The sequence below is a fragment of the Nerophis lumbriciformis genome, linkage group LG31, assembly GCF_033978685.3.
Source record: "Nerophis lumbriciformis linkage group LG31, RoL_Nlum_v2.1, whole genome shotgun sequence".
In the NCBI taxonomy this organism is placed as follows: Eukaryota; Metazoa; Chordata; class Actinopteri; order Syngnathiformes; family Syngnathidae; genus Nerophis; species Nerophis lumbriciformis.
The window spans coordinates 7,510,115-7,582,203 of record NC_084578.2 but is presented as its reverse complement, the minus strand read 5'-3'; the positions used below and the strand labels follow the sequence as shown (position 1 = coordinate 7,582,203).

General features: G+C 40.2%; 24 non-coding genes across 24 annotated transcripts; all 24 read right to left on the bottom strand.

The window, feature by feature from the left end:
* Positions 1-37,714: 37,714 nt before the first annotated feature.
* Positions 37,715-37,797, bottom strand: trnal-cag (transfer RNA leucine (anticodon CAG)). Its single transcript has one exon. It is a non-coding gene; the product is annotated as a tRNA-Leu (tRNA).
* A 310-nt stretch (positions 37,798-38,107) lies between these two features.
* Positions 38,108-38,190, bottom strand: trnal-cag (transfer RNA leucine (anticodon CAG)). The gene has a single exon. It is a non-coding gene; the product is annotated as a tRNA-Leu (tRNA).
* A 244-nt stretch (positions 38,191-38,434) lies between these two features.
* Positions 38,435-38,518, bottom strand: trnal-cag (transfer RNA leucine (anticodon CAG)). Its single transcript has one exon. It is a non-coding gene; the product is annotated as a tRNA-Leu (tRNA).
* A 681-nt stretch (positions 38,519-39,199) lies between these two features.
* trnal-cag (transfer RNA leucine (anticodon CAG)) lies at positions 39,200-39,282 on the bottom strand. The gene has a single exon. It is a non-coding gene; the product is annotated as a tRNA-Leu (tRNA).
* Positions 39,283-39,604: 322 nt separating this feature from the next.
* Positions 39,605-39,687, bottom strand: trnal-cag (transfer RNA leucine (anticodon CAG)). Its single transcript has one exon. It is a non-coding gene; the product is annotated as a tRNA-Leu (tRNA).
* Positions 39,688-39,986: 299 nt separating this feature from the next.
* trnal-cag (transfer RNA leucine (anticodon CAG)) lies at positions 39,987-40,069 on the bottom strand. Its single transcript has one exon. It is a non-coding gene; the product is annotated as a tRNA-Leu (tRNA).
* Positions 40,070-40,378: 309 nt separating this feature from the next.
* On the bottom strand, positions 40,379-40,461 carry trnal-cag (transfer RNA leucine (anticodon CAG)). Its single transcript has one exon. It is a non-coding gene; the product is annotated as a tRNA-Leu (tRNA).
* Positions 40,462-40,776: 315 nt separating this feature from the next.
* On the bottom strand, positions 40,777-40,859 carry trnal-cag (transfer RNA leucine (anticodon CAG)). The gene has a single exon. It is a non-coding gene; the product is annotated as a tRNA-Leu (tRNA).
* Positions 40,860-41,170: 311 nt separating this feature from the next.
* Positions 41,171-41,253, bottom strand: trnal-cag (transfer RNA leucine (anticodon CAG)). Its single transcript has one exon. It is a non-coding gene; the product is annotated as a tRNA-Leu (tRNA).
* Positions 41,254-41,591: 338 nt separating this feature from the next.
* trnal-cag (transfer RNA leucine (anticodon CAG)) lies at positions 41,592-41,674 on the bottom strand. Its single transcript has one exon. It is a non-coding gene; the product is annotated as a tRNA-Leu (tRNA).
* Positions 41,675-41,972: 298 nt separating this feature from the next.
* trnal-cag (transfer RNA leucine (anticodon CAG)) lies at positions 41,973-42,055 on the bottom strand. Its single transcript has one exon. It is a non-coding gene; the product is annotated as a tRNA-Leu (tRNA).
* Positions 42,056-42,501: 446 nt separating this feature from the next.
* trnal-cag (transfer RNA leucine (anticodon CAG)) lies at positions 42,502-42,584 on the bottom strand. Its single transcript has one exon. It is a non-coding gene; the product is annotated as a tRNA-Leu (tRNA).
* Positions 42,585-43,279: 695 nt separating this feature from the next.
* trnal-cag (transfer RNA leucine (anticodon CAG)) lies at positions 43,280-43,362 on the bottom strand. Its single transcript has one exon. It is a non-coding gene; the product is annotated as a tRNA-Leu (tRNA).
* A 680-nt stretch (positions 43,363-44,042) lies between these two features.
* trnal-cag (transfer RNA leucine (anticodon CAG)) lies at positions 44,043-44,125 on the bottom strand. Its single transcript has one exon. It is a non-coding gene; the product is annotated as a tRNA-Leu (tRNA).
* Positions 44,126-44,440: 315 nt separating this feature from the next.
* trnal-cag (transfer RNA leucine (anticodon CAG)) lies at positions 44,441-44,523 on the bottom strand. The gene has a single exon. It is a non-coding gene; the product is annotated as a tRNA-Leu (tRNA).
* Positions 44,524-44,838: 315 nt separating this feature from the next.
* Positions 44,839-44,921, bottom strand: trnal-cag (transfer RNA leucine (anticodon CAG)). The gene has a single exon. It is a non-coding gene; the product is annotated as a tRNA-Leu (tRNA).
* Positions 44,922-45,621: 700 nt separating this feature from the next.
* On the bottom strand, positions 45,622-45,704 carry trnal-cag (transfer RNA leucine (anticodon CAG)). Its single transcript has one exon. It is a non-coding gene; the product is annotated as a tRNA-Leu (tRNA).
* Positions 45,705-46,018: 314 nt separating this feature from the next.
* On the bottom strand, positions 46,019-46,101 carry trnal-cag (transfer RNA leucine (anticodon CAG)). The gene has a single exon. It is a non-coding gene; the product is annotated as a tRNA-Leu (tRNA).
* A 315-nt stretch (positions 46,102-46,416) lies between these two features.
* trnal-cag (transfer RNA leucine (anticodon CAG)) lies at positions 46,417-46,499 on the bottom strand. Its single transcript has one exon. It is a non-coding gene; the product is annotated as a tRNA-Leu (tRNA).
* Positions 46,500-46,815: 316 nt separating this feature from the next.
* Positions 46,816-46,898, bottom strand: trnal-cag (transfer RNA leucine (anticodon CAG)). Its single transcript has one exon. It is a non-coding gene; the product is annotated as a tRNA-Leu (tRNA).
* A 935-nt stretch (positions 46,899-47,833) lies between these two features.
* Positions 47,834-47,916, bottom strand: trnal-cag (transfer RNA leucine (anticodon CAG)). Its single transcript has one exon. It is a non-coding gene; the product is annotated as a tRNA-Leu (tRNA).
* Positions 47,917-48,210: 294 nt separating this feature from the next.
* Positions 48,211-48,293, bottom strand: trnal-cag (transfer RNA leucine (anticodon CAG)). Its single transcript has one exon. It is a non-coding gene; the product is annotated as a tRNA-Leu (tRNA).
* A 309-nt stretch (positions 48,294-48,602) lies between these two features.
* On the bottom strand, positions 48,603-48,685 carry trnal-cag (transfer RNA leucine (anticodon CAG)). The gene has a single exon. It is a non-coding gene; the product is annotated as a tRNA-Leu (tRNA).
* Positions 48,686-49,000: 315 nt separating this feature from the next.
* Positions 49,001-49,083, bottom strand: trnal-cag (transfer RNA leucine (anticodon CAG)). The gene has a single exon. It is a non-coding gene; the product is annotated as a tRNA-Leu (tRNA).
* Between the last annotated feature and the right edge of the window lie 23,006 nt (positions 49,084-72,089).

The window sequence follows — 72,089 nt, the reverse complement described above, 5'->3', positions numbered from 1 at the left end:
AGATTAAATGATGTAGCGGACCAAATAATATTGTGGCAGACAACGTATAATTTAGTGGCGGACAAAATAAATTATTGTGGCGGGCCAATTTAAATGATGTGGCAGGCCATTTTAAATGATGTGGCGGACCAAATAATATTGTGGCGAACAACGTATAATTTTGTGGCGGACAAAATAAATTAAAATGGCAGCCCACATTAAATGATGTGGCAGGCCACCTTTAATGATGTGGCGGACCAAATAATATTGTGGTGGACAACGTATAATTTTGTTGCGGAAAAAATAAATTAAAATGGCAGCCCACATTAAATGACGTGGCAGGCCACCGTAAATAACGTGGAAAATCAAATAATATTGTGGCGGACAACGTAAAATTTTGTTGCGGACAAAATAAATTAATGTGGCGGGTCACTTTAAATGATGTGGTGGACCAAATAATATTGTGGCGGCCCACGTTAAATGATGTGGCAGGCCACCTTAAATGAAGTGGCGGACCAAATAATATTGTGGCGGACAACGTATAATTTTGTGGCGGACAAACTAAATTAAAATGGCAGCCCACATTAAATGATGTGGCAGGCCACTTCAAATGATGTGGCGGACCAAATAATATTGTGGCGGACAACGTAAAATTTTGTGGCGGACAAAATATATTAAAATGGCAGCCCAAATTAAGTGATGTGACAGGCCACCTTAAATGATGTGTCGGACCAAATAATATTGTGGCGGACAACATAAAATTTTGTGGCAGACAAAATAAATTAATGTGGTGGGCTAAATTAAATGATGTGGCAGGCCACCTTAAATGATGTGGCGGACCAAACAATATTGTGGCGGACAACGTATCATTTTGTGGCGGACAAAATAAATTAAAATGGCAGCCCACATTAAATGATGTGGCAGGCCATTTTAAATGATGTGGCGGACCAAATAATATTGTGGCGGACAACATATAATTTTGTGGCGGACAAAATAAATTAAAATGGCAGCCCACATTAAATGACGTGGCAGGCCACTGTAAATAACGTGGAAAATCAAATAATATTGTGGCGGACAACGTAAAATTTTGTTGCGGACAAAATAAATTAAAGTGGCGGGTCACTTTAAATGATGTGGTGGACCAAATAATATTGTGGCGGCCCACGTTAAATGATGTGGCAGGCCACCTTAAATGAAGTGGCGGACCAAATAATATTGTGGCGGACAACGTATAATTTTGTGGCGGACAAACTAAATTAAAATGGCAGCCCACATTAAATGATGTGGCAGGCCACTTCAAATGATGTGGCGGACCAAATAATATTGTGGCGGACAACGTAAAATTTTGTGGCGGACAAAATATATTAAAATGGCAGCCCAAATTAAATGATGTGACAGGCCACCTTAAATGATGTGTCGGACCAAATAATATTGTGGCGGACAACATAAAATTTTGTGGCAGACAAAATAAATTAATGTGGCGGGCTAAATTAAATGATGTGGCAGGCCACCTTAAATGATGTGGCGGACCAAACAATATTGTGGCGGACAACGTATAATTTTGTGGCGGACAAAATAAATTAAAATGGCAGCCCACATTAAATGATGTGGCAGGCCACTTTAAATGATGTGGCGGACCAAATAATATTGTGGCGGACAACGTAAAATTTTGTGGGGGACAAAATAAATTAATATGGCAGCCCACATTAATTGATGTGGCGGACAACGTAAAATTGTGTGGCGGACAAAATAAATTAAAGTCGCGGCCCACATTAAATGATGTGGCAGGCCACCTTAAATGATGTGGCGGACCAAATAATATTGTGGCGGACAACGTAAAATTTTGTGGCGGACAAAATAAATTAATGTGGCGGACCACAAAAATGATATGGCGGACCACGTTAAATGATGTGGAGGGCCACATTAAATGATGTGGCGGACCACGTTAAATGATGTGGCGGACCACATAAAATGATGTGGCGGACCATGTTAAATGATGTGGCGGACCACATAAAATGATGTGGCGGACCACATTAAATGATGTGGCGGACCACATAAAATGACGTGGCGGACCACATAATATGATGTGGCGGACCACATTAAATGATGTGGCGGACCACATAAAATGACGTGGCGGGCCACTTGAAATAATAAAGAAATAATGAAATCTGGAGTGGCCCTAAGGCCACAATAAAGAGTGAAAGGTGTGCACACCTGAGCTGAGCAAAGACTACTCCCAATTCTCACGTCTTCCTGGTGGGATTTGAAGCCAGCGCCCTCACAGGCCAGTCTTTACAGGCTGAGCTCCATCACAGATCATTCATCATGGAGACATTCACAGATTGGACTTCCAATTGTTTCCGCCTGCTTGTCCAACAATGACAGCTGTACTTAAAGTCCCGATGAGAGCTTCTTGAAGCTTGATGAGGAGTAAAAGACTTGGCAGCGCTCAGCTGGGCGGCCATCTTGTTGCCACTAGTTGCCTGGCAGTAGTGTAGAGCCAAGTGTTTGTTTGCATCAGTGACTGCAAAGATGTGCTTTGGCCCAATTGCTTTATTGCACACATTTGGCATGCAGCACTCGTGCGCACTCCATCTGAACTGCAATGTTTAACATACTGAGTCACAATATGGTCATGCAAAGAAACATCAAAAATGTCTTCTTTACAAACCTTACTAAACTATTGTTTAGTAAGTTAAGTAAAGCTCTCTATCTTGATTCTTTGGACTAAATGTATTCATTTATTCATCTTCAATTGCTTTTGTTGTTGTTGTGCTTGTTTCAGACCCACATTTGTGCTAAAAAAAAACTGTCATACCATTTCTTATGATATATATATATATATATATATATATATATATATATATATATATATATATATATATATATATATATATATATATATATATATATATATACAGTCAAGCAAATAAGTATTTGAACACCCTGCTATTTTGCAAGTTCTCCCACTTCGAAATCATGGAGGGGTCTGGAATTTTCACGGTAGGTGCATGTCCACTGTATGAGAGATAACCTAAAAAGAAAAATTCAGAAATCACAATCTATGATTTTTTAACAATTTATTCGTGTGATACAGCTGAAAATAAGTATTTCAACACCTGTCTATCTGCTAGAATTCTGACCCTCAAAGACCTGTTAGTCTGCCTTTAAAAGTCCTCCTCCACTCCACTGTATAATCCTGAATCAGGTGCACCTGTGTGAGGTCGTTACCTGCATAAAGACACCTGTCCACCCCATACAATCAGTAAGACCCAAACATTCAGCATGGCTAAGAGCAGTCCAAAGACACCAGAGACAAAATTGTACAACTCCACAAGGATGGAAAGGGCTACGGAGAAATTGCCAAGCAGCTTGGTGAAAAAAGGTCCACTGTTGGAGCAATCATTAGAAAATGGAAGAAGCTAAACATGACGGTCAATCTCAATGGGAGTGGAGCCCCATGCAAGATATCACCTGGTGGGGTCTCAATGATGCTAAGAAAGGTGAGGAATCAGCCCAGGACTACACGGCAGGACTTGGTCAATGACCTGAAAAGAGCTGGGACCACTGTTTCCATGGTCACTGTTGGTAATACACTAAGACGTCATGCTTTGAAATCATGCATGGCACGGAAGGTTCCCCTGCTTGAACCAGCACATGTTAAGTTAAGTTAAGTTTGCCAATGACCATTTGGATGATCCAGAGGAGTCATGGGAGAAAGTTTTGTGGACAGATGAGACCAAAATTGACCTTTTTGGTCATAATTCCACTGTGCGTGTTTGGAGGAAGAAGAATGATGCGTAGCATCCCAAGAACACCATTCCTACTGTGAAGCATGGGGGTGGTAGCATCATGCTTTGGGGGTGTTTTTCTGCTCATGGGACAGGACGACTGTACTGTATTAAGGAGAGGATGATTGCAGCCATGAATTGTCAGATCATTGAAGATGAGTCGTGGCTGGATCTTCCAACATGACAATGACACAAAGCACACAGCCAGGGAAACCAAGAAGTGGCTTCGTAAGAACCATATCAAGGTTCTGGAGTGGCCTAGCCAGTCTCCACCCCTAAATCCAATTGAAAATCTTTGGAGGGAGCTGAAAGTCTGTGTTACTCAGCGACAGCCCAGAAACCTGACTGATCTAGAGAAGATCTGTGTGGAGGAGTGGGCCAAAATCCCTCCTGTAGTCTGTGCAAACCTGGTGAAGAATTACAGGAAATGTTTGAACTCTGTAATTACAAACAAAGGCTACTCTACCAAATATTAATGTTGGTGTTCAAATACTTATTTTCAGCTTTATCACACAAATAAATTGTTAAAAAATCATAGATTGAGATTTCTGGATCTTTCTTTTTAGGTTATCTCTCATACAGTGAACATGCACCTACCATGGAAATTTCAGACCCCTCCATGATTTCGAAGTGGGAGAACTTGCAAAATAGCAGGGTGTTCAAATACTTATTTTCTTGACTGTATATATATATATATATATATATATATATATATATATATATATATATATATATATATATATATATTTATATATATATATATAAATATATATATATATTTATATATATATATACACACATATAAATGTATATATACAGATACAGTGTGTGTGTGTGTTTATATATGTATATACATATACACATATACTTAGACAAACAAATATACAAATATTTACATATACACATACAGACATATATATATATATATATATATATATATATATATATATATATATATATATTTATATATATATATACACATATATGCATCATATCTATACATATATAGACACATACATATATATATATATATATATATATTTATAAATATATATATATACATATATGCATCTTATCTAAACATATATACACACATACATATATATATATATATATATATATACATACACATATAAATGTATATATACACATACAAATACAGTGTGTATATATGTGTGTGTGGTTGTGTATATATGTATATTTACACAACCACACACACACACACACACACACACACACACACACACACACACACACACACACACACACACACACACACACACATATATATATATATATAAATATATATATATGTGTCTGTGTTTATATATGTATATACATATACACATATACTTAAACATACATACATACAAATATTTACATTTACATATACAGACATATATATATATACATGTATATGCATATATACATATATGCATCATATCTATACATTTTTACACACATACATATATACACATTTATATACATATTATATACACACATTATCTCTCCCTTTCTCATATATATATATATATATATATATATATATATATATATATATATATATATATATATATATATATATATATATATATATATATATGTATATATATGTCTTAATAAGGTTATCCAAAAAATAGTGCTCGATACCGTAGTAGAGCGCAATATATGTATGTGTGGGGGAAAAAAAGTCTTGTGATTTTTTTCCCCCCACACATACATATATGTATATATATATATATATATATATATATATATATATATATATTTATATATATATAAATGATTTGTTATGCTCAGTGTTGGGACTAACGCGTTACTGTAACGCCGTTACTATCGGCGGTAACTAGTAATCTAACGCGTTATTTTTTATATTCAGTAACTCTGTTACCGTTACTACATGATGCGTTACTGCGTTATTTTGCGTTATTTTTTATGTAGTATCGGCTAGAAACTGAGAAGATCTGAGTGTTGCAGCGCTGCTGAAGAGGCGACAAAAAAGAGGCGCGCCGCGCGCTGTCTGAGTGTACGTGTGTGTGTGTGTGTGTGAGTGTGTGTGTGTGTGTGTGTGTGTGGGAGGGGGCGTGTCTGTGTCTACTATCAAGACGTCATGGCGAACCCCGAAGCCGAGTTTCTTAAAATGGAGATATTTTCAGTACGTTTCTTTTATCGACCACAAAGAAAAGAACATTTTAGTTGAATGTAAGTTTCAAATCTGCTGAAACAGCGACAAAAACAACATGCTTCGACGAAGCTAGTAAAGAGACACACTTCACCTCCACCTCCAACAGCGGCTGGATTTTAATGAGGCACTGCACACTGAAGGTACACACACTCTGTCAATTCTCTTATATACTCTTTCATTTTAGACTTTTAGAGTGTTTGATTATCACATCACTCTAAATGTTTAGACTATAAAGTTCACAAACCTAAAGAGGGATACTAGTGGGCCAGGCTAATATTTCCTTTTCTCTAAACTAAGTGGGGAAATGTGTCGAGTGTTCTGGGCTTCAGACATGATTTTATATCAGAATTCCTTGAGAAAACGCCTGGTTAGGGTTTATGTATGTAGTGTGTGCCTTTCTTGTTTTACAGCTATGTTGTTATTATGCTGTTTGTTACTTATGTATGTTAAGTTGCAGCTATTTAAAATAGTTTTGTCAATTTGTTCTGGTCTGAAACAAATTGGCCCTTTAAAACATATCTTTGTCTTTGTGTGTTGTATGTAGAGCACATTGCTTAGCAGAGTTCAGTGATGCAAATGCATGTCAAGTTGATCAACACATTGTATTATTCTCCAGTGCAATAACAGTACTAAAATGAAGGCTAAAAGGGCATTAAATGGGGCCTTAAAAAAATAAAAAATAAATATGTAAGTAACTAAATAGTTACTTTTCACAGTAACGCATTACTTTTTGGTTTAAGTAACTGAGTTAGTAACTGAGTTACTTTTGAAATAAAGTAACTAGTAACTGTAACTAGTTACTGGTTTTCAGTAACTAACCCAACACTGGTTATGCTATATAATTAATATAAGAGCATGTGAAACTTCGACTCCTACCTTGTTTACTTCCGTGACGACCTCCTTGAAGTTTTGTAATCAATCAGAAATATCAAGCCGCTATGCATTCAACATAGATAAGTGTGGAGAGAGTTCAGCATTTTTCCCATCATGCATTGCAAGGGATTTAAATGGGTACAATTTGAATTTATGTGTGGTGTTTGGACATTTTTTTTAAATAAAATCCACAAAGTTCAGTGAGCAGGTTGTGTTATTTGTGACCGTGTGTTGTTTTATTTGCGCCACGAGTGCGGAAGGTTGCTTGGATTGGCTCGTAAACTAACAGTGCTGTGGCGAGCACAATTCAAAGTGCAATTCATGGTCATTAACTTGAATTCTCCACCTTTTTCCACAAGACGGTATAGCAAAGTTGCAGCAACTATACTGTCAGATATTTCAAAGCAAGCTGGAGGCCCCCCCCCCCGCGGTTCCTTTGATCCTTTTTCAACTCCCGAGGTCACACGGGCCCTAGTTTGGACAACCCTGTTTCAGAGGGCTTTACAGGCGTAATAGTTACCTGCATTGTCAACTATTCTCACTCCGAAAAGAGAAACTTGTGCACTTTTTCCATCCTTTTTTTTGTGTGTGGAACAATTGGGACCATCATGCTGTCCTGATTGCAGAGGACAAAAAGGGCCCTTCTGTGTTGGACCGTGGCAACATTGTTGAAGCGCTCAGGCCAGGACTCGTCTTGCCAGGCACAAATTGCTGCCAAGGTTGCACGCGGTAAGTCAAGGAAGTGAAGTGGTAGAAACCCTCCCACACCCGCCTCCGACAAATGTCTGCAGAAAAGCTGGCGTATTCATTGGGCTGTCTGTAAAGAGAGAGGTTTTTGCATTGGATACTCTCGTACTCGTAGTACTTGTCCAAAACCCAAAAGCAGTGAAGTTGTCACGTTGTGTAAATGGTAAATAAAAACAGAATACAATGATTTGCTAATCCTTTTCAACTTATATTCAATTGAATAGACTGCAAAGACAAGATATTTAATGTTTGAACTGAGAAACTTAATTTAATGGCACCACGGAGGCATGTTCACCACTGTGTTACATGGCCTTTCCTTTTAACAACCCTCAGTAAACGTTTGGGAACTGAGGAGACACATTTTTGAGGCTTCTCAGGTGGAATTCTTTCCCATTCTTGCTTGATGTACAGCTTAAGTTGTTCAACAGTCTCCGTTGTGCTATTTTAGGCTTCATAATACGCCACAAATTTTCAATGGGAGACAGGTCTGGACTACAGGCAGGCCAGTCTAGTACAATGAAGCCACGCTGTTGTGACACGTGGCTTGGCATTGTCTTGCTGAAATAAGCAGGGGCGTCCATGATAACGTTGCTTGGATGGCGACATATGTTGCTCCAAAACCTGTATGTACCTTTCAGCATTAATGGTGCCTTCACAGATGTGCAAGTTACCCATGTCTTGGGCACTAATACACCCCCATACCATCACACATGCTGGCTTTTCAACTTTGCACCTATAACAATCCGGATGGTTCTTTTTCTCTTTGTTCCGGAGGACACGACGTGCACAATTTGAAATGTGGACTCCTCAGACAACAGAACACTTTTCCACTTTGCATTAGTCCATCTTAGATGAGCTCGGGGCCCAGCGAAGCCGGGCGGCGTTTCTGGGTCCATCCATCCATCCATCTTCTTCCGCTTATCCGAGGTCGGGTCGCGGGGGCAGCAGCCTAAGCAGGGAAGCCCAGACTTCCCTCTCCCCAGCCACTTCGTCCAGCTCTTCCTGTGGGACCCCGAGGCGTTCCCAGGCCAGCCTAGAGACATAGTCTTCCCAACGTGTCCTGGGTCTTCCCCGCGGCCTCCTACCGGTCGGACGTGCCCTAAACACCTCCCTAGGGAGGCGTTCGGGTGGCATCCTGACCAGATGCCCGAACCACCTCATCTGGCTCCTCTCGAAGACCTCTATGAAGAAAACAAGCAAGGAACCCAGATTTCCCTTGCCCGGATGATCCTAGGAGCTATGTTGTCCGGGGGCTTTATGCCCCCTGGTAGGGTCTCCCAAGACAAACTGGTCCTAGGTGAGGGATCAGACAAAGAGCAGCTCGAAGACCTCTATGAAGAAAACGAACAAGGAACCCAGATTTCCCTTGCCCGGACGCGGGTCACCGGGGCCCCCCTCTGGAGCCAGGCCCGGAGGTGGGGCACGATGGCGAGCGCCTGGTGGCCGGGCCTGTCCCCATGGGGCCCGGCCGGGCACAGCCCGAAGAGGCAACGTGGGTCCCCCCTCCAATGGGCTCACCACCCATAGCAGGGGTCATAGAGGTCGGGGTGCAGTGTGAGCTGGGCGGCAGCCGAGGGCAGGGCACTTGGCGGTCCGATCCTCGGCTACAGAAGCTAGCTCTTGGGACGTGGCGTTTCTGGGTGTTGTTGATAAATGGCTTTCGCTTTGCATAGTAGAGTTTTAACTTGCACTTACAGATGTAGCGACCAACTGTAGTTACCGACAGCGGTTTTTCTGAAGTGTTCCTGAGCCCATGTGGTGATATCCTTTACACAACGATGTCGCTTTTTGATGAAATACCGCCTGAGGGATCCAAGGTCCATACTTGCCAACCTTGAGACCTCTGATTTCGGGAGGTGGGTGGGTGGGGGCGTGGTCGGGGGTGGGGCGGGGCGTGGTTAAGAGGGGAGGAGTATATTGACAGCTATATACTGTGTGTATATATATATATATATATATATATATGTATGTGTGGGAAAAAAATCACAAGACTACTTCATCTCTACAGGCCTGTTTCATGAGGGGTTCCCTCAATCATCAGGAGATTTTAATGAGAGCATTCACATACCATGGTTTATATAGGGCACAGAGTGGGTGGGTACAGGCTGGCGTAGGGGCGTGGTGATTGGCTCATGTGTTACCTAGGAGGTGTTTCCGTCTGTGGCGGCATGCTGATACAATTTCGCTGCGCTTGTTGAGGGATGACAGGTCTGGACGGTAGATAATAAACAGTTTCTCTTTCAAGCATAGGTTGCATCTTTTATTACCACTATTGTAAGGTGTGCTGGATTATATATATATATATATATATATATATATATATATATATATATATATATATATATATATACATATATATCTACGTCCTGAAAATATGCAAACAAAACTGTGTTTAGATAATTGATACTTCAAACTTGCATAAATAAATCTTAAGGAATATAACATAACTTGGCTTCTGAGAGCTTCAAAATGTAATGAATAAAATGTTAAAGTTGTTGATAAACAAGCAATAATTTTAATAATTAAATATGGTCATTTTAAATGAATTATTATGATAATTTAAAATTAATTATTTCAAATATGTTTATTTTAATGTATAATTCTATGGCTGGATGTAATAAGGAGTCAGAAAAAATACAAATAAAAATACAATTCATTTTGATGTTTTTAGCAAAATATAGTAAAAATGTATTTAGTTTTTTTACAAAAAATTAATAAATATGTATTTTTAGGTAAGATAAACATAATAATACAATTGATCTCTAGTCTGGATGATTTAGTTCTTGTCACCCTGTCCTCACTCAGGTCCGCATGGAACTGGAGGGGGCGTGGCTTCCAGCTCCGGCTGAAAATCGGGAGATTTTCGGGAGAATATTTGTCCCGGGAGGTTTTCGGGAGAGGCGCTGAATTTCGGGAGTCTCCCGGAAAATTCGGGAGGGTTGGCAAGTATGCCAAGGTCTGTAACATCATGGCTTACGTGCAGTGATTTCTCCAGATTATCTGAACCTTTTGATGTTATTACGGACCGTAGATGGTGAAATCCCTAAATTCCTTGCAATAGCTGGTTGAGAAATGTTGTTCTTAAACAATTTGCTCACACATTTGTTGACAAAGTAGTGACCCTCGCCCCATCCTTGTTTGTGAATGACTGAGCATTTCATGGAAGCTGCTTTTTTATACCCAATCATGGCACCCACCTGTTCCCAATTAGCCTGTTCACCTGTGGGACGTTCCAAATAAGTGTTTTGATGAGCATTCCTCAACTTTCTCAGTCTTTTTTGCCACGTGTGCCAGCTTTTTTGAAACATGTTGCAGGCATCAAATTCCAAATGAGCTAATATTTGCAAAAAAATAACAACATTTTCCAGTTCTAACATGAAATATCTTGTCTTTGCAGTCTATTCAATTGAATATAAGTTGAAAAGGATTTGCAAATCATTGTATCCTGTTTTTATTTACCATTTGCACAACGTGTCAACTTCACTGGTTTTGGGTTTTGTGCTTACAGTCTTCAGTCCGTAGTACTTGTACTAATGTTCACTTGTCCCACTGTTACAGCTTCAATGGAAGCCTTCCAAAGTGTTGGATTGCAAAGCTGTGATCATGATCCAAACTGCGTTCTTATATTTTTCTCCACATGAGTGTTGCAGCTAATTTTTTATGAAATCGAGGTTCGGTTCCTGTGGTGGGTTGCCGTGGAAACTAACAAGGGGACCGAGGGTTAATGTATGTGTGTGTGTGTGTGTGTGTGTGTGTTGAAAGACATGGATAGTGGAGTCTGATTGCAAATGTTAAATAATTCTGCACACTAGCTGTATACATACTTGCCAACCTTGAGACCTCCGATTTCGGGAGGTGGGGGGGTGGAGGGTGGTGGGCGTGGTCGGGGGTGGGGGCGTGGTTAAGAGGGGAGGAGTATATTGACAGCTAGAATTCACCAAGTCAAGTATTTAATACACACATTATATATATATATATATATATATATATATATATATATATATATATATATATATACATCCTGAAAATATGCAAACAAAGCTGTGTTTAGATAATTGATACTTCAAACTTGCATAAATAAATATTAAGGAATATAACATAACTTGGCTTCTGAGAGCTTCAAAATGTAATGAATCAAATGCTAAAGTTGTTGATAAACAAGCAATTATTTTAATAATTAAATATGGTCTTTTTAAATGAATCATTATGATAATTTAAAATTAATTATTTCAAATATGTTTATTTCAATAAACATATAATATAATATAATACAATATAATTCTATGGTTGGATGTAATAAGGAGTCAGAAAAACGACAAATAAAAATACAATTAATTTTGATGTTTTTAGCAAAATATAGTAAAAATTTATTTAGTTTAAAAAAAATATATATATATATATTTATTTTTAAAGATTTATATTTACAACATTAATAATATATAAAAACTAAGGAATTATAAAAAAGGTAAGCCTTTTAGTTATTTTTTATTTTATGAATTTTTTTGTAATTATTTGTAATAATTACACTGCTGAAATGCTCTCACATAAACAACTGAAATGTTTTTCTCTCATGCACACTACTGAAACACTCTCATCCACACTACTGAAACACTCTTATACACACGACTGAAATGCTCTCACATAACCAACTGAAATGTTTTTCTCTCACACACACTACTACATTCACACACTATTAGTGTTGTCTGTCTATCTGTGTTGGCCCTGCGATGAGGTGGCGACTTGTCCAGGGTGTACCCCGCCTTCCGCCCGATTGTAGCTGAGATTGGCTCCGGCGCCGCCCGCGACCCCGAAGGGAATAAGCGGTAGAAAATGGATGGATGGATGGATTTATTTTTAGGTAAGATAAACAAAATAATACAATTTGTCTCTAGTCTGGATGATTTAGTTCTTGTCACCCTGTTGTCCTCCCGTCTTGAAAAAAGGCTGTCCTCACTCACGTCCGGCATGGAACTGGAGGGGGCGTGGCCTCCAGCTCCGGCTGAAAATCGGGAGATTTTCGGGAGAATATTTGTCCCGGGAGGTTTTCGGGAGAGGCGCTGAATTTCGGGAGTCTCCCGGAAAATTCGGGAGGGTTGGCAAGTATGGCTGTATATCAACTATTTATTTGATTAAAAAAATATATATTTTTCAGTTATAGCTTGGCTCAATCAAGTCGCGATTTTAATTTATTCCGATTCTAAATCGATTCGTAATTTTCAAAAATCAATTTGAAAATAAATATTTTTTAAAGATGAAAACATTAAAACATTATTATTAGTATAATTATTATTGATACTGTTGCTTTTGTTAATTTTTTTTTCTTCTTTTTTTTTTTGTTGGTATTGTACAGTATTTAATACAGTAAATACTGTATTTATATGTCTTCATATATGCTTTCTATTGGTTATCCTAAGTATTGTGAAGCTTGAATTGGGTTGGAGTTGCTATTTTTTTTTCATTACAATAAATTCTGTGATTTTTGTAAACACATTTTAAAAATAAACGTTTTTTTAGGCCAACACTGCACATAAACCGTAGATTCCCGACTACAAGCCTCTACTTTTTCCCCTACGCTTTGACCCTGCGGCTGATAAAACTATGCGGCTAATTTATGGATTTTTCTTCGCTGACGGCCATAATGCAAATTATTTAAACACAAACAAACACGCAAAGACACTGGTGAGTTATTGTTTGTGCTATGGCGCCATCTTTTGCTGGTGTGAAATGCCCTCCTGTTAAGAGCTTCCAACCGGAAGTACAAGTGCCGTTCTGAATTCTAGCTTTTCATAGCGCTTCTCCTCGTATGGATTTTTCATTCATCACTAAAACAATTCTTACTTACTAATCCGTCCCATGTGTGATGTCTGTAGGAGTGTTTTCATGAATACTTTCGTAATGTACAGAAGCTGGCGTCGTGAGCATTAACTAATATGCTAACACTTCTTAGGAGTGTCCGTGTTAGCATTATTAACTTACAATGTGATTATTTTTGTATTGTTTCAGTTTCACAAATTCACCAAAATGACAACACGGAGTTATTGAACCTGTTTAGCGCATAGAAAAGCTAGCGTTTTGTTTAAGCAGCCGTTTTACTGCCGTGTTTCACACACCGTTTGGCTGTAAATAAACATTTACAGGATCTTTCTGCGTAAATAACTCATTACACAACGTAAATATCTGCATTTTAAAGTCCGGTGTGGCTAATATATGGAAAAATATATACATTTAATTCTAAAATGTAGTGGGTGCGGCTTATATACCAGTGCGCTCTATCCGGAAAATAAGGTTTGTCGTTTTGTAACCTGTAACCTGTTTTGAAAATATTTCATCATAGTTTATTACAGAATAATATATTATGAGAATTGTGTTGAATCAATAATTGAATATATGTTTACAATACAGGACTGGCTGTTTTTCACCAATTGTTATAGAGCACAGGTGTCAAACTCAAGGCCCCGGGGGCCAGATCTGGCCCGCCACATCAATTTGTGTGGCCCCCGAGAGCGTGAAAATAATATGTAAATAAAGTACCTTATCTTTTCCTAATGAACGTATGACAAAAATAAATGTACTGCGTTCAATTACATATATCCAGTACAAAAAAACGTGCATGAATTTTAACGAAAAACAAACAAACAGTGGTACCGTTTTTCCATTCAATTTCATTTAATTCCATGTATTTTTTAATTTTATATGCTGTAAAAAAAACAAAAAAAACTGCGTGTCTGGTTCAAACATCGATGACATCTATTAAACAAGACGTGAAGCAAGGAAATAAACAGAGACAGAATTCAATTTTGCTCAATTTGAGGAGAAACGTGTCGACCTGAAACCTCTCACAGTGTCACCCACGCTCTAACGGAAAAAGGGTCACGTCTCCTATTTTATTTGGATATTCCCTTGGCCTTTGTTTTTGGTCACATTAACACAAAAGAAAAAGATGCCTCGTGCTTGGACTGGTCCTGGATCGAGCTTGGGCAGGTCTTGGATGACAATAGATAACCGCTCTCGTCTCTGTCAGGCTTGTCCCTGACAGTTTGGTTAAGTTTTAGTTTTTCCTCTTCAATTTAGCCATTAGCGCTACAATCCTGTCAAGCCTCTCCGCCATGGAAGTCTCTGCGAAGTTCGTGTTAGGCTGGATTATTCTGTCACATTGTGTTGGTGACTCTGCAGCATCGCGTGGACATCGGGGGCGGTACCACTGGATTGGCAGACCGGGGTGGTGGTTCCTCTCTTTAAGAAGGGGAACCGGAGGGTGTGTTCTAACTATCGTGGGATCACACTCCTCAGCCTTCCCGGTAAGGTCTATTCAGGTGTACTGGAGAGGAGGCTACGCCGGATAGTCGAACCTCGGATTCAGGAGGAACAGTGTGGTTTTCGTCCTGGTCGTGGAACTGTGGACCAGCTCTATACTCTCGGCAGGGTCCTTGAGGGTGCATGGGAGTTTGCCCAACCAGTCTACATGTGTTTTGTGGACTTGGAGAAGGCATTCGACCATGTCCCTCGGGAAGTCCTGTGGGGAGTGCTCAGAGAGTATGGGGTATCGGACTGTCTGATTGTGGCAGTCCGCTCCCTGTATGATCAGTGCCAGAGCTTGGTTCGCATTGCCGGTAGTAAGTCGGACACGTTTCCAGTGAGGGTTGGACTCCGCCAAGGCTGCCCTTTGTCACCGATTCTGTTCATAACTTTTATGGACAGAATTTCTAGGCGCAGTCAAGGCGTTGAGGGGATCTGGTTTGGTGGCTGCAGGATTAGGTCTCTGCTTTTTGCAGATGATGTGGTCCTGATGGCTTCATCTGGCCAGGATCTTCAGCTCTCACTGGATCGGTTCGCAGCTGAGTGTGAAGCGACTGGGATGATAATCAGCACCTCCAAGTCCGAGTCCATGGTTCTCGCCCGGAAAAGGGTGGAGTGCCATCTCCGGGTTGGGGAGGAGATCTTGCCCCAAGTGGAGGAGTTCAAGTACCTCGGAGTCTTGTTCACGAGTGAGGGAAGAGTGGATCGTGAGATCGACAGGCGGATCGGTGCGGCGTCTTCAGTAATGCGGACGCTGTATCGATCCGTTGTGGTGAAGAAAGAGCTGAGCCGGAAGGCAAAGCTCTCAATTTACCGGTCGATCTACATTCCCATCCTCACCTATGGTCATGAGCTTTGGGTTATGACCGAAAGGACAAGATCACGGGTACAAGCGGCCGAAATGAGTTTCCTCCGCCGGGTGGCGGGGCTCTCCCTTAGAGATCGGGTGAGAAGCTCTGCCATCCGGGAGGAGCTCAAAGTAAAGCCGCTGCTCCTCCACATCGAGAGGAGCCAGATGAGGTGGTTCGGGCATCTGGTTAGGATGCCACCCGAACGCCTCCCTAGGGAGGTGTTTAGGGCACGTCCGACCGGTAGGAGGCCGCGGGGAAGACCCAGGACACGTTGGGAAGACTATGTCTCTCGGCTGGCCTGGGAACGCCTCGGGGTCCCACAGGAAGAGCTGGACGAAGTGGCTGGGGAGAGGGAAATCTGGGCTTCCCTGCTTAGGCTGCTGCCCCCGCGACCCGACCTCGGATAAGCGGAAGAAGATGGATGGATGGATGGATGGATGGATGGATGGATTGTGTTGGTGACGAACCCCAAAATGCAGCGATGACGATAGGCATTGAGCGGGAAAACATTATTTAATGTCCAAAAGTAAAAATAAAGAAAAGACACAAACCAGGAACGCCAAACTGGAAAACGAGAAACAGGATCCAGCAAACAGGAACTAGGAACAAAAAGATAGAAAGCAGTCCACGGCATACAGGAACAGAGACAAGTAACAGGTTGGAGCTACAAGTATTGCTGACAAGTATTCGTGACAATAATCCAGCAGTGACTGGAGGGCAGGGCAGGTATAAATAGCAGCTGGCTGATTGACACCAGGTGTGGCCAGGTGCCAATCAGCCACAACTGAGACAAACAGGAAACTGAACCAAAATAAGAGTGCTGACAGGAAATAAAACAAACACAGAGGAAAAACTAAAACATAACCAAACTGTCAGGGACAAGCCTGACAGTCTCCTCCCATCGTGCACAGTGGAATTTTACAAGCCTTTGGCTTGGTGCAACAAAAAGACAGCCTCTGTCTGTTCACTGGAAACTCAGAGAACGGAAAGTTTTTGGATAATTTACATGCAATTTTTCTGACACTGCAAATATTACGGTAAAATTGTGGCAACTGAGCTGCCAGTTCTATCCATCCATCCATCCATCTTCTTCCGCTTATCCGAGGTCGGGTCGCGGGGGCAGCAGCTTAAGCAGGGAAACCCAGACTTCCCTCTCACCAGCCACTTCGTCCACCTCCTCCCGGGGGATTCCCGAGGCGTTCCCAGGCCAGCCGGGAGAGATAGTCTTCCCATCGTGTCCTGGGTCTTCCCCGTGGCCTCCTACCGGTCGGACGTGCCCGAAACACCTTCCTAGGGAGGCGTTCGGGTGGCATACCTGACCAGATGCCCGAACCACCTCATCTGGCTCCTCTCCATGTGGAAGAGCAGCGGCTTTACTTTGAGCTCCCCCCGAATGACAGAGCTTCTCACCCTATCTCTAAGGGAGAGCCCCGCCACTCGGCGGAGGAAACTCATTTTGGCCGCTTGTACCCGTGATCTTGTCCTTTCGGTCATGACCCAAAGCTCATGACCATAGGTGAGGATGGGAACGTAGATCGACCGGTAAATCGAGAGCTTTGCCTTCCGGCTCAGCTCCTTCTTCACCACAACAGATCGATACAGCGTCCGCATTACTGAAGACGCCGCACCGATCCGCCTGTCGATCTCACGATCCACTCTTCCCCCACTCGTGAACAAGACTCCGAGGTACTTGAACTCCTCCACTTGGGGCAAGATCTCCTCCCCAACCCGGAGACGGCACTCCACCCTTTTCCGGGAGAGAACCATGGACTCGGACTTGGAGGTGCTGATTCCCATCCCAGTCGCTTCACACTCGGCATCGAACCGATCCAGTGAGAGCTGAAGATCTTGGCCGGAGGAAGCCATCAGGACCACATCATCTGCAAATAGCAGTGACCTAATCCTGCAGCCACCAAACCAGATCCCCTCAACGCCCTGACTGCGCCTAGAAATTCTGTCCATAAAGGTTATGAACAGAATCGGTGACAAAGGGCAGCCTTGGCGGAGTCCAACCCTCACTGGAAACGTGTCCGACTTACTGCCGGCAATACGGACCAAGCTCTGACACTGATCATACAGGGAGCAAACTGCCACAATAAGACAGTCCGTTACGCCATACTCTCTGAGCACTCCCCACAGGACTTCCCGAGGAACACGGTCGAATGTCTTCTCCAAGAGCTGCCAGTTCTATTTAAATCTAAAGATTTGGTTTTGTACAGTGTACGTCAAAAAAATACAATTATACACATGTTTTATATATACACCTTTATATTCATACTGTATATTATTCACTGTTAAAAACGGCCATCTGAGGGCAACCAAAACTGCGATGTGGCCCTCAATGAAAAGGAGTTTGACACTCCTTGTTATAGAGACACGTTGGTTATGTCGATATTAGCTCAGATGGAAAGTATCCGAGTATCAAGTAGCCTTTATAAATGTCCCCTATGTTTTATTTGATGAATTATTTTCCCAGCTGCATCGCTTGTGTGTGATCTTTCCATTTCCAACATACACTTAATGAGGCTTGCATGGTCAGGTGACCCTGGCATTGTGGCGTTTTCCTGCAAGGCCGTAATGAGGGATGCATTCCGGTGCCGCGTCGTAACACAGACTTAGGGATCAGCGATGAAAGAAACACGGGAAGTTGCAGACGTCCCGATCGTTAAAAGAGGCCCCACACACACACAGAAAAAAGAATGATGTAACTATTGTGGTGGTAAGGTGTAAACATTGGATTTGTCCAAATTGCAGTCACACACTTTGATGGATATACCCTATTAGTACTGAAGCATTGATGCCTTAGTGATACTGTGTTCCTCCATGTGTGTGTCACACCTGACCAATCATTTAACAACGAGGCACAACTAAAAATAATGTGCCACTCTTAGGTTACAGGTTTCATCCTGGTCGTGGAACTGTGGACCAGCTCTATACTCTCGGCAGGGTCCTTGAGGGTGCATGGGAGTTTGCCCAACCAGTCTACATGTGCTTTGTGGACTTGGAGAAGGCATTCGACCGTGTCCCTTGGGAAGTCCTGTGGGGAGTGCTCAGAGAGTATGGGGTTCCGGACTGTCTGATTGTGGCGGTCCGCTCCCTGTATGATCAGTGTCAGAGCTTGGTTCGCATTGCCGGCAGTAAGTCGGACACGTTTCCAGTGAGGGTTGGACTCCGCCAAGGCTGCCCTTTGTCACCGATTCTGTTCATAACTTTTATGGACAGAATTTCTAGGCGCAGTCAGGGCGTTGAGGGTATCTGGTTTGGTGGCTGCAGATGATGTGGTCCTGATGGCTTCATTTGGCCAGGATCTTCAGCTCTCACTGGATCGGTTCACAGCCGAGTGTGAAGCGACTGGGATGAGAATCAGCACCTCCAAGTCCAAGGCCGTGGTTCTCGCCCGGAAAAGGGTGGAGTGCCATCTCCGAGTTGGGGAGGAGACGCTGCCCCAAGTGGAAGAGTTCAAGTACCTAGGAGTCTTGTTCACGAGTGAGGGAAGAGTGGGTCGTGAGATCGACAGGCGGATCGGTGCGGCGTCTTCAGTAATGCGGACGCTGTATCGGTCCGTTGTGGCGAAGAAGGAGCTGAGCCGGAAGGCAAAGCTCGCAATTTACCGGTCGATCTACGTTCCCATCCTCACCTATGGTCATGAGCTTTGGGTTATGACCAAAAGGACAAGATCACGGATACAAGCGGCCGAAATGAGTTTCCTCCGCCGGGTGGCGGGTCTCTCCTTTCGAGATAGGGGGAGAAGCTCTGTCATCCGGGAGGAGCTCAAAGTAAAGCCACTGCTCCTCCACATGGAGAAGAGCCTGATGAGGTGGTTCGGGCATCTGGTTAGGATGCCACCCGAACGCCTCTCTAGTCAAGTCAAGTCAAGTCAACTTTATTTATATAGCACGTTTACGACAACTTTTAAATTGAACCAAAGTGCTTTACAGGTTAAAAAAGCATTGAGCAAAAACCAAAACCAAAACAAAAAAAAACCAAACAAAGAACGTAAACAATGAATGAGCTGAACAAGATAGTGCAAAAACAATACGGTAAAAGGGGTCGAATAAAAAGTAAAAATGTGCTAAATAAAAATAAAAATAATAATAATAAAAGTGCGACAAATTGAAAACTAAAACTAAAGCAAAGGGGGTTGAGGAGGGACTAGAAATGGTGGCCTAGTGGGCGGACTCAGCTCAGGTCAAAGGCCAGCGAGAAGAGATAGGTCTTAAGAAGGGCTTTGAAGACCCCCAGGCTCTGGGCTGACCTAATGTGGAGGGGAAGGCTGTTCCAGACCTTAGGGGCGGCAACGGAAAAGGCTCTGTCCCCTCTGGTCTTTAGCCTGGATCTGGGGACCGCCAACAGCATTTGGTCAGCTGACCTTAAGGCTCTCGACGAGGTAAGATGATGCAGGAGCTCGGTCAGGTATTGTGGGGCCAGACCATTTAGGGATTCAAAAACAATTAAAAGTAATTTAAAATCAATGCGGTGACTGACAGGGAGCCAGTGGAGTGAGGCCAGGTCTGGGGTGATGTGCTCGCGTTTTTTGGTGCTGGTGAGGAGACGGGCAGCCGCGTTTTGCACAAGCTGTAAACGGCGGAGTGATGCCTGATCAATGCCAGCGTACAGTGAGTTATTGTTGTCTAGCCGGTGTGTGATAGAGGCGTGGATAGCAGTCTCCAGGTCGCTCTGGGAGAGATAGGCCTTGGTCTTTGCTAGGGTTCTGAGGTGGTAAAAGCTGGTACTGACCACTGAGCTGACCTGTTTGGTAAATTTGAAGGCACTATCGAAGATCACTCCGAGATTTCTCACGGAGGACCGGATGTTTTCACCCAGGGGACCTAGAGCACTAGGGAGGTGTTTAGGGCACGTCCGACCGGTAGGAGGCCACGGGGAAGACCCAGGACACGTTGGGAAGACTATGTCTCCCGGCTGGCCTGGGAACGCCTCGGGATCCCACGGGAAGAGCTGGACGAAGTGACTGGGGAGAGGAAAGTCTGGGCTTCCCTACTTAGGCTGCTGCCCCCGCGACCCGATCTCGGATAAGCGGAAGAAGATGGATGGATGGATGGATGGATGTTGGGTTTCTTCAGTCGGTCGTGACCCCAAAATTGCAGAGATGGCCGGCGTAGCACGAGTGAAATTATATTTAATAACAGAAGAAGGCAAGTGCAGCTAGAGAGTGTACAAGACACGGAACCTGTGTGTAAGAGCGCTGGAGAGGAAATAACACCGGGGACATGAATAAACGAGGTCCAACCCTGTCATGACTTGATCAGCTTCCGTCTCCATCGTCGATATAAATGGGACTACGAACAATAAAAGAATCAAAGAATCAAAGTCTGGGATTATTTTGATTTTATAGCGCCAAGTAATGTAAATGTCCTTTTCCTGTTTACTATTTTGCTCCTTGACCAAAGTTGCACTTTTAATGTTCCTTTCTATGCAGCTATTAGCATTAAAAAAAAAGACCCCTCCAAAATATACATGTATAAATATATATATATATATATATACAAACATTATATATATATATACTATATATACTGTGTATATATATATGTATATATATATATATATATATATATATATATATATATATATATATATATTGTGTATTATTATATATATATTTATTATATATGTATATCTAATTTCCCAAAATTTATAAGTTACTGTATATATACTATATATACTGTATATATGTATATATATATATATATATATACATATATATATATATATATATATATATATATATATATATATATATATATATATATATATATATATATATATATATATATATATATATACTGTATATTATATTATATATATTTATTATATATGTATATCTAATTTCCAAAAATGTATAACAAAAAACAAACAAACCAATGGTCACAAAAACATTCATGAAGTTTGCTTCTTTTATGAATTTATTATGAGTCTACTGAAAATGTGAGCAAATCTGCTGGGTAAAGTATACATACAGCAATGTTAATATTTGCTTGCATGTCCCTTGGCAAGTTTCACTGCAATAAGGCACTTTTGGTAGCCATCCACAAGCCCGCTCCTCTTGACAAAATTGGTGCAGTTCAACTAAATTTGTTGGTTTTCTGACATGGACTTGTTTCTTCAGCATTGTCCACACATTTAAGTCAGGACTTTGGGAAGGCCATTCTAAAACCTTCATTCTAGCCTGATTTAGGCCATTCCTTAACCACTTTTGACGTGTATTTGGGGTCATTGTCCTGTTGGAACACTCAACTGCGCCCAAGACCCAACCTCCGTGCTGATGATTTTAGCTTGTCCTGAAGTATTTGGAGGTAATCCTCCTTTTTCATTGTCCCATTTCTTTCCGTAAAGCACCAGTTCCATTGGTAGCAAAACAGGCCCAGAGCATAATGCTTGACGGTAGGAATGGTGTTCCTGGGATTAAAGGCCTCACCTCATCTGACATCACAAGGACAAAGATAAGACCTTCTGGAGGAAAGTTCTGTGGTCAGATGAAACAAAAATGGAGCTGTTTGGTCACAATACCCAGCAATATGTTTGGAGGAGAAAAAGTAAGGCCTTTAATCCCAGGAACACTATTACCACCATCAAGCATGGTGGTGGTAGTATTATGCTCTGGGCCTGAGACAATGAAAAAGGAGGATTGCCTCCATATTCTTCAGGACAACCTAAAATCATCAGCTGCAATGAATCAGCAATCAACACACCTGCCCGTGATGAGAGACCAGACTTCATAGGCCAGCGCGTCCTGAAATCCAGTGCCAGAACGTAGCTACTCGTACTCGTATATGCCTAGTCTCTCTCTGTGTCGTGTTCATTGTGTCCCGTGTTGTTTCGTTATCCAGCTTCCCGTCGTCCTTCCTCGTTGTCGAGCTGTGTGTCTCGTCTTCCCGGAGCCCCTTCTGGACTTCCTCTTTCCTCTCTGGATATCGACCTCACGCCTGCCCACTGACCACGACGCCTCGCTCCCGGGAAGCCTGCCTTTCCCTCTTTGGACTTCCGCCTCGATATCAACACCCGCTGGTAACCACTCGCATATAACAGCCACACATAGTCTCACTTCCTCTATTTGGTTTACGCACACACCTCACTTACATTTTGACACATTTAACCTTGCTGATTTGTGGAAGTGCATGCCCCGGAAAAAAAAAAAAAACCCGAGCTATAATTATAGGGAGGCCTGGGAAGCTTGAAAATAGTTTTTTTTAATGACGTCTATGCTGTTTATCAGCACAGTATATTGGTGAAAGTGGGAAAAGAGTGTTTTTCTCAAGTGGACTACAAAAACAGGCAGAAATACAGTGAGTCATCGGCTGTATTTCACCGCTTTATTCACACTCGGTAATAAAATGAAAAGTTTCTAGAGCAAGAAGGAATCGTCTTGCGTAACAACTAGGACACGAGGTCTGGATTGCGTTGATAATGCTGAGTTTTCAACGTGTACGTTTTCCATGCTTCAAGCGGCTCATTATGGTTATTATTTCCCAGCATTCATAGTCAGATGTCTCTTGGCTCAACTCCATACTGTATGTACAGCAAAGTAGGTTCTTTAAGGGGTCATATCATTTAAAAGACTTCCTTGTGGTCTACATAACATGTAATGGTGATATTTTGGTCAGAGATTATGTGTTACAGACCGTCTTCAACTCTCTTCAGGTCTTATTTATGTGCCTCCACTTCGACAGCGTCTTCTCCCCGCTGTCTTTGTTGTACCGGTAGATTTTAGCGCTTCCATATCGAGTCTACCGACAGGTAAAGGTTAGAACTGTACAATACTTTGTATTAGAAATGGCAAAAAACGGAGGATGCATGCTTGCTTACTCGTACTTGCTAGCGTCGTTTATTGAACAGGCGTCTACCTGCAGTTCACACGTATCTGCTATATTTGACTGAAAAGCGCTATATAAATCTAATCCATTCTTATTATTATTATTATCCACTGGTCATACTTATCATCACACTGTCTACCATATAAAGTTGCTTCGAGATAAGTAAGCACAACCACAATTAATACGTGCTTTAGGCGCAATACGGTGCACTGTTAATTTTGGAGAAAATGAAATAAGTTTTGGGTGCGCCTTTTATTCCACAAAATACGGTACACGCTACTTTGTATTAGAAATGGCAAACAGTGGAGGATGCTTGCTTGCTTACTTGTACTTGCTAGCGTCATTTATTGAACAGGCGTCTACCTGCAGTTCACACGTATTTGCTATATTTGACTGAAAAGCGCTATATAAATCTAATCCATTATTATTATTATTATTATTATTATGATTATGATTATTATTATTATTATTATTATTATTATTATTATTATCTACTGGTCATACTTATCATCACACTATGTACCAAATAAAGTTGCTTCGAGATAAGTAAGCACAACCACAATTAATACGTGCATTAGGCGCACCGGGTTATACGGTGCCTGCAGTTCACACGTATCTGCTATATTTGACTGAAAATGCTATATAAATCTAATACATTATTGTTATTATTATTATCTATCGGTCATACTCATCGTCACACTATGTACCAAATAAAGCTGCTTCGAGATAAGTAAGCACAACCACAATTATTATGTACATTAGGCGCATCGGGTTATACGGCGCACTGTTAATTTTGGAGAACTTGAAATAAGTTTTAGGTGCGCCTTTTATTCCGCAAAATACGGTACACGCTACTTTGTGTTAGAAATGGCAAACAGTGGAGGATGAATGCTTACTTACTTGTACTTGCTAGCGTCATTTACTGAACAGGCGTCTACCTGCAGTTCACACGTATTTGCTATATTTGACTGAAAAGCGCTATATAAATCTAATCCATTATTATTATTATTATTATTATCCACTGGTCATACTTATCATCACACTATGTACCAAATAAAGTTGCTTCGAGATAAGTAAGCACAACCACAATTAATACGTGCATTCGGCGCATCGGGTTATACGGTGCACTGTTAGTTTTGGAGAAAATGAAATAAGTTTTGGGTGCGCCTTTTATTCCGCAAAATACGGTACACGCTACTTTGTATTAGAAATGGCAAACAGTGGAGGATGCTTGCTTACTTACTTGTACTTGCTAGCGTCATTTATTGAACAGGCGTCTACCTGCAGTTCACACGTATTTGCTATATTTGACTGAAAAGCGCTATATAAATCTAATCCATTATTATTATTATTATTATCCACTGGTCATACTTATCATCACACTATGTACCAAATAAAGTTGCTTCGAGATAAGTAAGCACAACTACAATTATTATGTACCATAGGCGCATCGGGTTATACGGCGCACTGTTAATTTTGGAGAACATGAAATAAGTTTTAGTTGCGCCTTTTATTCCGCAAAATACGGTATACGCTACTTTGTGTTAGAAATGGCAAACAGTGGAGGATGAATGCTTGCTTACTTGTACTTGCTAGCGTCATTTATTTATTTAGTTCACACGTATCTGCTATATTTGACTGAAAAGTGCTATATAAATCTAAAACATTATTGTTATTATTATTATTATCTACTGGTCATACTCATCATCACACTATGTACCAAATAAAGTTGCTTCGAGATAAGTAAGCACAACCACAATTAATATGTACATTAGGCACACCGGGTTATGCGGCGCACTGTTAATTTTGGAGAAAATGAAATAAGTTTTAGGTGCACCTTTTAATTTTTTTATGTTTGCAAACCTTACAAAAGCACATGTTCCTAGTAAAACTTACAGGGATACAATAATACAGGGATATTTACACATATTGCATGTTTGGTTTAGGAGTTATCCGTGAAACTTGCTTTAAATGAGTTTTCTCCGGATTCTAAGAATATTGCTGTCATATTAAGGTAAAAAAAACATGTTTACGTTTGCAAACCTTACAAAAGTACATGTTTCTAGTAAAACTCACAGAGATACAATAATACAGGGATATTTAGACATATTGCACGTTTGGTTTAGGAGTTATCTTTAAAAAAACATTTTATTGCTTCAAACAAGTTTTCTCCCGATTCTAAGACCAGTACTGTCATATTAAGGTAAAAACAATTTTTTTACGTTTGTAAACCTTGCAAAAACACATGTTTCTAGTAAAACTCACAGAGATACAATAATACAGGCATATTTAAACATATTGCATGTTTGGTTTAGGAGTTATCCCTGAAACACATTTTAATTGCTTCAAACAGGTTTTTTTTTCCGGATTCTAAGAACAGTACTGTCATGTTAAGGTAAAAAGTATAATTTTTTTTACGTTTGCAAACCTTAGAAAAGCACATGTTTCTAGTAAAACTCAGACATACAATAAGTTTTCTCCCGATTCTAAGAACAGTACGGTCCTATTAAGGTATAAACAATTTTTTTACGTTTGCAAACCTTACAAAAGTACATGTTTCTAGTAAATCTCACAAAGATACAATAATATAGGCATATTTAGACATAATGCATGTTTGGTTTAGGAGTTATCCTTAATACATTTTTTTTTGCTTCAAACAAGTTTTCTCCCGATTCTAAGAACAGTACTGTTATAATAAGGTAAAAACTATTTTTTTTATTTTTGCAAACCTTACAAAAGTACATGTTTCTAATAAATCTCACAAAGATACAATAATACAGGCATATTTAGACATAACGCATGTTTGGTTTAGGGGTTATCCTTAAAACACATTTGTATTGCTTCAGACGAGTTTTCTCCTGATTCTAAGGACAGTACTGTCATTATAAGGTAAAAACTGATTTTTTACGTTTGCAAACCTTATAAAAGTACATGTTTCTAGTAAATCTCACAAAGATACAATAATACAGGCATATTTAGACATAATGCATGTTTGGTTTAGGAGTTATCCTTAATACATTTTTTTTTTGCTTCAAACAAGTTTTCTCCGGATTCTAAGAACAGTCCTGTCATTATAAGGGAAACACTGATTTTTTACGTTTGCAAACCTTACAAAAGTACATGTTTCTAGTAAATCTCACAAAGATACAATAATACAGGCATATTTAGACATATCGCATGTTTGGTTTAGGGGTTGTCCTTAAAACACATTTTTATTGCTTCAAACAAGTTTTCTCCAGATTCTAAGGACAGTACGGTCATTATAAGGTAAAAAATATTTTTTTACGTTTGCAAACTTTACAAAAGCACATGTTTATAGAAAATTTCACAAATATATATTAATACAGGTATATTTAGACATATTGCATGTTTGGTTAAGGAGTTATCCTTAAAACAAATGTTTTTGCTTCAAACAAGTTTTCTCCCGATTCTAAGAACAGTACTGTCATTATAAGGTAAAAACTATTTTTTTTTACGTTTGCAAACCTTACAGAAGTGCTTGTTTCTAGTAAAAAAATGAATACCGGTATATTTATACATATTGCATGTTTGGTTTAGGAGTTATCCTTAAAAAACATTGTTATCCCTTAAAACAAGTTTTTTCCTGATTCTAAGAACAGTACTGTCATATTAAGGTAAAAACTAATTTTTTACGTTTGCAAACCTTAGAAAAGCACATGTTTCTAGTAAAACTCAGACATACAATAATACAAGGATATTTAGGCACATTGCATGTTTGGTTTAGGGGTTATCCTTAAAACACATTTGTATTGCTTCAAATGAGTTTTCTCCCGATTCTAAGAACAGTACTGTCATTATAAGGTAAAAACTAATTTTGTACGTTTGCAAACCTTACAAACGTACATGTTTCTAGTAAATCTCACAAAGATACAATAATACAGGCATATTTAGACACATTGCATGTTTTGGTTTAGGGGTTATCCTTAAAACACATTTGTATTGCTTCAGACGAGTTTTCTCCTGATTCTAAGACCAGTACTGTCATATTAAGGTAAAACCTATTTTTTTACGTTTGCAAACCTTACAAAAGCACATGTTTCTAGTAAAACTCACAGAGATACAAAAATACAGGCATATTTAGACATATTGCATGTTTGGTTTAGGAGTTATCCTTAAAACACATTTTTTTGCTTCAAACGAGTTTTCTCCGGATTCTAATAACAGTCCTGTCATTATAAGGTAAAAACAATTTTTTTTACGTTTGCAAACCTTACAGGAGTGCTTGTTTCTAGTAAAAAAATGAATACAGGTATATTTATACATATTGCATGTTTGGTTTAGGAGTTTTCCTTAAAAAACATTGTTATCCCTTAAAACAAGTTTTTTCCTGATTCTAAGAACAGTACTGTCATATTAAGGTAAAAACTAATTTTTTACGTTTGCAAACCTTACAAAAGTACATGTTTCTAGTACATCTCACAAAGATACAATAATACAGGCATATTTAGACATAATGCATGTTTGGTTTAGGAGTTATCCTTAAAACATTTTTTTTTTTGCTTCAAACAAGTTTTCTCCGGATTCTAAGAACAGTCCTGTCATTATAAGGTAAACACTGATTTTTTTACGTTTGCAAACCTTACAAAAGTACATGTTTCTAGTAAATCTCACAAAGATACAATAATACAGGCATATTTAGACATATCGCATGTTTGGTTTAGGAGTTATACTTAAAACACATTTTTATTGCTTCAAACAAGTTTTCTCCGGATTCTATGGACAGTACGGTCATTATAAGGTAAAACATATTTTTTTTACGTTTGCAAACTTTACAAAAGCACATGTTTATAGTAAAATTCACAAATATATATTAATACAGGCATATTTAGACATATTGCATGTTTGGTTTAGGAGTTATGCTTAAAACAATTTGTTTTGCTTCAAACGAGTTTTCTCCCGATTCTAAGAACAGTCCTGTCATTATAAGGTAAAAAACTGATTTTTTTTTACGTTTGCAAACCTTACAGAAGTGCTTGTTTCCAGTAAAACTCTCAGACATACAATAACACAGGCATATTTAGACATATTGCATGTTTGGCTTTAGAGTTATCCTTAAAACAATTGTTTATTGCTTCAAACAAGTTTTCTCCCGATTCTAAGAACAGTACTGTTATTATAAGGTATAAACTACTTTTTTACGTTTGCAAACCTTACAAACGTCCATGTTTCTAGTAAATCTTACAAAGATACAATAATACAGGCATATTTAGACCAATTGCTTGTTTGGTTTAAGAGTTATCCCTGAAACACATTTTAATTGCTTCAAACAGGTTTTCTCCGGATTCTAAGAACAGTACTGTCATTATGAGGTAAATACTATTTTTTTACGTTTGCAAACCTTACAAAAGCACATGTTTCTAGTAAATCTCACAAAGATACAATAATACAGGCATTTTTAGACATATTGCATGTTTGGTTTAGGAGTTATCCTTAAAACAATTTTTTTTGCTTCAAACGAGTTTTCTCCGGATTCTAATAACAGTCCTGTCATTATAAGGTAAAAACTATTTTTTTACGTTTGCAAACCTTAGAAAAGCACATGTTTCTAGCAAAACTCAGACATACAATAATACAAGGATATTTAGGCATATTGCATGTTTGGTTTAGGGGTTATCCTTAAAACACATTTGTATTGCTTCAAATGAGTTTTCTCCCGATTCTAAGAACAGTACTGTCATTATAAGGTATAAACAATTTTTTTTATGTTTGCAAACCTTACAAAAGTACATGTTTCTAGTAAATCTCACAAAGATACAATAATACAGGCATATTTAGACATAATGCATGTTTGGTTTAGGGGTTATCCTTGAAACACATTTGTATTGCTTCAAACAAGTTTTCTCCTGATTCTAAGACCAGTACTGTCATATTAAGGTAAAACCTATTTTTTTACGTTTGCAAACCTTACAAAAGCACATGTTACTAGTAAAACTCACAGAGATACAAAAATACAGGCATATTTAGACATATTGCATGTTTGGTTTAGGAGTTATCCTTAAAACAAATGTTTTTGCTTCAAACGAGTCTTCTCCGGATTCTAATAACAGTCCTGTCATTATAAGGTAAAAACTATTTTTTTACGTTTGCAAACCTTACAGGAGTGCTTGTTTCTATTAAAAAAATGAATACAGGTATATTTATACATATTGCATGTTTGGTTTAGGAGTAATCCTTAAAAAACATTGTTATCCCTTAAAACAAGTTTTTTCCTGATTCTAAGAACAGTACTGTCATGTTAAGGTAAAAACTAATTTTTTACGTTTACAAACCTTTAGAAAAGCACATGTTTATAGCAAAACTCAGACATACAATAATACAAGGATATTTAGGGATATTGCATGTTTGGTTTAGGGGTTATCCTTAAAACACATTTGTATTGCTTCAAATGAGTTTTCTCACGATTCTAAGAACAGTACTGTTATTATAAGGTAAAAACTATTTTCTTACGTTTGCAAACCTTACAAACGTACATGTTTCTAGTAAATCTCATAAAGATACAATAATACAGGCATATTTATACATATTGCATGTTTGGTTTAGGAGTTTTCCTTGAAACACATTTGTATTGCTTCAAACAAGTTTTCTCCTGATTCTAAGACCAGTACTGTCATATTAAGGTAAAACCTATTTTTTTACGTTTGCAAACCTTACAAAAGCACATGTTTCTAGTAAAACTCACAGAGATACAATAATACAGGCATATTTAGACATATTGCATGTTTGGTTTAGGAGTTATCCTTAAAACACATTTTTTTGCTTCAAACGAGTTTTCTCCGGATTCTAATAACAGTCCTGTCATTATAAGGTAAAAACTATTTTTTTACGTTTGCAAACCTTACAAAAGCACATGTTTCTAGTAAAACTCACAGAGATACAATAATACAGGCATATTTAGACATATTACATGTTTGGTTTAGGAGTTATCCTTAAAACAAATGTTTTTGCTTCAAACAAGTTTTCTCCCGATTCTAAGAACAGTCCTGTCATTATAAGGTAAACACTGATTTTTTACGTTTGCAAACCTTACAAAAGTACATGTTTCTAGTAAATCTCACAAAGATACAATAATACAGGCATAGTTAGACATATCGCATGTTTGGTTTAGGAGTTATCCTTAAAACACATTTTTTTTGCTTCAAACGAGTTTTCTCCGGATTCTAAGGACAGTACTGTCATTATAAGGTAAAAACTATTTTTTTACGTTTGCAAACCTTACAAAAGCACATGTTTCTAGTAAAACTCACAGAGATACAATAATACAGGCATATTTAGACATATTACATGTTTGGTTTAGGAGTTATCCTTAAAACAAATGTTTTTGCTTCAAACAAGTTTTCTCCCGATTCTAAGAACAGTCCTGTCATTATAAGGTAAACACTGATTTTTTACGTTTGCAAACCTTACAAAAGTACATGTTTCTAGTAAATCTCACAAAGATACAATAATACAGGCATTTTTAGACATATGGCATGTTTGGTTTAGGAGTTATCCTTAAAACACATTTTTATTGCTTCAAACAAGTTTTCTCCGGATTCTAAAGACAGTACGGTCATTATAAGGTAAAAAATATTTTTTTACGTTTGCAAACTTTACAAAAGCACATGTTTATAGTAAAATTCACAAATATATATTAATACCGGCATATTTAGACATATTACATGTTTGGTTTAGGAGTTATCCTTAAAACAAATGTTTTTGCTTCAAACAAGTTTTCTCCCGATTCTAAGAACAGTCCTGTCATTATAAGGTAAAAACTATTTTTTTTACGTTTGCAAACCTTACAGAAGTGCTTGTTTCTAGTAAAACTCACACAAATACAATAATACAGGCATATTTAGAAATATTGCATGTTTGGCTTAGGAGTTATCCTTAAGAAAAATGTTATTGCTTCAAACGAGTTTTCTCACGATTCTAAGAACAGTACTGTCATTATAAGGTAAAAACTAATTTTTTACGTTTGCAAACCTTACAGAAGTGCTTGTTTCTAGTAAAACTCACACAAATACAATAATACAGGCATATTTAGACATATTGCATGTTTGGTTTAGGAGTTATCCTTAAAACACATTTTTTTTGCTTCAAACGAGTTTTCTCCGGATTCTAAAAACAGTCCTGTCATTATAAGGTAAAAACTATTTTTTTACGTTTGCAAACCTTACAGGAGTGCTTGTTTCTAGTAAAAAAAATAATAATACAGGTATATTTATACATATTGCATGTTTGGTTTAGGAGTTATCCTTAAAAAACATTGTTATCCCTTGAAACAAGTTTTTTCCTGATTCTAAGAACAGTACTGTCATATTAAGGTAAAAACTAATTTTTTACGTTTGCAAACCTTAGAAAAGCACTTGTTTCTCGTAAAACTCAGACATACAATAATACAAGGATATTTAGACATATCGCATGTTTGGTTTAGGGGTTATCCTTAAAACACATTTTTTTGCTTCAAACGAGTTTTCTCCGGATTCTAATAACAGTCCTGTCATTATAAGGTAAAAACTATTTTTTTACGTTTGCAAACCTTACAGGAGTGCTTGTTTCTAGTAAAAAAAATAATACAGGTATATTTATGCATATTGCATGTTTGGTTTAGGAGTTATCCTTAAAAAACATTGTAATCCCTTAAAACAAGCTATTTCCTGATTCTAAGAACAGTACTGTCATATTAAGGTAAAAACTAATTTTTTACGTTTGCAAACCTTAGAAAAGCACATGTTTCTAGTAAAACTCAGACATACAATAATACAAGGATATTTAGGCATATTGCATGTTTGGTTTAGGGGTTATCCTTAAAACACATTTATATTGCTTCAAATGAGTTTTCTCCCGATTCTAAGAACAGTACTGTTATTATAAGGTAAAAACTAATTTTTTACGTTTGCAAACCTTACAAACGTACATGTTTCTAGTAAACCTCATAAAGATACAATAATACAGGCATATTTATACATAACGCATGTTTGGTTTAGGGGTTATCCTTAAAACACATTTGTATTGCTTCAAACGAGTTTTCTCCGGATTCTAAGACCAGTACTGTCATATTAAGGTAAAACCTATTTTTTTACGTTTGCAAACCTTACAAAAGCACATGTTTCTAGTAAAACTCACAAAGTTAATACAGGCATATTTAGACATATTGCATGTTTGGTTTAGGAGTTATCTGTGAAACTTGCTCCAAATGAGTTTTCTCCGTATTCTAAGAACATTGCTGTCATATTAAGGTAAAAAAAAAAAATGTTTACCTTTGCAAACCTTACAAAAGCACATGTTTCTAGTAAAACTCACAGAGATACAATAATACAGGGATATTTAGACATATTGCATGTTTGGTTTAGGAGTTATCCTTAAAAAAACCTTTTATTGCTTCAAACAAGTTTTCTCCCGATTCTAAGACCAGTACTGTCATATTAAGGTAAAAACATTTTTTTTACGTTTGCAAACCTTAGAAAAGCACATGTTTCTAGTAAAACTCACAGAGATACAAAAATACAGGCATATTTAGACATATTGCATGTTTGGTTTAGGAGTTATCCGTGAAACTTGCTCCAAATTAGTTTTCTCCGGATCCTAAGAACATTACTCTGTATGTAAAGCAAACTGGGTTGCGAAGTGCGTTACGATACAAAATTAATACACAGACGACAGTACTTTTCCTGGTTTATGCAAACGGTTATGTTTATCGGACATTATTGAGATAAACACATGTTTCTGTCGCACAGAGGAAGACTTAATGCACATAATGGCAGCACATTTGCCACTATTTACTTTCCACACGGCGGACAAGAAAATGGTTTAGATTAACTCATCAATCTCTCTCGGCGACCGGGAAAATTAGCTTACACAAATCACGGCAAACGTAGGTATTTTTTTTCCGCGTGTCAGCAAAGCAATTTAGAGGGCGGCTCGTCTTGCTAAACTGTTTTGTTAAGGTTAACGCCGGCTTTCAAATTACAACGCCAGCATTTCTATCTGTTAGTGTCGGCGAAACGACGCTCATTTCTCCTGCCCTTAACCCTGTCTGTTTGCCAGCGCCGTTCGCTAAACTGCTTGACAAGTGAATCTGAAAAACAAACATTTGAATTACAGCTCTTCACACAGAACCTCCCAGCTTTTGTTTCCGCGCGCTAATAGCGAGAGCGCAAAGTCGCCACGTCCTGAGACGTTCCTACCGGAGGCTTGAAGTGGACAGGTGGGACGCCCTCCTTGCACGGGTATTGGGAACAAATTGACGAGGCCGCCTTCGCCGCCTCACTCTTCATTTGGCCACCGAATGATCCACGCCAGTTGTCTGGCAGCCAATTTGTCCTGGAGGAGATGAGAATATGAGGGAGGGTCTGGCAGGAAAAAAAAAAAAAAACATTCCGGAGGACATCTTGAACGATGCTGAGGCACACGGGGAAGGAATTACACATGTTTTATTTCTATTTAGTCCGTGGAAGTGCAAATGAGGACACTAACTCACGCAAGGACGGTTTTGCGCCGTGCGTGGTGGCTTCATGCACATTTTGGGGCGTGGGGAAAAAAAGCATTGCGGAAATTATTCATAAAATTATTTAAAAATCACAAACGGGTACACAAAAAATAGATTCACTTCCAAATGGCGATTCTTATTCATCCAGATTCTGGATTGATTCATAATATTTATAAATCAATTATATATATATATACATATATATATATATATATATATATATGTATGTGTGGGAAAAAAAATCACAAGACTATTTCATCTCTACAGGCCTGTTTCATGAGGGGGTGTACCCTCAATCATCAGGAGATTTTAATGGGAGCATTCACATACCATGGTTTATATAGGGCACAGAGTGGGTGGGTACAGGCTGGCGTAGGGGCGTGGTGATTGGCTCATGTGTTACCTAGGAGGTGTTTCCGTCTGTGGCGGCATGCTGTTACAATTTCGCTGCGCTTGTTGAGGGATGACAGGTCTGGACGGTAAATAATAAACAGTTTCTCTTTCAAGCATAGGTTGCATCTTTTATTACCACTATTGTAAGGTGTGCTGGATGCAAGAATTTGCCATGTTATTGAATATTCAACATTATTGTCTTTGAGGTCCCAAATGTGTTTGCTGAGTTCTGTGGTATTCCGTAGGTTTTGGTTCCTGAAAGAAGCCTTGTGATTGTTCCATCTGGTTTTGAATTCTCCCTCGGTTAATCCTACATATGTGTCGGATGTGTTAATGTCCTTGCGTATTACCTTAGATTGGTAGACAACTGATGTTTGTAAGCACCCCCCGTTGAGAGGGCAATCAGGTTTCTTTCGACAGTTACAGCCTTTGTTGGTTTTGGAGTCGCTCTGTCCGGGGGCCGACGGCTCATTTGCAATTGTTTTGTTGTGGTTTGAGATGATTTGTCGTATATTGTTCATACAGCTGTAGCTCAATTTAATGTTGTTCTTGTTGAATACTTTTCTTAGGGTGTTGTCTTTGGGAAAGTGTTTGTCAATCAGATTGAGGAATTTGTGTCCAATGTTAGTTGAGACGTTTTTGCTGTATGGGGGGTTGTACCAGATGATGTCGTTTCGTTTTCTGTTCTTTTTTGGCTGGTTTCCTGGCGTGGGTTCATAGGTGAGGGTGAAATTGGATCCGCTTTCATTAAGGGCTTTTTGGTACGGGGGGGTTGCTTGGTCAAATTCAGCTTTGCTAGATGACAGCATCAATAGCCTTTTATTAATTCCGGTAGGTATTCTTTTCGTGGTGGTGGGTGGGTGGTTGCTGTCATGGTGCACGTATTGGAGTGTTGTGTTGGGTTTCGTGAATGGTTGGGAGCTGTTATTTCTCAGGTTGAGAAATATATATATATATATATATATTTTTTACAATCTTTGTAACATTTGCTGTGGTCTGGAACAACATGGCACACAAACAACTATCAGAAATGCAGCCACTATTACGTACTGATAATGTGTCAAATAGAAATTAAATACACAGAGGACATAAGTGAATGAAATAAAACAAGCTCAAATATACCTACAAACGATATGTACATACTGCCAGTCTCCACACAAGTCAATAACATCAACAAAGCTCACCTTTGTTGATGTTATACAGCACAGTATAAAACATTTGGTGGACAAAATGAGACAAAGGAGTGGCATAACACACTTCTTTCTGTAGCAGCGTCGGAGAAAGTTGTACATGTAAGTAAGCTGTTGCGTCACAGTCCACGCAACTACGATGATTTCAAGGACCGCCGAAATTAGTAAGACAAAACGGCGCTCGCCTAATACTCTCATCAGTGAGGCATACAAAGAAGGGCCAAAGGTAAAGATGTGTTTTTCCAAGTTAAAGGAAACGGCAGGTTGTCTCCTTCTAATGGATTTATTACAATCTTTGCAAGCTGGGAAACATTTGCTGTGGTCTGGAACAACATGGCACACAAACAACTATCAGAAATGCAGCCAATATTACATACTAAAAATGTGTCAATTATAAATTAAATAGACAAAGGACATAAGTGAATGACATTAAATGAGCCCGAATATACCTACAAACGATATGTACATACTGCTAGTCTCCGCACAAGTCAATAACATCAACAAAGCTCACCTTTGTGCATTCACGCACATTATACAACATTTGGTGGACAAAATGAGACAAAGGAGTGGCATAAAACATGTCTTTCTGTGGCAGCGTCGGAGAACGTTGTACATGTAAACAAACTGTTGTGTCACAGCCCACACAACTACGATGAGTTCAAGGACCGCCGAAATTAGTAAGACAAAACGGCGCTCGCCGAATACTCTCATCAGTGAGGCATACAAAGAAGGGCCAAAGGTAAAGATGTGTTTTTCCAAGTTAAAGGAAACGGCAGGCTGTCTTCTTCTAATGGATTTATTACAATCTTTGCAAGCTGGGTAACATTTGCTGTGGTCTGGAACAACATGGCGCACAAACAACTATCAGAAATGCAGCCAATATTACATACTGATAATGTGTCAATTATAAATTAACTAGACAAAGGACATAAGTGAATGACATTAAATGAGCTCAAATATACCTACAAACGATATGTACATACTGCTAGTCTCCGCACAAGTCAATAACATCAACAAAGCTCACTTTTGTGAATTCACACACAGCATAAAACATTTGGTGGACAAAATGAGACAAAGGAGTGGCATAAAACACGTCTTTCTGTGGCAGCGTTGGAGAAAGTTGTACATGTAAACAAACTGTTGTGTCACAGCCCACACAACGACGATGAGTTCAAGGACCGCCGAAATAAGTACGGTAAGACAAAACGGCGCTCGCCGAATACTCTCATCAGTGAGGCATACAAAGAAGGGCCAAATGTAAAGATGTGTTTTTCCAAGTTAAAGGAAACGGCAGGTTGTCTTCTTCTAATGGATTTATTACAATCTTTGCAAGCTGGGAAACATTTGCTGTGGTCTGGAACAACATGGCACACAAACAACTATCAGAAATGCAGCCAATATTACATACTGATAACGTGTCAATTATAAATTAAATAGACAAAGGAATGACATTAAATGAGCTCGAATATACCTACAAACGATATGTACATACTGCTAGTCTCCGCACAAGTCAATAACATCAACAAAGCTCATCTTTGTGCATTCACGCACAGTATAAAACATTTGGTGGACAAATTGAGACAAAGGAGTGGCATAAAACATGTCTTTCTGTGGAAGCGTCGGAGAAAGTTGTACATGTAAACAAACTGTTGTGTCACAGCCCACACAACTACGATGAGTTCAAGGACCGCCGAAATTAGTAAGACAAAACGGCGCTCGCCGAATACTCTCAAAGAAGGGCCAAAGGTATAGATGTCTGTGTCCAAGTTAAAAGAAACGGAGGGCTGTCTTCTTCTGATGGATTTATTACAATCTTTGAAAGCTGGGTAACGTTTGCTGTGGTCTGGAACAACATGGCGCACAAACAACTATCAGAAATGCAGCCAATATTACCTACAAGTAATGTGTCAAATATAAATTACATACACAGAGGACATAAGTGAAGGAAATTAAATGAGCTCAAATATACCAACAAGAACTGTAGGAAGACCTCTGCTTTTGTGAAGGTGTGTTTGTTTACCACATACAAAAAGTCCCGATACCGTCTGTGCTTGACGAGGGATTGTTGCAATATAAATCAAGTGCTGTCAGAAGTGGGACTTGAACCCACGCCTCCAGAGAAGACTGCGACCTGAACGCAGCGCATTAGACCGCTCGGCCATCCTGACATCTGTCGCTATGTATTTGATAGAGGTGTGATTACATGATGTCTGTATAACGAGGGACTTTGGTAGTTCCTGACATCTACTGTACCGTGTGTGGTATGGTATGGACACGTCCACCCACTTGGGGTATAAAAGTAGTGCTGGGGGTCAAAAAGGGTTTGTTGTAAGAAGTGGAATGCATCATTTCGTAGAGTCCCAACAAGAACTGTTGGAAGACCTCTGCTTTTGTGAAGGTGTGTTTGTTTACCACATACTAAAAGTCACCGAGACTGTCTGTGTTTGACGAGGGATTGTTGCAACATAAACTACGGGCTGTCAGAAGTGGGATCTGAACCCACGACTCCAGAGGAGACTGCGACCTGAACGCAGCGCCTTAGACCGCTCGGCCATCCTGACTTCCAAATTTCACTGTGTGGTATGGTATGAACAGGTCCACCCACTTGGGGTATAAAAGTAGTGCTGGGGTTCAAAAAGGTTTTGTTGTAAGAACTGGAATGCATCATTTCGTAGAGTCCCAACAAGAACTGTTTGTTGGAAGACCTCTGCTTTTGTGAAGGTGTGTTCGTTTACCACATACTAAACATCCCGGTACTGTCTGTGCTTGTGTTTGACGAGGGATTGTTGCATCATAAATGATGTGCTGTCAAAGTGGGATTTGAACCCACGCCTCCAGAGGAGACTGCGAGCTGAACGCAGCGCCTTAGACCGCTCGGCCATCCTGACAAACTGTCCCTTTTTATTTGATAGAGGAGTGATTACATGATTTCTGCATATCGAGGGACTTTGGTAGTTCCTAACTTCTACTGTACTGTCTGTGGTATGGTATGATCAGGTCCACCCACATGGGGTAATAAAGTAGTGCAGAGGGTCCTAAAGGCTTTGTTGTAAGAACTGGAAGGCGTCTCATTTCGTAGAGTCCCAACAAGAAGTGTCGGGAATCCTTTGTTTTGAAGTATAAATACTGTTTGTGCTCGACTATATATTGTGAGTGTCACAAAAGCACATACTGTCAGAAGCTGGGTTCGAACCCACGCCTCCAGAGGAGACTGGGACCTAAACGCAGCGCCTTAGACCACTCGGTCATCCTGACATCTGTTGTTATGTATTTGATAGAGGTGTGATTACATGATGTCTGTATAACGGGGGACTTTGGTATTTCCTGACTTCTACTGTACCGTGTGTGGTATGGTATGGACAGGTCCACCCACTTGGGGTATAAAAGTAGTGCTGGGGGTCAAAAAAGTTTTGTTGTAAGAAGTGGAATCCATCATTTCGTAGAGTCCCAACAAGAACTGTTGGAAGACCTCTGCTTTTGTGAAGGTGTGTTTGTTTACCACATACTAAAAGTCCCGATACTGTCTGTGCTTGTGCTTGACAAGGGATTGTTGCATCATAAATGATGTGCTGTCAGAAGTGGGATTTGAAACCACGCCTCCAGAGGAGACTACGTCCTGAACGCAGCGCATTAGACCGCTCGGCCATCCTGACATCTGTTGGTATGTTTTTGATAGAGGTGTGATTACATGACGTCTGTATAACGAGGGACTTTGGTAGTTCCTGACTTCTACTGTACCGTGTGTGGTATGGTATGGATACGTCCACCCCCTTGGGGTATAAAAGTCCACCCACTTGGGGTATAAAAGTAGTGCTGGGGGTCAAAAAGGTTTTGTTGTAAGAAGTGGAATGCATCATTTCGTAGAGTCCCAACAAGAACTGTTGGAAGACCTCTGCTTTTGTGAAGGTGTGTTTGTTTACCACATACTAAAAGTCACCGATACCGTCCGTGCTTGTTGCAACATAAATTATGTGCTGTCAGAAGTGGGATTTGAACCCACGCCTCCAGAGGAGACTGCGACCTGAACGCAGCGCCTTAGACCGCTCGGCCATCCTGACATCTGTTCTTATGAACTTGATAGAGGTGTGATTACATGACGTCTGTATAACGAGGGACTTTGGTAGTTCCTGACTTCTACTGTACCGTGTGTGGTATGGTATGGACAGGTCCACCCACTTGGGGTATAAAAGTAGTGCTGGGGGTCAAAAAGGTTTTGTTGTAAGAAGTGGAATGCATCATTTCGTAGAGTCCCAACAAGAACTGTTGGAAGACCTCTGCTTTTGTGAAGGTGTGTTTGTTTACCACATACTAAAAGTCACCGATACCATCCGTGCTTGTTGCAACATAAATTATGTGCTGTCAGAAGTGGGATTTGAACCCACGCCTCCAGAGGAGACTGCGACCTGAACGCAGCGCCTTAGACCGCTCGGCCATCCTGACATCTGTCACTATATATTTGATTGAGGAGTGATTTCATGATGTCTGTATAACAAGGGACTTTGGTAGTTCCTGACTTCTACTGTACCGTGTGTGGTATGGTATGGACAGGTCCACCCATGTGGGGTATAAAAGTAGTGCTGGGGGTCAAAAAGGTTTTGTTGTAAGAAGTAGAATGCATCATTTCGTAGAGTCCCAACAAGAACTGTTGGAAGACCTCTGCTTTTGTGAAGGTGTGTTTGTTTACCACATACTAAAAGTCCCAATACCGTCTGTGCTTGACGAGGGATTGTTGCAATATAAATTAAGTGATGTCAGAAGTGGGATTTGAACCCACTCCTCCAGAGGAGACAGCAACCTGAACGCAGCGCCTTAGACCGCTCGGCCATCCTGACATCTGTTGTTATGTACCTGATAGAGGTGTGATTACATGATGTCTCTATAACGAGGGACTTTGGTAGTTCCTGACTTCTACTGTACTGTGTGTGGTATGGTATGGACACGTCCACCCACTTGGGGTTAAAAAGTAGTGCTGGGGGTCAAAAATTTTTTGTTTTAAGAAATGGAATGCATCATTTCGTAGAGTCCCAACAAGAACTGTTGGGAGACCTCTGCTTTTGTGAAGGTGTGTTTGTTTACCACATACTAAAAGTCCCAATACTGTCTGTGCTTGTGCTTGACAAGAGATTATTGCAACATAAATTATGTGCTGTCAGAAGTGGGATTTGAACCCACGCCTCTAGAGAAGACTGCGACCTGAACGCAGCGCCTTAGACCGCTCGGCCATCCTGACAATTGTTGTTATGTATTTGATAGAGGTGTGATTACATGACGTCTGTATAACGAGGGACTCTTGTAGTTCCTGACTTCTACTGTACCGTGTGTGGTATGGTATGATCTGGTCCACCCACATGAGGTATTAAAGTAGTGGAGAGGGTCCTAAAGGTTTTGTTGTAAGAAGTGGAATGTGTCTCATTTCGTAGAGTCCCAACAAGAACTGTTTGAAGACCTCTGCTTTTGTGAAGGTGTGTTTGTTTACCACATACTAAAAGTCCCTATACTGTCTGTGCTTGACAAGGGATTATTGCAACATAAATTATGTGCTGTCAAAAGTGGGATTTGAACCGACGCCTCCAGAGGAGACTGCGACCTGAACGCAGCGCCTTAGACCGCTCGGCCATCCTGACATCCGTTGTTTCGTTGTTTTGACAATTGTTGTTATGTATTTGATAGAGGTGTGACTACATGACGTCTGTATAACGAGGGACTTTGGTAGTTCCTGACTTCTACTGTACCGTGTGTGGTATAGTATGGACAGGTCCACCCACGTGGGGTATAAAAGTAGTGCTGGGGGTCAAAAAGGTTTTGTTGTAAGAAGTGGAATGCATCATTTCGTAGAGTCCCAACAAGAACTGTTGGAAGACCTCCGCTTTTGTGAAGGTATGTTTGTTTACCACATACTAAAAGTCCCGATACGGTCTGTGCTTGTGTTTGACGAGGGATTGTTGCAACATAAATTAAGTGCTGTCAGAAGTGGGATTTGAACCCACGCCTCCAGAGGAGACTGCGACCTGAACGCAGCGCCTTAGACCGCTCGGCCATCCTGACATCCGTTGTTTCGTATTTGTTAGAGGTGTGATTACATGACGTCTGTATAACGAGGGACTTTGGTAGTTCCTGACTTCTACTGTACCGTGTGTGGTATGGTATGGACAGGTCCACCCACTTGGGGTATAAAAGTAGTGCTGGGGGTCAAAAAAGTTTTGTTGTAAGAAGTGGAATGCATCATTTCGTAGAGTCCCAACAAGAACTGTTGGAAGACCTCTGCTTTTGTGAAGGTGTGTTTGTTTACCACATACTAAAAGTCCCGATACCGTCCGTGCTTGTTCCAACATAAATTATGTGCTGTCAGAAGTGGGATTTGAACCCACGCCTCCAGAGGAGACTGCGACCTGAACGCAGCGCCTTAGACCGCTCGGCCATCCTGACATCTGTTGTTTCTTATTTGAAAGAGGTGTGATTACATGACGTCTGTATAACGAGGGACTTTGGTAGTTCCTGACTTCTTTTTTTTTTTTTTTTTTTTTTTTTTTTTTTTTTTTATATGTCCTGTCCAGCTTCTCAGGCAAATCATGTAGTTGATGTAGATGCCCATGTCGGCTGTTCAGATTTACTTTACAAAAGAGAAGTGTAGGATACTTCTCTTGTTGCCTTATTTGTATTTGACTTTATTAAATGTATTTATATTATCATTTAGTTTCATCATACAGTAGTTCCTGACTTCTACTGTACCGTGTGTGGTATGGTATGAACAGGTCCACTCACGTGGGGTATAAAATTAGTGCTGGGGGTCAAAAAGGTTTTGTTTACCACATACTAAAAGTCCCGATACTGTCTGTGCTTGACAAGAGATTATTGCAACATAAATTATGTGCTGTCAGAAGTGGGATTTGAACCCACGCCTCCAGAGGAGACTGCGACCTGAACGCAGCGCCTTAGACCGCTCGGCCATCCTGACATCTGTTGTTATGTATTTGATAGAGGTGTGATTACATGACGTCTGTATAACGAGGGACTCTTGTAGTTCCTGACTTCTACTGTACCGTGTGTGGTATGGTATGATCTGGTCCACCCACATGAGGTATTAAAGTAGTGGAGAGGGTCCTAAAGGTTTTGTTGTAAGAAGTGGAATGTGTCTCATTTCGTAGAGTCCCAACAAGAACTGTTTGAAGACCTCTGCTTTTGTGAAGGTGTGTTTGTTTACCACATACTAAAAGTCCCTATACTGTCTGTGCTTGACAAGGGATTATTGCAACATAAATTATGTGCTGTCAAAAGTGGGATTTGAACCGACGCCTCCAGAGGAGACCGCGACCTGAACCGCTCGGCCATCCTGACATCTGTTGTTACGTGTTTGATAGAGGTGTGACTACATGACGTCTGTATAACGAGGGACTTTGGTAGTTCCTGACTTCTACTGTACCGTGTGTGGTATAGTATGGACAGGTCCACCCACTTGGGGTATAAAAGTAGTGCTGGGAGTCAAAAAGGTTTTGTTGTAAGAAGTGGAATGCATCATTTCGTAGAGTCCCAACAAGAACTGTTGGAAGACCTCTGCTTTTGTGAAGGTATGTTTGTTTACCACATACTAAAAGTCCCGATACGGTCTGTGCTTGTGTTTGACGAGGGATTGTTGCAACATAAATTAAGTGCTGTCAGAAGTGGGATTCGAACCCACGCCTCCAGAGGAGACTGCGACCTGAACGCAGCGCCTTAGACCGCTCGGCCATCCTGACATCCGTTGTTACCGATTTGATAGAGGTGTGATTACATGACGTCTGTATAACGAGGGACTTTGGTAGTTCCTGACTTCTACTGTACCGTGTTTGGTATGGTATGGACACGTCCACCCACTTGGGGTATAAAAGTAGTGCTGGGGGTCAAAAAGGTTTTGTTGTAAGAAGTGGAATGCATCATTTCATAGAGTCCCAACAAGAAGTGTTGGGAGTCCTTTGTGGCGCACTTGTTTTGAAGTATAAATACTGTTTGTGCTCGACTATATATTGTGAGTGTCACAAAAGCACATAATGTCAGAAATGGGATTCGAACCCACGCCTCCAGAGGAGACTGAACGCAGCGCTTTAGACCGCTCGGCCATCCTGACATCCACTTTGTACTTGATATAGGTGTGATTACATGATGCCTGTAAAAAGAGGGACTTTGGTAGTTCCTGACTTCTACTGTACCGTGTGTGGTATGGTATGGACAGGTCCACCCACTTGGGGTATAAAAATTGTGCTGGGGGTCAAAAAGGTTTTGTTGTAAGAAGTGGAATGGATCATTTCGTAGAGTCCCAACAAGAACTGTTGGAAGACCTCTGCTTTTGTGAAGGTGTGTTTGTTTACCACATACTAAAAGTCCAGATACTGTCTGTGCTTGTGCTTGACAAGGGATTGTTGCAACATAAATTATGTGTTGTCACAAGTGGGATTTGAACCCACGCCTCCAGAGGAGACTGCGACCTGAACGCAGCGCCTTAGACCCCTCGGCCATCCTGACATCTCTTTTTCCATATTTGATAGAGGTGTGATTACATGACGTCTGTATAACGAGGGACTTTGGTATTTCCTGACTTCTACTGTACCGTGTGTGGTATGGTATGGACAAGTCCACCCACTTGGGGTATAAAAGTAGTGCTGGGGGTCAAAAAGGTTTTGTTGTAAGAAGTGGAATGCATCATTTCGTAGAGTCCCAACAAGAGCTGTTGGAGAACCTCTGCTTTTGTGAAGGTATGTTTGTTTACCACATACTAAAAGTCCCGATACTGTCTGTGCTTGTGCTTGACAAGGGATTGTTGCAACATAAATTATGTGCTGTCAGAAGTGGGATTTGAACCCACGCCTCCAGAGGAGACTGCGACCTGAACGCAGCGCCTTAGACCGCTCGGCCATCCTGACATCCGTTGTTTCGCATTTGATAGAGGTGTGACTACATGACATCTGTATAACGAGGGACTTTGGTAGTTCCTGACTTCTACTGTACCGTGTGTGGTATGGTATGGACAGGTCCATCCACTTGGGGTATAAAAGTAGTGCTGGGGGTCAAAAAAGTTTTGTTGTAAGAAGTGGAATCCATCATTTCGTAGAGTCCCAACAACAACTGTTGGAAGACCTCTGCTTTTGTGAAGGTGTGTTTGTTTACCACATACTAAACGTCCCAATACGGTCTGTGCTTGTGCTTGACAAGGGATTGTTGCAACATAAATGATGTGCTGTCAGAAGTGGGATTTGAACCCACGCCTCCAGAGGAGACTGCGACCTGAACGCAGCGCCTTAGACCGCTCGGCCATCCTGACATCCGTTGTTTCGCATTTGATAGAGGTGTGATTACATGACGTCTGTATAACGAGGGACTTTGGTAGTTCCTGACTTCTACTGTACCGTGTGTGGTATGGTATGGACAGGTCCACCCACTTGGGGTATAAAAGTAATAAAAGTAGTGCTGGGGGTCAAAAAGGTTTTGTTGTAAGAAGTGGAATGCATCATTTCGTAGAGTCCCAACAAGAACTGTTGGAAGACCTCTGCTTTTGTGAAGGTGTGTTTGTTTACCACATACTAAAGGTCCCGATACCGTCTGTGCTCGACGAGGGATTGTTGCAACATAAATTATGTGCTGTCAGAAGTGGAATTTGAACACACGCCTCCAGAGGAGACTGCGACCTGAACGCAGCGCCTTAGACCGCTCGGCCATCCTGAGATCCGTCGTTTCTCATTTAATAGTGCTGTGACTACATGATGTCTGTAGAACGAGGGACTTTAGTATTTCCTGACTTCTACTGTACCGTGTGTGGTATGGTATGAACAGGTCCACCCACATGGGGTATAAAAGTAGTGCTGGGGGTCAACAATGTTTTGTTGTAAGAAGTGGAATGCATCATTTCGTAGAGTCCCAACAAGAACTGTTGGAAGACCTCTGCTTTTGTGAAGGTGTGTTTGTTTACCACATACTAAAGGTCACCGATACCGTCCGTGCTTGTTGCAACGTAAATTATGTGCTGTCAGAAGTGGGACTTGAACCCACGCCTCCAGAGGAGACTGCGACCTGAACGCAGCGCCTTAGACCACACGGCCATCCTGACATCCATTGTTATGTTCTTGATAGAGGTGTGATTACATAATATCTGTATAAAGAGGGACTTTGGTAGTTCCTGACTTCTACTGTACCGTGTGTGGTATGGTATGGACAGGTCCACCCACTTGGGGTATAAAAGTAGTGCTGGGGGTCAAAAAGGTTTTGTTGTAAGAAGTGGAATGCATCATTTCGTAGAGTCCCAACAAGAACTGTTGGAAGACCTCTGCTTTTGTGAAGGTGTGTTTGTTTACCACATACTAAAAGTCCCGATACTGTCTGTACTTGTGCTTGACAAGGGATTATTGCAACATAAATGATTGCTGTCAGAAGTGGGATTTGAACCCACGCCTCCAGAGGAGACTGCGACCTGAACGCAGCGCCTTAGACTGCTCGGCCATCCTGACATCTGTTACTACATACTTGAGTGAGGTGTGATTTCATGACGTCTGTATAACGAGGGACTTTGGTAGTTCCTGACTTCTACTGTACCGTGTGTGGTATGGTATGGACACGTCCACCCACTTGGGGTATAAAAGTAGTGCTTGGGGTTAAAAAGGTTTTGTTGTAAGAAGTGGAATGCATCATTTCGTAGAGTCCCAACAAGAACTGTTGGAAGACCTCTGCTTTTGTGAAGGTGTGTTTGTTTACCACATACTAAAAGTCCCAATACTGTCTGTGCTTGTGTTTGACGAGGGATTGCTGAAACAAAAGTTATGGGCTGTCAGAAGTGGGATTTGAACCCACGCCTCCAGTGGAGACTGCGACCTGAACGCAGCGCCTTAGACCGCTCGGCCATCCTGACATCTGTTATAACTTATTTGATAGAGGTGTGATTACATGATGTCTGTATAACGAGGGACTTTGGTAGTTCCTGACTTCTACTGTACCGTGTGTGGTATGGTATGAACAGGTCCACCCACGTGGGGTATACAAAGTAGTGCTGCGGGTCAAAAATGTTTTGTTGTAAGAAGTGGAATGCATCATTTCGTAGAGTCCCAACAAGAACTGTTGGAGGACCTCTGCTTTTGTGAAGGTGTGTTTGTTTACCACATACTAAAAGTCCCAATACTCTCTGTGCTTGTGCTTGACAAGAGATTATTGCAACATAAATTATGTGCTGTCAGAAGTGGGATTTGAACCCACGCCTCCAGAGGAGACCGCGACCTGAACACAGCGCCTTAGACCGCTCGGCGATCCTGACATCTGTTGTTGCATGTTTGACAGAGGTGTGATTACATGACGTCTGTATAACGAGGGACTTTGGTAGTTCCTGACTTCATCATTTCGTAGAGTCCCAAAAAGAACTGTTGGAAGACCTCTGCTTTTGTGAAGGTGTGTTTGTTTACCACATACTAAAAGTCTCGATACTGTCTGTGCTTGACAAGGGATTGTTGCAACATAAATTTTGTGCTGTCAGAAGTGGGATTTGAACACACGCCTCCAGAGGAAACTGCGACCTGAACGCAGCGCCTTAGACCGCTCGACATCTGTTGTTACGTATTCTACTGTACCGTGTGTGGTATGGTATGGACAGGTCCACCCACGTGGGGTATAAAAGTAGTGCTGGGGGTCAAAAAAGTTTTGTTTTAAGAAGTGGAATCCATCATTCCATAGAGTCCCAACAAGAACTGTTGGAAGACCTCTGCTTTTGTGAAGGTGTGTCTGTTTACCACATACTAAAAGTCCCTGTGTGGTATGTTCAGGACTACCCACATGGGGTTTTAAAGTAGTGCAGAGGGTCCAAAAGGTTTTGTTGTAAGAAGTGCCACGCCTCCAGAGGAGACTGCGACCTGAACGCAGCGCCTTAGACCGCTCGGCCATCCTGACATCTGTTGTTATGCAGTTAATAGAGGTGTGATTACAACGTCTGTATAACGAGGGACTTTGGTAGTTTGTGACTTCTACTGTACCGTGTGTGGTATGGTATGATCAGGTCCACCCACATGGGGTATTGAAGTAGTGGAGAGGGTCCTAAAGGTTTTGTTGTAAGAAGTGGAATGCGTCTCATTTCGTAGAGTCCCAACAAGAACTGTTGGAAGACCTCTGCTTTTGTGAAGGTATGTTTGTTTACCACATACTAAAAGTCCCGGTACTGTCTGTGCTTGAAAAGGGATTGCTGCAACGTAAATTACTTGCTGTCAGAAGTGGGATTTGAACCCACGCCTCCAGAGGAGACTGCGACCTGAACGCAGCGCCTTAGACCACTCGGCCATCCTGACATTCTTTGTTACTTTCTTGATAGAGGTGTGATTAAATAATGTCTGTATAAAGAGGGACTTTGGTAGTTCCTTACTTCTACTGTACCGTGTGTGGTATGGTATGATCAGGTCCACCCACATGGTGTATTAAAGTAGTGCAGAGTGTCCTAAAGTTTTTGTTGTAAAAACTGGAATGCGTCTCATTTCGTAGAGTCCCAAAAAGACGTGTTGGGAGTCCTTTGTGGCGCGCTTGTTTTGAAGTATAAATACTGCTTGTGCTCGAATATATATTGTGAGTGTCACAAAAGCACATACTGTCAGAAGTGGGATTTGAACCCACGCCTCCAGAGGAGACTGCGACCTGAACACAGCGCCTTAGACCGCTCGGCCATCCTGACATCTGTTGTTATGTATTTGATAGAGGTGTGATTACATGATGTCTGTATAACAAGGGACTTTGGTAGTTCCTGACTTCTACTGTACCGTGTGTGGTATGGTATGGACAGGTCCACCCACTTGGGGTATAAAAGAAATGCTGGGGGTCAAAAAGGTTTTGTTGTAAGAACTGGAATGGATCATTTCGTAGAGTCCCAACAAGAACTGTTGGAAGACCTCTGCTTTTATGAAGGTGTGTTTGTTTACCACATACTAAAAGTCCCGATCCCGTCTGTGCCTGACGAGGGATTGCTGCAATATAAATCAAGTGCTGTCAGAAGTGGGACTTGAACCCACGCCTCCAGAGGAGACTGCGACCTGAACGCAGCGCCTTAGACCGCTCGGCCATCCTGACATCTGTTGTGTCTTATTTGAAAGAGGTGTGATTACATGACGTCTGTATAACGAGGGACTTTGGTAGTTCCTGACTTCTACTGTACCGTGTGTGGTATGGTATGAACAGGTCTACTCACGTGGGGTATAAAATTAGTGCTGGGGGTCAAAAAAGTTTTGTTGTAAGAAGTGGAATGCATCATTTCGTAGAGTCCCAACAAGAACTGTTGGAAGACCTCTGCTTTTGTGAAGGTATGTTTGTTTACCACATACTGAAAGTCCCGATACCGTCTGTGCTTGTGTTTGACGAGGGATTGTTGCAACATAAATTATGTGCTGTCAGAAGTGGGATTCGAACCCACGCCTCCAGAGGAGACTGCTACCTGAACGCAGCGCCTTAGACCGCTCGGCCATCCTGACATCCGTTGTTTCGTATTTGATAGAAGTGTGACTACATGACGTCTGTAAAACGAGTGACTTTGGTATTTCCTGACTTCTACTGAACCGTGTGTGGTATGGTATGGACACGTCCACCCACTTGGGGTACAAAAGTAGTGCTGGGGGTCAAAAAGGTTTTGTTGTAAGAAGTGGAATACATTATTTCGTAGAGTCCCAACAAGAACTGTTGGTAGACCTCTGCTTTTGTGAAGGTGTGTTTGTTTACCACATACTAAAAGTCACAGAGACCGTCTGTGTTTAACGAGGGATTGTTGCAATATATATTAAGTGCTTTCAGAAGTGGGATTTGAACCCACGCCTCCAGAGGAGACTGCCACTTGGACGCCATCCTGACATTTCATTTCGTAGAGTCCCAACAAGAAGTGTTGGGAGTCCTTCGTGGCGCGCTTGTTTTGAGGTATAAATACTGTTTGTGCTCGACTATATATTGTGAGTGTCACAAAAGCACATACTGTCAGAAGTGGGATTTGAACCCACACCTCCAGAGGAGACTGCTACCTGACCACAGCACCTTGGACCGCTCGGCCGTCCTGACACCCTGAGGAGTGATTACATGATGTCTGTATAACGAGGGACTTTGGTATGTGAAGTGAAGGAAATTAAATGAGCTCAAATATACCTACAAACGATATGTACATACAGCTAGCACTCCACACAAGTCAATAACATCAACAAAGCTCGCCATTGTGCATTCACGCACAGCATAAAACGTTTGGTGGACAAAGTGAGACAAAGAAGGAGTGGCATAAAACACGTCTTTCTGTGGCAGCGTCGGAGAAAGTTGTACATGTAAACAAACTGTTGCGTCACAGTCCAAACAACTACGATGAGTTCAAGGACCGCCGAAATTAGTAAGACAAAACGGCGCTCGCCAAATACTCTCATCAGTGAGGCATAAACACAAACATACTAAACTGTTGGCTTTATTAAGAACGTTTGTGTCATGTTTGTCCTCCTACAGAAACCATAGTCTAACAAAAAATATTATTTTTACCCATCTTTTTCCATTTTTTAAAAAGCTCCATGGAGCCACGAAAGCAGTGCTAAATAGAGCCACCCCGATATAGGCTGTGTCGACAATCCCAACCCCTATTAAGGAGGTCCACAACAGGGCTCATGTTGCGGGGCCAGCAGCTTCTGACTGGAAGTGTACATAAAACATTATTATCCATTACTGTCAGTATTTTTGTCACAAAACTAAAAGAGGACACAGTAACCGTTCCCCAGCGAGTGGGAAGAAAACAACAGTAAAAAAAAAAAAGAGCATGCTGGTCAACGAGTGGGCGTTGGAAGAAAAATGTGTCTCTGCAGGATTGCTTACACCTTTTTATTCATAATCGCTCTTCTCTTTCGAGTTTTTATTGGGACTTTGAATGCGGAAAATAATTGGACGGGTGATTATTTCGGAGCTGGTCGGGGAAAAAAACGGTTTAATGAAACATATCCATTTTCCCCGTTTTGCACCGCACATGCATCTCATCATCACCGAGTGAAACAGATGTCGTTCGTTTGAGTACATCCACACAAGTAATTAAAATGTGATCACATTCACTGGCTGGGAAATAATTCCATATTTGACTAATTTACCATTTTTTTTTCATTGACTCGCAGTTGGAGGAAGGCACCGTGTTGGTCGACTACCTCTAAACTAGTTGGGCTGGAATTAAACACGGCAGTTGGATCAACCAAGCCAGGGGTGACCTCGGGGCCCAACTTAAATATTAAATTAAAAAAGTCATCTTCATCTTGATTTTAATGGTATTCGATAATTACATCTACCGTATTTTCCGCAAAATAAGGCGCCCTGGGTTAAAAGCCGCGCCTTCAATGAACGGCATATTTCAAAACTTTGTCCACCTATAAGCCACCCGGTGTTGTAAGCCGCATCTAACTGCGCTAAAGGAATGTCAAAAAAACAGTCAGATAGGTCAGTCAAACTTTAATAATATATTAAAAACCAGCGTGATGTGGGCGCGCATGGAGTCGTATATCAACATGGACGGAGCTGCGTGAAAAAAGCCACCCGGCCTCTTCGCGTAAACTTAAACTTACCTTAACCACTCGCTCATCTTTTCTTCATCCATCCCTTCGAGTTAGCTTTTTATGATGACGCCGGCTGGAAAGGTCTCTTTTGGCAAGGTCTTCCTTTTGAATATCACCATGGGTGGAAGTTTCTGGCCATTAGCATGGCAAGCTAGAACCACAGTGAAGGATGACTTCTCATTCCCTGTGGTGCGAATATTCACCGTACGTGCTCCCGTTGTATCCACAGTGCGGTTCACAGGAATATCAGTTGCTGTGAAATAGTAATCCGTGTGTGGATGGAGAGATTGCGTCTTTTCATGAACCGGATCCCTGACGCTTAGTAGGAGCCATTTTGTGGTCTTTACAAATGTAAACACACAAAGGAAATGAAACGTACGGTGATATCCGCGCGCTTTTTCTTCTTCTACGCGGGCGGGTGGTTGCTTACAGTAGAAAAAGAAGCGCTTCCTGTTCTATGGGGGCGGGTGCTTACCTTGGCCTTTGCTTGCGTAGAAGATGAAGCGCTTCCTGTTCTACCGGGAAAAAAGATGGCGGCTGTTTACCGAAGTTGCGAGATCGAAACTTTATGAAAATGAATCGTAATATTAATCCATATATAAAGCACACCGGGTTAAAAGCCGCACTGTCAGCTTTTGAGTACATTTGTGGTTTTTAGGTGCGGCTAATAGTGCGGAAAATACGGTAACCGAATTACAGATTAAAAGAATAAATATGAAACCATTATCAAGGCTTAGGTCAGGCTGATTACACTAATACACACTACTCAAATATACTGCAAAACAAACTGATAAAAGATACATTTAGTTAAATAATGCTAAAATAAATGAACTATAATTTAATTAGTAATAATTAATGATAATAATAACAGTGTTTCTTGCAAAAACTGGCAACAAAATGCAAATGAGAATACAGCCTCACTATTTTAATCATAATTTTTGCGCTTAATTTTTTTTATTTTTTTTAGACGAGGCACTTAAAAGGGAACTGCACCTTTTGGGGGGAATGTTGCCTTTCGTTCACAATAATAATGAGTGACAGTCTTTTTTTTTAATAGGATTTTAAAGATGATAAAAAAACGCTTGGAAGATGCGGGAGTCAGCATTGTAGACTTCAAAGTCCTCTAAAACAACTTCAAAACCCTCCATCAATGTTTTATATACACACGGCAAGTATATACATAATGTAGTAACATACACCTTCATAACAATATGTAATATGTACAATATACACACTGCAAGTATATATATAATGTAGTAACAGACATCTTTATAACAATATGTACTATTTACAATATACACACTGCAAGTACATATGTTTATATAATGTAGTAACAGACACCTTCAAAACAATATGTAATATGTACAATATACACACTGCAAGTATATATATAATGTAGTAACAGACACCTTCATAACAATATGTAATATGTACAATATACACACTGCAAGGAAAAATATAATGTAGTAACAGACATCTTTATAACAATATGTACTATTTACAAGATACACACTGCAAGTATATACATAATGTTGTAACAGACACCTTCATAACAATATGTAATATGAACAATATACACACTGCAAGTATGTATATATATATATATATATATATATATATATATATATATATATATATATACATATATATACATATATATAAATATATATATATACATATATATATATATATACACATATATACATATATATATATATATATATATATATATATATATATATATATATATATATATATATATATATATACATATATATTTAATGTAGTAACAGACACCTTTATAACAATATGTAATATGTACAATATACACACTGCAAGTATATATATAATGTAGTAACAGACACCTTCATAACAATAAGTAATATGTACAGCATTTACCATATTTCGGTCATTGTAATTATTGCCGGAACTAATTCCTCCACAAGTATGTGTTCCTACTTCCTGAGACAAACGCGTGCGTGTTTTCTAATCATGGCAGATTCCGTAATAAACAATGAAGATGACTATTTTTGCACAAATGAGAATTCACAACCGTATTTCTTTTAAGCTGAATATACTGAGGACGAACTGCTGCTTCTAGAAGTCAGCACAAAGGAAGAGTGAGACGTTGGAGCGGACGGAAGCCGAGAGAGTGAGGTGAAAGTGACACGAAGCTGCAAAATGTGGAATTTGAAGGCAAGTTTTTTTACATAAATGGAGTGCTTACCCAAATAAACCGGAAAAAAACGGCCCCCAGCCAGCTGGAACAAACAGAAAACTGTCCATCAAGTGAAACACTTTATATTGTTCATGATACACGCATCACGTCATTGGTGTTATTACAGCTACAATAGATACGCTGTCAAGCTAGCTGTGTACATACAAAACATGAAATAATACTTTACAGATACTGTAATATGATTTGTCATGTTTATCAGTCAGTCAGTGTTGTGCATTACACACTCACACGCGTTTCGTGCTGACATAGAAGCTAGCTTATCTCTTGCCGTAGTTAGCTTTTAAGGCTAATACCATAGCACGCCGATGTGTTACTACGCTAGAAAAATAGTTCCTCAGTGTTTGCTCTTACAATAACAATGTTGCTGCAGTTTGGTTATTATACAGGTGACGGAACGTAAATGAAGTATTGTTGACAGTTTTTGAATGCATTTTTAAAGTGATTTACAAGTATAATTGATTGCTCCATTAGCCGCATTGCTATCCACCTGGAACAAGATGATTTTTACATGTTAGAATACAAAAAAATAAAAAATAAAATAACTTCCCTTTTTGTCTCTCATAATGATTGTGAACAACAGGCAAAATTCCCTAAAAATTGAGTGCGGTTCCACTTTTAAATGTTAATTGTTTAAAAAAAAAAGTCACATTTTTTAAATTGTATTTGACATTTACCACTGAGCTGTGTTGTACAGTAGTTATCTTGTTTTCTTACACTTCTGTGTCTTTTAAGGGAAACTGCACTTTTTTTGGAATTATTCCCATCGTTCACAATTATTATGAGAGACATGACGACAGATTTATTTTTAATGCATTCTAACTCGTAAATAGACGTAAATAAAAGTCTGTTTACCGCGGAGCCAATGCGAGGTCCACTATTCCGCCTAAAAACCCCAATAAAAAAGCATCCAAAAATCGGCAAAAATCAGTGGAGGTAGTTGAGGCGGGGCCTCACCTGCCATCATAGAAAGAAAAAAAATGTAAAAAGAAATTAAATTGTTATATATATCCAGTGATTATACTATAAAGTTATTTTCCATTTAACTTCACCAGTTTTAGATTATTTTTATTTAAAATCGCTGAATTTTCACATTTGCCGTTCAAATACTGAGAAGAGACGGTGCGGTGAACAACAGCCAGTTGAGGCACGTCACTCAGTGCCTCAACACGGATTGCGGACTCGGCTAACTGCTGGCCTGCTGTGCAGTGAGATTGTATTGCTATATGAACTATATTATACATTTCCATAGTTTAGTTAGCTGAGGTATATAATGTACAGTGTATTTTGTCAACAACTGTATGTGTGTAACGTATTTCTTGTGCTGAGCGATCATAAAACGGCTGCAGAAGAAGCACTGGCTGAGGCTCGCAGTAATCCCGCCTCCTGGTGCCGGTTAATGCACCCCCTGACGGGAGTGTTATATCAACTAAAGCCCACACTTATTCTTTCCACGTGCAAGATTGAATCTATTTAAAAAAGTTATTTCATAAGAAGCCAAAAAGTGCAAAAACAATAATGTTCGTGTTGGAGGAGTTGTGAATGACTGCAGGGCCACAACATTAGGTACACCTGCAGACTGCAGGTGTACCTAATTCACAACTCCTCCAACACGAACATTATTGTTTTTGCACTTTTTGGCTTCTTATTAAATAACTTTTGTAACCTATTTTTATGGGCTTTCCTCTTTGTGATGTTAAGTTCCTGTTATGCGCTCTTATACAGTATATGCCTTGAGCTCTTATTTTGGAGGCGCTAAGAGCGGAAGTGATGACACGTTGGAGTGGAGAGGAGGTTTTTGAAAGAATGTAAATAAAGTGGTCCTCGTGTAAACTGGAGCCTCCGTGTTTGTTATTTTGTAGTTTCATACAGTATAGGCGACATTTATAAACCCTCAGTTACACTTTTTTAAATAGATTCAATCTTGCACGTGGAAAGTTTAAGTGAGGACTTTAGTTGATATAACACTCCCGTCAGGGGGTGCATTAATCCAGCACAACAGCGGCGCATGGACTTCATTTATAAGTAAAGGTAAGACCATAATAAAGTTTTTTTATTAAATGTGCTTTTTTGTGTGCTACAGTTTGTATGTGTAAAGTTAAAGTTAAGTTTAAGTACCAATGATTGTCACACACACACTAGGTGTAATGAAATTTGTCCTCTGCATTTGACCCATCCCTTGATCACCACCTGGGAGGTGAGGGGAGCAGTGGGCAGCAGCGGCGCCGCTCCCGAGAATAATTTTTGGTGATTTAACCCCCAATTCCAAGCCTTGATGCTGAGTGCCAAGCAGGGAAGAATGCTGGTATGAGCTTTTAAACATAACCCGTTAACTGCTGCCAATCAAATGGTGAATAAGATACTCTTTAGGGTTCATATGTTTGTAAATCTGACTGTGATGAAGTCAGTGCCTCACCAGCCTTCAACCTCACCGCACATCACTGGCAAAACAAAAATACTTCATTTATATTTCGCGAATTGAATATCAACAAGTATTAGTGATATTGTTATTATAAGCTCTTACGCAGACCAACTATTTATAGCGGCGCCGTGAATTCTAGCTTGTGTGCTTATGTTGACATCATCGACTGGTGAGATGCTGCAGCAACAGAGATACAGTCTATAGGTCCCTAAGATATATAGATATCTAATGTATTCATACACAGCTCCAATCGGAAGAGTGGATCGTGAGATCGACAGGCGGATCGGTGTGGCATCTTAAGTAATGCGGACGCTGTATCGATCCGTTGTGGTGAAGAAGGAGCTGAGCCGGAAGGCAAAGCTCTCGATTTACCGGTCGATCTACGTTCCCATCCTCACCTATGGTCATGAGCTTTGGGTCATGACCGAAAGGACAAGATCACGGGTACAAGCGGCCGAAATTAGTTTCCTCTGCCGAGTGGCGGGGCTCTCCCTTAGAGATAGGGTGAGAAGCTCTGTCATTCGGGGGGAGCTCAAAGTAAAGCCGCTGCTCCTCCACATCGAGAGGAGCCAGATGAGGTGGTTCGGGCATCTGGTCAGGATGCCACCCGAACGCATATATATATATATATATATATATATATATATATATATATATATATATATATATATATATATATATATATATATATATATATATATATATATATATGTGTATATATATGTATGAAATACTTGACTTGGTGAATTCTAGCTGTCAATATACTCCTCCCCTCTTAACCACGCCCCGCCCCACCCCGGGCCACGCCCCCCACCTCCCGAAATCGGAGGTCTCAAGGTTGGCAAGTATGGAAGAAACAAACCGCTGCAACCATTTTTGACAATATACAGTCATGGAGAAAAAAAACAAAACAAGGTATCCCATGGTGCAACTCTTCAAATCCTGAACCGCCTCACACAAAAGGGTAACATTTGACAAAACATACACCCCTGCGGTGTTGCCTGTGCTTTTCTCCTTCTTCTTCTTTTTTTCTTTGACAAATACAATACACAACATGGTGGCGCTGTTAGAAAAAAACGTGCGGTCAAAACAAAAGTTTGACCGCGTGAGTCAGACCCACAGGGGGTGACGGGGGCAAACACGCAGCATCGTACAATCGCTCCAAACAAAAAAAAAAGATCCAAAACCAAAAAAACACACAAACCTGCAACAAAAGCAGTGGGAATGTGCTGCAAATTAAAAATGCTGCAATCACGTACATGATTCAGGATATAAAACAAGTGCTGAAAATGCCCAAAACACGTACAAGAGCCCAAATACATGAGAGAAATGCTGCATGTTCAGATATTGGCCAGCCTACCAGGGGCAGCTGTCTTTAAAAGGATAATAGGATTTTTTTCACTCCCTTGTGGTCTACAACCTTTTTCCATCAAGTAAAAAACACGAGGCTATCGAAGTACCACCATAATGACCGACATTAAAATACAAGTGGGTGCTGCTTACAACCCGGTGTGCCCTGTAGTCTTTCGAAATACAATATGCTGCAAACGTTTGGTTTCTACCTGCTTTTAGATAACTAAAAAGACTACCATGCAGTTGATTTATTTTTCTGGGTCTTTATTTTGATATTTTGATATTTTGTCAATTGTAACTTTCATAAAACACAACATTTCTTTTTGACAGTCGACATTAATGAAATATACTTAAACAAGTGCACTAGCTCAGTGGTTCTCAAATGGGGGTACGCGTACCCCTGGGGTATATATATTGATCGAAGTAATAATCGACAGATATATATATATATATATATATATATATATATATATATATATATATATATATATATATATATATATATATATATATATATATATATATATTTAGGGCTGCAACTGACGATTAATTTGATAGTCGATTATTACTTCGATTAATCGATTAATAATCGGATAAAAGAGACAAACTACATTTCTATCCTTTCCAGTATTTTATTGAAAAAAAAACAGCATACTGGCACCATACTTATTTTGATTATTGTTTCTCAGCTGTTTGTACATGTTGCAGTTTATAAATAAAGGTTTATTTAAAAAAAAATAAAAAAATTGCCTCTGCGCATAGCATAGATCCAACGAATCGATGACTAAATTAATTGCCAACTATTTTTATAATCGATTTAATCGATTAGTTGTTGCAGCCCTAATATATATATATATATATATAGACATATATATATATATATATATATATATATATATATATATATATTTATATAGACATATATATATAGATAGACATATATATATATAGATAGACATATATATATATAGATATATATATATATATATATGCCAACTATTTTTATAATCGATTAGTTGTTGCAGCCCTAATATATATATATATATATATATATATATATATATATATATATATATATATATATATATATATATCCATCCATCCATCCATTTTCTACCGCTTATTCCCTTTTGGGGTCGCGGGGGGCGCTGGAGCCTATCTCAGCTACAATCGGGCGGAAGGCGGGGTACACCCTGGACAAGTCGCCACCTCATCGCAGGGCCAACACAGATAGACAGACAACATTCACACTCACATTCACACACTAGGGCCAATTTAGTGTTGCCAATCAACTTATCCCCAGGTGCATGTCTTTGGAAGTGGGAGGAAGCCGGAGTACCCGGAGGGAACCCACGCAGTCACGGGGAGAACATGCAAACTCCACACAGAAAGATCCCGAGCCCGGGATTGAACCCAAGACTACTCAGGACCTTCGTATTGTGAGGCAGATGCACTAACCCCTCTACCACCGTGACGCCTATATATATATATATATATATATATATATATATATATATATATATATATATATATATATATATATATATATATATATATATACATAGACTTACTGAGCTGCTGCATGGCCTCTTAGTTGGTGAAAGTTAATTCTAGATTATAAACGGGACGATATAAACATCCCATCAGTCGGCATCCCAGTGAGAGCAGACATTGCACAGTAAGTGATTATTTTATGTTGATAGTTTGTATATCTTGTTCAGCACTTAGCAATACTGCTACATGACGCTTAGTGTTTCACTAAATCTGCATCTGTTTAGCACACAGCTTCTAAAACTTCTCATCCTCCATATATTCAGACTCAAAAATATAAGTTTCGGGATCATCATTTAGTCTTTGTTGTCTCTCATGAAGTCTGTCATGATTAGTAGTGTTGTTGTTGTTGAAGGAAACTACCAGGCTTGCTACTGACAGTTTGGTTTTCCTGTGCTTGGCGTTTCCATTCCTGTCCAGGGCTCCTATTTCTAGTTTTTACTTCCTGTGTTTTTGAATCCCTTTCTGTCCCGGTGCTCCTGTTTTTTTCAGTATGTCTGCGGCCCGAAGCACCTTTACTTTCTGTTCCACGTCCTGCCAGCACAACTGATTCTCATGAATTAGCTCTATTTAGTTCCACCCGGGTTCCTCCTTCTGTGCTGGATCGTTCTACTTGTTCGTCGGCTTTCTTGTGCCAAACAATATACTTTCACCTGCACGCCGTCTGCTATCCCCGCGTCCTTGGGGGTCACGCTAGAAGCAACGCTCACCAGATCGTGACGGAAATAGCGAACGTCGTAACGCGCCTGTGAAATTAATACACCGCTTAAATTGAGCAAAATACGTAAATATCACATGTTATTATGAATGTGACGGATACTACATTACATATATCATTTGTCTCAAAGTAGTCTTTGCTGTCTTTCATGAAGTCCGCCATGATTAGTATTTTTTTTTAAAAGGGAAAAGCGAACTTAATACGCCGGCGTATGCTTGAAATGAGCACAAAATGTAAATATCACATGTTATTATAAATGTGACGGATACTACATTACATATATAATTTGTCTCAAAGTAGTCTTTGCTGTCTCTCATGAAGTCCGCCATGATTAGTAGTTTTTCTTTAAAGGGAAAAGCGAACTTAATACGCCGGCGTATGCTTAAAATGAACACAATACGTAAATATCACATGTTATTATGAATGTGACGGCTACTACATTACATACACTGTAAGTTTTGTCTCAAAGTAGTCTTTGTTGTCTCTCATGAAGTCCGCCATGATTAGTATTTTTTTTTTTTTGGAGGGAAAAGCTAAATTAATACGCCGCCGTATGCTTTAAATGAGCACAAAATGTAAATATCACATGTTATTATGAATGTGACGGCTACTACTTTACATATAACTTGTGTCTCAAAGTAGTCTTTGTTGTCTCTCACATACTTGCCAACCTTGAGACCTCCGATTTCGGGAGGTGGGGTGTGGGGTGTGGGGGGGTGTGGTTGGGGGCGTGGTTAAGATATATATATAAGAAATACTTGACTTTCAGAGAATTTTATATATATATATATATATATATATATATATATTTTATTTTTTATTTTTTATTTTTATTATTACATATATATATATATATATATATAAATAAAAGAAATACTTGAATTTCAGTGTTCATTTATTTACACATATACACACATAACACTCATCTACTCATTGTTGAGTTAAGGGTTGAATTGTCCATCCTTGTTCTATTCTCTGTCACTATTTCAGAACACACACATTATACAAATATACATTATAAAATCAATAAGAAAACGGGAGCTCTAATTTGGGAGTCTGAATATGGCTCCATTGTTAGCTGACTTTTACTCTCATTTATTTACGATTTAGAACGCAAAAAAAGAGAAAAAAATACTTCTTGTTCTTGTCTTACGACAAGTATACAATTAGAAAAAAAAGTGCAGTTCCCCTTATTTAGCACAATTTACTGCAGTCGTACTCTATTCCAACCCACGGCAACTGAATTATAGTATCAATATTTACATTTTCACTGCTTCCGTCCCCTTTGAGCGGCGAGGGTCTTTTTGTGCATAAATTGCGCGCTTTTTTTGAACGACGCCATTGACCTGTCAGTCATCTGGGCTGATCACAGCTTTCAATGAGCTTTGCTTTTCCTTTCTGTACCCCGGAGTGCCATCCCCAGCTCCCCAGGCAATCGCTGTTCGTTTGGCCGCGTACAAGACAAACAGCATCGCTCTACTTCTCAAGCAAGGTTGAAAAGGCTCCATTACATTCTGCTTTATTTGATTTCATCCCATACGTACGTCGCCGGTTGTGGTATTTCAATGTGGAATCAAAGTTTAAGGGGAGAAAAAAAAAAAAAATCCTTCAGCAAGAGAGCAGACAGCAAATATATCAGACTTTGTGTTTTTTTTTTTTTTTTTTTTGCAGACAGAAGTTATGGCAGCAACGGGAGGCGGTATTAAAATGCCACGTTAGAAGATGAAGACGTTGATATGCAGAGAGGAGAATGTTGCAAAGGCACAGCGGGCTCAGATGTTGGAGCCCAAGTAGTTTTGTTTTAATCACACTGCGCTCTCTTTGTCCCGTTTGCTAGGTTTTAATCCCCTCTGTCATCGGCTCTTTTCCACACGGATTTTCTTCATTGCTTTATCTAAAATACCGTATTTTCCGGACTACAAGGTGCACTTAAAATCCTTTTTTTCCCCTCAAAACTCGACAGTGCGCCTAATGTACAGAATTATCCTGGTTTTGCTCACTGACCACTCACTCGAAGCAAATTTATTTGGTACATGGTGTAATAATAAGTGTAACCAGTAGATGGCAGTCAAACATAACAGATATGTGTGGACTGCAAAATGACTCAAGTAAACAACACCAACATTGTATATGTTGCATTGAAAATATAGAACATTACACACGGCGCTCAAAAATCTATCAAAATGTTTTAGTACGACTTTGGTAAGCTATGAAGCCGCACCGCTTGATGTGCTTCAGCATACGAGTATTATGGTGTGTGTATAAGGTAAGACATATTATCTGGCGTTTTGTTTCGCAAAATTATGCAAAAGGAAGATGTCAGGTTCAAACACTGATGACATCTATTAAACAAGACAAGAAGCAAGGAATCAAACAGAGACATAATTCAATTTGGCTCAGTGAGGAGAAACGTATACATCTGTACCCTTGTACAGTGTCATTACGCTCTGGCGAAAGATTGTACGCCTCCTCTTTTATTTGGACTTTCCCTGATTACGTGGCAACTGCTGTTTCTAAGGGACGGGGGTCGTAAACAGCCATCGCCTTTGATTAAAACAGTTGAAAGAAAAGGTCGTAAAACAGTTCAAAGAAGCGGTGCCTGGAGGGGAGTCTGGTCCTGCTTCCTCTCCGCTTTTGTAGTTCTTGGGTCAAGACGAAATCTTTCTGTGGATTACAATACATGCATACTTGCCAACCCTCACGGATTTTCCGGGAGACTCCCGAAATTCAGCGCCTCTCCCGAAAACCTCCCGGGACAAATTTTCTCCCGAAAATCTCCCGAAATTCAGGCGGACTCAGGTCCATAATAACAAATATTTTATTTTAGTATTAACCCACAATTTAAACAGTATACCTGCCCAATCACGTTATAACTGTAGAATGATGGAGGGCGAGTTCTTGGTTTCTTATGTGGGTTTATTGTTAGGCAGTTTCATTAACGTCCTCCCAGTGCAGCAACAACACACAACAACAGCAGTCACGTTTTTTTGTCTACCGTAAAGCAGTTCGTCTGCCGTAAACAGCAATGTTGTGACACTCTTAAACAGGACAATACTGCCATCTAGTGCATGTGATAAAAGCACTTTTGTGCGCGCCACACAGCAATGCATCATGGTTCGAAAAATAGTGACAGAGATTAGAACAAGGATGGACAATTCAACCCTTAACTCAACAATGAGTAGATGAGTGTTATGTGTGTGTATATGTGTAAATAAATGAACACTGAAATTCAAGTATTTATTTTATATATATATATATATATATATATATATATATATATATATATATCTATATATATATATATATATAGATATATATTATCTATATATATATATATATATATATATATATATATGAAATACTTGACTTGGTGAATTCTAGCTGTAAATATACTCCTCCCCTTTTAGCCACGCCCCCGTCCCACCCGACCACGCCCACCCCGACCACGCCCACCCCTACCCCCCTCCCCCCACCTCCTGAAATCGGAGGTCTCAAGGTTGGCAAGTATGAATACATGACAGAAACAGAACACCTTCATGTTGCTTCCCATCCTACACAGTGGAGTTTTACAAGCCTTCTTCTTGGTAGGTTCAAAGACAGCTTTTGTCCTCTCGCCGGGAACTCATGGAAACACAAAGTTTTGTGATAACTTAGATACAATTATTCTAACGCAACTTTTCTTACCTTCCGGTACCTGCTGATCTGTATTTGGGATCCGAGTAAGTCCGGAAAATTTGCGCTCGTCCGCCTTTGTAGTCCGTGACGACACCGTAGTCAATAAGCTTTTTCTTTTTCTCTACCTTCTTGTTATGGGACATTAATCCTCCGCTGTTGCCATTTCTAATATAAAGTAGTGTAAAGTTCTTACTTACCGTATTTTCCGCACCATAAGGCGCCCTGGGTTATAAGCCGCGCCTTAAATGAACGGCATATTTCAAAACTTTGTCCACCTATAAGCCGCCCCGTGTTGTAAGCCGCATCTAACTGCGCTAAAGGAATGTCAAAAAAAACAGTCAAATAGGTCAGTCAAACTTTAATAATATATTAAAACCAGCGTGATGTGGGCGCGCATGGAATCGTATATCAACATGGACGAAGCTGCGTGAAAAAAGCCACCCGGCCTCTTCGCGTAAACTTAAACTTACCTTAACCACTCGCTCATCTTTTCTTCATCCATCCCTTCGAGTTAGCTTTTATGATGACGCCGGCTGGAAAGGTCTCTTTTGGCAAGGTCTTCCTTTTGAATATCACCATGGGTGGAAGTTTCTGGCCATTAGCATGGCAAGCTAGAACCACAGTGAAGGATGACTTCTCATTCCCTGTGGTGCGAATATTCACCGTACGTGCTCCCGTTGTATCCACAGTGCGGTTCACAGGAATATCAGTTGCTGTGAAATAGTAATCCGTGTGCGGATGGAGAGATTGCGTCTTTTCATGAACCGGATCCCTGTCGTTTAGTAGGAGCCATTTTGTGGTCTTTACAGATGTAAACACACAAAGGAAATGAAACGTACGGTAATATCCGCGCACTTTTTCTTCTTCTATGCGGGCGGGTGGTTGCTTACAGTAGAAGAAGAAGCGCTTCCTGTTCTATGGGGGCGGGTGCTTACCGTGGCGGTTGCTTGCGTAGAAGAAGAAGCGCTTCCTCTTCTACCGGGAAAAAAGATGGCGGCTGTTTACCGTAGTTACGAGACCGAAACTTTATGAAAATGAATCTTAATATTTATCCATATATAAAGCGCACCGGGTTATAAGGCGCACTGTCAGCTTTTGAGAAAATTTGTGGTTTGTAGGTGCGCCTTATAGTGCGGAAAAAACGGTATGTCTGTCAGTAAACTCGCCGTGAAAGCGATAAAACATACCGGTGTAGTGAGTTTAAATTATTCACCCAAGGAACTTTAGTTATTAGAGAGTTCCGGTCGGACGGTTTTTCACGGGGGGACACATTGTTTCCAGATGAGTAGATGCTGCTCCGTTATTGATTTAAGATTTAAAAAGAAAGGTGAGCCACGTGAATAAGCGACTGTCAGAAAGCGGCTTGAAGATGATCTGTAAAACATCGTCTATGCAACATTTTGACCAAAGAACCACCATTACATGTTATGTAGACCACAAGGAAGTCTTTTACATTTAAAAAAAAATAAAAAATATGACTCCTTTAATGCGCCCTATAATCCGGTGCGCCTTATATATGAAAAAAGATTGAAAATAGACCATTCATCGACAGTGCGCCTTATAATCCGGAGCGCCCTGTGGTCCGGAAAATACGGTAGGTAAAATATTAGCTGCAGAAATCGATGACACGGTTTATCCCGGGGCAGTTACCTGTATTAGTTAGTGTTCTGCCCCCCCCGTGCCTTAATGACCTGTCATTTTTCCATACCACGTCCATTTGTAAACGCTGCGTCGTATCGATCAATGTGTTTACACGTCCAGCCAGCCTACATCAACAGTGTCTCTGTGGCCCTTGAAGAACCCAAGATAGATATTCGCCTGTCAGCGCTCTGTATTCTCAGAATTCCTCTAATTAAACTGGACCGCATCCAACTGTGCGAGCGCTCCATACTGGTTAATTTCTCATCTCAGGAGTGTGAGAATGGTCTCGAACGCCATGACGTCTTTAGGAATATGTTTGAAATGGAACTCCAAAGTCAAATGAGATCTTGTTAAAGGGGACCTATGATGATTTTAATCCACACTTAAAACACTTCCTTGGGGTCTGGAAAATAAGTATTGCTGGGTTTCAATTACGGGACCGATTGGAGCCTCATTAGGCTACTGTTTATTTACCTGAATCAGTGCAGGTTTGAGCGTATTTTGAGCAGGGGTGTCAAACTCAAATACAGAGTGGGCCAAAATTGAAAACTGAACAAAGCTGCGGGCCAAAGTTGAACAAATTAACCTTGTTGATAGGGACCCAAACAAGTTTTGCATTAATTATTGAACAAGCAAGGCTTATATAACTTTATAGTGACATGCAAAATCGAGTTTCAAATAATAATAATAATAATAATTAAAAAACATCAATGGCATATCAAATACAATTTAAATACAAATTGAATGCCTCTTTTCTATTTGCAGCCTTCTGAGGTAAATATCAACATTAACTTTTTCCACAGGCTAATAAATTTGAAAATAAAATAATGGATAAACCAACCATTCAGGACTTTAAACTGCTCAGTTTGCAACACACTGATCTAATCTGATGTGCCCAAGCCAGATACCTGGCATCTTTTCTTGGATGCTAGTTCATTAATGTCGGGGCTCAGGCTTTGAGCTGAGGCAACCCTCATTATCGAACAAAGGTGTTCATCAGACATTATTTCTCGTATTCCACAGTCTTGGGGGTGTGTCTTAAAGGCACTGCTTTTAACGTCCTCTACGAGCTGACGTCACGTCCGCTTTTCATCCTTTCTAACAACGTGCCGGCCCAGTCACAAGATATGAGCGGCTCCTGTACGCACACACACGTAAGTGCAAAGCATACTTCATCAACAGCGATATAGTTTACACTGAGAGTGGCCGTATAAGCAACTTTAACATTGTTAGAAATATGCGCCACACTGTGAACCCACACTAAACAAGAATGACAAACACATTTCGGGAGAACATCCGCACAGTAACACAACATAAACACAACAGAACAAATACCCAGAACCCTTTGCAGCACTGACTCTTCCGGGACGCTACAATATACAGCCCCGCTACGGGGGTGTTTATTGTATATTTACAACAATGTTAAAGGTTTTTATACTGGCACCGTCAGTGTAACCTGTATCGCTGAAGATCAAGTATGCGTTGCATTCACTTCTGTGTGCGTGCCAAAGCCGCACATATCATGTAACTGAGCCAGCACTCCTTGGACTGGACAAAAAGAGGACGTTACAATTCTCGGGCGGGGCACTGAAATTTGGGAGTCTCCCGGGAGGTTTGGCAAGTATGAGAATTAGCGGTGTACCGCAGCACCGCCGCTATATATAATCGACGGGCCAGCTCTAGTGTTAACTTGATATCACCTCACGGGCCAAGTGAAATTACACGGCGGGCCAAATCTGGCCCGCAGGCCAGAGTTTGACACCCATGGTTTAGAGCATGGGTGTCAAAGTCAAGGTCCGGGAGCCGGATCCGGCCCGCGAAAGAATTATCTATGGCCCCCGGGAAGATATTTGATTAGTATTTGAACCGGCCCACAGGCCACAGTGGCCTGCTGCGGTTTTGCACGCATCAATACTCCATCAGTGTTGGCACTAGGAATTTTCAAAATGGGACCCCAGGGACCCCATCAAGTCATAAAAATAGGGTCCCACAGTAAATTTTTGGGGTCCCACTTTTTTGTAACTGTTTTGAAAACAAATGATAAATATATGCATTATCCTGTTATAGCTCACATTCTATATTGTGTTTTAGAAAAAGGTTGTCATAAACGTTACTTAATTCATAAAAAAAAATAATAATAAAAAAAAAAATATATATATATATATATATATACAAAAGAAAACACATTTTTATGCATATGTACATTTATTCAGTTATAAACATTCATTCACTTTCTTCTTTCCTTCATGGATCTAAACTTTACCGCTGCCGATATTTTTTTTCTATATTTTTATTGTAATATTTTCAGAGTGTGTTTGTTCTAATTTTGGCCAAAGAAAACAATCTGAAGTTGTATTAATTTTTTAGTTTAAATGCCATGATTTTAATAGTCCGGCCCACGTGTGCACAAATTTTCCTCCATGCGGCCCCTTAGCTAAAATGAGTTTGACACCCCTGGTTTAGTGTCAAACGTAAATGATTTTGCCGAGTATAAAAAGGAGCTGTACATTTTTTAGGGAAAAAAATGCTGTTTTAAATGTGTGCACTGGATAACGCAATAGCAAATCAAGTTTAACCCATGTCACACATGACGCTGTTTAGAAATGACGTGTCAGCTGACTTTAAGCACCCTCTGGATTGGCTGGTGCAAGCGATCAGCTGCTCCTGTTTTGGATGGCAGCAGATGGCGGCAGACTGATGCAGTAGCGATGCACAATAATCTTCTTTCATTGTAAATTTTCCACTCTTCGGATAAAATAAGATGCAAAGACTTAATAAACTTGACCATCATCTTTGTAGTTAATATTATGTTCAGCGCTCGCAGTTTGTTGACGGCACTATGTGCACGCTGAACTCCATTGTAAAAAAGTGTGTTTCTACATGTATTTGTTACATTTTTATTTTAAGCTTAAATCTACTATATTCACATTGGTTTAGTTTCTAGTTATGATACCTTTTTAATTCGGCTTTCATGGTGTTATTTTGACAATTGTTTTGATTATATTAATAATTGTAATATTTGAATGATAAATGAATGTGTTGTGGCAGTTGTGGATTTCACCAATGCGATCGGTTGCTTTCATATATATATATATATATATATATATATATATATATATATATATATATATATATATATATATATATATATATGCACACACACACAGTAAAGGCCAAAAGTTAACAAAAAATGGTGAAATAACTGGAAACATGGTTAATATTCTAGTTTCTTCAAAATAGCCACCCTTTGCTCTGATTACTGCTTTGCACACTCTTGGCATTCTCAGGTAGTCACCTGAAGTGGTTTTCATTTCACAGGTGTGGCTTATCAGGGTTGATTAGTGGAATTGCTTGCTTTATCAATGGGGTTGGGACCATCAGTTGTGTTGTGAATTAGGTGTGTCCTGTACTGTATATACTGTGTGTGTGTGTGTGTATATATATATATATATATATATATATATATATATATAAATATACACCTATATATATATATTAGGGGTGTTAGAGAAAATTTATTAAAATTTTAATCGCGATTCTCACGTTGTGCGATTGAGAATCGATTCTAATTTTCTAAAAATCGATTTTTTTTTTTTTTGATTATTTAAAATTTTTTAGTGTCACAGTGGCTTACACTTGCATCGCATCAACACACTGTGTACAATATTTTCACAAAGATAAAATAAGTAGTATTTTTGGTTCATTCAATAGTTAAAACAAATGTACAGTATTGCAATCAGTTGATAAAACATTGTCCTTTACAATTATAAAAGCTTTTTACAAAAATATACTACTCTGCTTGCATGTCAGCAGACTGGGGTAGATCCTGCTGAAATCCTATGTATTGAATGAATAGAGAATCCTTTTGAATCGGGAAAAAAATTGTTTTTGAAACGAGAATCATGTTGAATTGAGAAAAAAATCGATTTTGAATCGAATCGTGACCCCAAGAATCGATATTGAATCGAATCGTAGGACACCCAAAGATTCACAGCCCTAATATATATATATATATATATATATATATATATATATATATATATATATGTATATATATATATATATATATATATATATATATATATATATATTAGAGATGCGCGGTTTGCGGGCACAACCGCGGAGTCCGCGGATTATCCGCGGATCGGGCGGATGAAATTTAAAAAAATTAGATTTTATCCGCGGGTCGGGTCGGGTCGGGTGGTTCAAATTATTAAAAAAAATTAGATTTTAAATAGATTCAGGCGGGTGGCAGTTAAACCAATTCGGAAATATATATACATAGTTAAATGTTGTTACCCACATACGAAAAACGAGCAGGCACCTGCAGCATATGCCACAACAGAAGAAAAAAAAAAAAAGAGATGGACACTTTTACGGAGCGGAGAAGGGACGACTCGCCGGGGTCCGGGACCGAGGCCCCTTCCCCCGAGAGGGCCCCACCGGGAGCCGTAGCTGAGGCGATCCGCGAGAAGGGCCCGACGCATGTCCAGGGTCACCACCGCGCCCACCGCACCGACACCCCGCCTCGTCCGCCTTCGCTGCGGCCGGCGTCACGCGCAGCAGGTAAGCAGCTTACCTGCCCGCCACCCCCGTGGCCGGGGGCTCGTAACAGGGGTCACTCCGCGCGCTCCGCCCGCGCAGCTTACCTGCCCGCCACCCCTGTTGCCGGGGGCGCGTAACAGGGGTCACCCCGCGTGCAGTGCGCTCACGAAAGGGGTGGGGCTCACCCTGGTTGATATAGACAGCAGCTAGGACGGTGGCCATGGAAGTTGGAACCCGCTAAGGAGTGTGTAACAACCCACCTGCCGAATCAACTAGCCCTGAAAATGGATGGCGCTGGAGCGTCGGGCCCATATACCCGGCCGTCGCCGGCAGCGAGACACGCTTGGAGGTGCGCTCTGCGCGGCTCCCATATGATTGCGCACTGGTGTGCGTCTGGGTCGTGACAGCGTGGCACGCGAATGTCTGTGCTGCATTGTATCAGTCTCCTTTCTTTAACAGGCAAAAGCTTTATAACCTCACTAATGCCTTGCATCGTCTATATTAGATATATAACAACGGGCGGGTGCGGGCGGATGCGGTTCTGATCAAATGTTAGATCGGGTGGATTGCGGATGGTTGACGACTTTCTGATGCGGTTGCGGATGAAATAATTGCCTATCCGCACATCTCTAATATATATATATATATATATATATATATATATATATATATATATATATATATATATATATATATATATATATATATATGTGTGTGTGTGTATATATATATATGATTGAACCAATTAAAAAAAAAAAAATGTTTAGGCCATATCCACGCAACCAAGAGCTTTTCTAACCTGCAACCTTTTTCGAAAATGTTTCATTATAACTATTATACCAAATGATACATTGCCAGAATTGGTTTGAATCGAGAATCTTGTTGAATCAAGAATCGATTATCAATCCAATCGTCACCCGAGAAATGGAAATTTGATCAATTTTTTTAGGTGCCCAAAAGTTCACACCCTTGGTATGTTTAGTGAAATATGGATTGACCTTGGGTTTTAGACACCGAACCTAGTCGACAATTCCATTCTGTCTTGTGCAATCACTGCAATCAAGTAACGTCTGTAGCTCTCAGTGAAACATCTGCCGACAGGTATTTTGGCCCAAATCTTTGCCTTCTCAAGATTGCATGTCTCAGCTCCTTCCGAAGAATTTAAATCAGGGACCAATTATTATATATTTTTTTCTTTCAGACCGAGCTTCCTGGCACTGGGCAGCACATTTTAGCTCAGGAATGACTTGATAGACCTGTGCTTTCATTGTGCCCTGCACTGATTAAAGTCTGTGTCGGATGCAGCAAAGCAGCCCCAGGACACAACCATCTCTCAACCATCGGTAGTCCTCCGTTCTTTGTATGCATCATTCATGCACCAGAAAGCGGATCCCTCGTGACGGTCTGGACATTAGTGTTCGCCTCCTCTATTTCTTCTTATTTTCCTGACCTTTGACGTTCCAGTTTGTGCCTCCCGTTCTTTTCCGGCCATTTTGGGCTTGAGCACCTGTCCCCAGTTTGTAATTAGGAGACTCACCTGCTGGCAATCACTAATCAGGAAGCTTCTTATGCCAGCCAGAGGACAATGCTAGATCATTTGCGTTTGCTTTGCTCCCAAAACTTGCATAGCTTCCGCTACCTTAAATCTCCTTGTTCATGTAAGACATACATTTATACCTGTCTCTACATCTTGGTCTAGAAGAGGGCTTCAGCACGTAAATAAGACCACATACCATAAGGCGCATTCTGCAGAGACAGTCAGAGAGGGGCTTGAAGATGGTTTCAATCAATCAATCAATCAATGTTTATGTGTCTCAAAGGGCTGCACAAGCCACAACGACATCCTCGGTTCAGATCCCACATTAGGGCAAGGAAAAACTCAACCCAGTGGGATGACAATGAGAAACCTTGGAGAGGACCGCAGATGTGGGTGACCCACCCCCTCTAGGGCGACCGGTGCAATGGACGTCGTGTGGATCTAGCATTATAGTATGAAAGTCCAGTCCATAGTGGATCTAACATAACAGTGAGAGTCCAGTCCATAGTGGATATAACATAATAGTGTGAGAAACCAGTCCATAGTGGATCTAATATTATTGTGAGAGTCCAGTCCATAGCGGATCTAACATAATAGTATGAGAGGTCAGTCCATAGTGGATCTAACATAATAGTGAGAGTCCAGTCCATAGTGGATCTAACATAACAGTGAGAGTCCAGTCCATAGTGGATCTAACATAATAGTGAGAGTCCAGTCCATAGTGGATCTATCATAATAGTCTGAAAGTCCAGTCCATAGTGGATATAACATAGTAGTGAGAGTCCAGTCCATAGTGGATCTAACATAATAGTGTGAGAGTCCAGTCCATAGTGGATCTTGCTTTATAGTATGAAAGTCCAGTCCATAGTGGAGCTAACATAATAGTGAGAGTCCAGTCCATAGTGGATCTAACATAATAGTGAGAGTCCAGTCCATAGTGGATCTAACATAATAGTGTGAGAGTCCAGTCCATAGTGGATCTAACATAATAGTGAGAGTCCAGTCCATAGTGGATCTAACATAATAGTGAGAGTCCAGTCCATAGTGGATCTAACATAATAGTGTGAGAGTCCAGTCCATAGTGGATCTAACATAATATTGTGAGAGTCCAGTCTATAGTGGATCCAACATAATAGTGGAAGTGCAGTCCATAGTGGATCTAACATAATAGTGAGAGTCCAGTCCATAGTGGATCTAACATAGTAGTGAGAGTCCATCCCATAGTGGATCTAACATAATAGTGAGA